Raw genomic sequence first — 72,089 nt, 5'->3', positions numbered from 1 at the left:
TTGTCTTTTGAGTGGAAGTCAGGAACTTTTTTTTTTTTCTTGGATTGCTACTAAATTTAACAGTGAGTACGGTAGGCCTCCGACGCATAATCAAATGATGATATGGATATGCAACCATATCCCACCACTCAAGTGCCACGACATTTGCACATGGATTTCCTGGTGTTTATGACAACATCATTAAGTCCTAACTTTGGTTGAACAGCCACTTTTTTTTTTATTGCTACCTAAGATCTAGTTCATCTTTTCATCTCGTCTTCGCGGACAAATTCCGTTTAATTTACAGAAAATAAATAGTTTAAAAAACATATTTTCAAAATTAATCATTTGTATCACTTTCAAATGCAAATAAATGATAATAATTTCATAGTGCATGAGAATATATCAAGACATAAATTGTTATCAATAAGGCATAGAGCGAGATCATTTGGATTCATGAGGCTTGGGTTCATTCAATTAAAAAAAAAACAATTTTGTTTCTCCAAAATTTGGCTCGCAAGGAACATCCTTCGCTCATGTGTGATGGATTTTCCTAGGCCATGCTTATGGTCAAGGTCAAGCCGATCTTTTTCTATTCTTCTAATTTTTACAATCGTTTGAGTCGAAATAGCTAATCCTTTTCGAGTACTGCTATGTTATCTCGGTCTAGAGTTTAGAGTAAGCTTGTGACTGGCCCGGCACCAATCAAGATGAATCAACAAAGAGTAATACTACAACTATAAGGATTTAATCATGAAACTGATTTATAAAAGCGATGTGAATAATTAGCCAATTATCAATTATTCTTAGCAGGATTCACTTAGTTGATGCGGCTATCTTACCATGCTTAATTCATTAGCGCCATGTCTTCATATTGGAAAGCTTACCCGGTAGTTTGCTATTGACTTTTCGCTTTGTTTACTTTAATTCCTTACACCCGTGGCTAAGACTTGAGATGATATTATGTACCAAAACTTATACATGAAATGTGTGCTAACTCAACATAAATTTAGATACACTACACTTGCGAATCTAAATAATTGAAACAACGCTTTAAAAAAAAAATCTGATAACGTAAATGCACTAAATTACTTAATTTCATTTGGAAGCACATGAGATTTGTCATATAGTAAGGGATACCAGTTGCACCAAAAGTTTAATGAGATCCGTATAATTTCCTAAGTCGGTAGTACATACTTTTTTTTTTTATGCATGTCTTTGGCTCATCCAAGGAGAATCGACTGAGTAAAATTGGAATATACATCTCCCGGATGAAAACCGGCCTAAAGTTGTTCGCGAAGCAACTTCCACGAGTCGCTTCATGATCGTCGCTCCTTTTTCCATTTCTTCATAGTGTCTTAATGTCAAGCATCTTTCCCTCAGTCACCAAGCAATCTATTTGTGCTTTTCCAGACTGTAATGATATGAACTTACGAATATCTGCGTAGGATTCCCAATCAATAGAGCTCTCCAATTTAGCAAAAAAAAAAAGCTATGAACGATGCTCAGGACCTCAAGATTCAATAATTTGACTAAGACATTGATAATGGGGTGTGACCTCCACTCCCTCTCGAGTCCACGTTATATAAAGAGGTGGCTGGACCTACTACTACTTTGTTCATTGATTTGATTACTCGTCATACACTATAACCAAGAAAACCACCAGGATCATGAGAAGGTAAAAGGAAATCTCATTTAAGAAATAAATTGATAAAACGAGATTAATCCTCTGAAATTTTGGATGAAATATTTTTTTCAAGAACTTACCTGCCTAAGCTATTGAATCTGAGTATTAAGGAGTTAAAACTCCAAAGGGCACTTCAAAAGCAGTGTCAAGTATTGCTGATAACTCATCGTCAAATGGCAACTTGTGCAGTCCGAGAATCTCTTCAAAAGCAGTGGACGGTTGATTCCATGATTTTTTTCAAGAACATGTCAGTTTGAACTCAAAGAAAATTCATTAGTTCTCCTGGGCTGGACTTCTGTCGATGTCGGTCGTGATCGAGGGCGTCGACGTCTTTTCACTTCCAAGAAAACGAAAAGCCAGCTTCGAGTTGGACGAAACAAGCCGACATTTTTATCTCTTATCCCCGTACCGCATCTCCACGAAATCCCGTCACTGCCCCAGGACGGCCCTACCTGGCCCATTGCCAGTCAACGGCCGTGGATTTGCCATCCCCGAGCTTCATCATCGATCGAGGGCCATCACAGGGACTGAGGATCACGTGCTAGGGCAGAACCGTAATTTCGTCTGTGTGAACGGCCACTTTTGCTACCGGAGCTTTACATCTTTGCCTTTTCGAATTTTCAGCGGACTTCCAAATATGCCCACGCATGTCGCAATCTTATCACGTAAATGCCACTCATTGATTAAATTCTTTTGGACTCGATTTCCGTTTTCCTTACATAAAACAAATAATAATAATCAAAACCGTGACATTTAAAATGCGAATTTGAATATAGACTAGACGGGGCATTTTCTATCGATAGACAAGTTCGCCCCGTAGATATCGAATCGAATCGGGGTCATTCTGGGGATATAAAGCTAGCAAAACTTGATCGAGAGGACTGGATTACACTTTTTCTCAAATAGTTGGGACTACATTGGTTTAATCGAAAGGTTTAAAACTCAATTACATTCTCTACAATATGTCCAAAATCGATTATGCAATTTTCCTCTGCAATACTAAAACACTATTACCTTGAACTTTGATGAAACTGGAAGAGTCTTGGGCATATCTCCATATTGATCATGACCCGATCTTAACCTCGTATATTTCGTAATTCTCGAGTATATTGATAAATGCGCTTGTCAATTTTGATTTTCTAATTTAATGTCCTCCCTTCATCGTGAAACTCTATTTCCACATATTAGAAACTCCAAACTATTAAAGTATTTAGGCGTAATGATGTTTGGATTTCAATGTTTATCATTTGAGTCCCAAGTGAAAATCACTTGATATAAAGAGTGAGATCAATTTGGCTCTCATGAGGAGTGTGTTAATGCATTAAAAAAAAAGAAATTTATTTTTTCAAAATTTGGATCCGAGGGCAACAAGTAACATCCTTCACTCATGCGCAATGGATTTTTCCAAGCCATGGACCACGGTTATAGTCAAGGTGAAGCTGATATTTTCTATATTTCTTATTTTTATCATTTTATGTACTTATATTATGGTCTTTCATACTCATACATTGCTTGTTCAAATATATGCATGCATGCAGACAATTCTCCTTGCATTCTTCATGGGTTGTATTAAGGGATATAATCCAATTACAAATTTTAGGCATCCAAATATATCGTGCATGGTGAAGCCGAAGATCCATCACATCTTGTCCAAAAGACGATGATTAAATTACATTTATCATATTCTCTGCTAAGTTCGAACCGCAATCACAAGAGTTTGGTGATGTCGCTTGTTGTTTTATAAATCATATATTTTCTCACAATGCTATACAACTAGTGTTAAGTTAAATTGCATTTTTTTTTTTTTACAAATGGCAGATACTTAAAAGTATGAGTTCCCATTAACGAAAAGCATGACACGGGCTCATGATTTGATGATAGCACTCAGCATTCCGAGTCTATGCTTTCATTCTCCATGGCATCATTACTAAATCTAATATTCCAATAGGGCTGCCGTGGATTTTTACCACGCTTCCATAACCGAACCATGCGTGCAATATGAGGATCTGGATCGCCTAATGTCGCGACCTAAAAAAATAAACACGTTAATTTTCGGGCTAATGGATTATCGGGTTAATTAATTAACTAACCTAACTCGGACTCTCCCAAGTCCATACCAAATCGCAACTTATGGTTCATGTGATTATCTTGCAAAAGATTTTTCATTTTTTGGAGCCGCCACTAATCATTTTTGGTAGGTTGATTAGAAACCTAAATAAAATAGCGGGAGAAAACTATCTTATTTCCGCGAACCAGAGATTTTGAATTCGGGGATTTGGTTACGTCAGATTTCTCTAACGCCCTTTCGGTACCATTTTCATGAAAAATATTTGATTTGGCAATTTTGATAGATTTTACTTGAAATTCAAAGATGCAATTTTTTTGGTTTTTTCTTCTTTTTTATGGGGATGTAAAATATTGAACTTTGTACGATATACACCATGGGTGATTTAGAAAGAAAGAAAACGCAGCTAGTCACGAGTATTTATAAAAATAAATTAACGTGTAATAATGCTAAAATTTGGAACACGTGGCATGTCTAAAATAAACAAACAAATGTTCAAACCAAACGATTACATTTTTGTAGATCGAGATGGAAAGGATTACCTTCTATTACACAAAATCTTACTCACATACACGTTATAGTTCCCTTCAAGATCTCGGAGCTGGAAGAACGCGGCTATCGTCGAAAATGGCAAGCAATGGCGTTGTTGGGTGGCGAGGGGTGAAATATGTGTCGGGACTTGTCGAAGATGACGCTCGACTAAAACTCTTTTCTTCACTCTCGAATTTTCTCTTCTGATTTTTCTCAAGAACTCTCTTTTTCCTCTCTAAAAATTCCTCTCAAAAACTCTCTCAATTCTCTTCCACTCTTCCTAAAAAACTCTCTCAATTCTCTTCTACTCTCTCTCTCAATTCTCTTCCACTTCCCCCTTCTAAAACTCTTCTCAAGAGCTCTCTCTTTTATAGGCAAAGTTCTTCATCCTTCATTCTTCACCTTCATTTCTTCACCTTCCATCTTCATCTTCTCTTCTTCATCTTCATTTCTTCACCTTCCATTTTCATCTTCCCTTCATTATCTTCCCTTCATCATCTTCCCTTCTTCATCTTCCCTTCATCATCTTCCCTTCTTCATCTTCTTTTCATTATCTTCCCTTCATCATCTTCCCTTCTTCATCTTCTTTTGGTATTTGCAATACAGTCCCCGAAGTTCCAAGTATTTGCAATACGGTCCCGAAATTTTAAGTATTTGCAATACAGTCCTTGAAGTTTCAAATCTTCTCGGTGTATTTTTCCATCCCGTGCCTAGTCTAGACGCATGCTAAATTAAGTGTTCTGCTTGCCCGATTATATGCCAATGCAATGTACGCTAAAAATAAATATGTGAGATGATTTTTTATAATTTTTATGCAAAAAATAGATTAATCAAAATTTAGGCGTCAACAGCTGCCCCTCTTTGAGTGGAGGCTCGTAGAGGTTCCGCTCAAAGACAAAATTGAATCCTAAATTTTGACAAAGGCAAATTATGGATGAACTTTTTGGCGGGAGTTTTAATCCCATTTTTTATGTAATGAAGTGATGCATGATATGCAAGACTCGTAAATAACACGTGTCATAATTTCCCTTTTTCATGTTAGAGAAACTCGCACATGGATCGCATACAAGAATACCTGTTTTACCAAATTTCTCGTAAGCTAATGGTTCTCTTAATTTCCAAGCTTCTTTTTGCGGATGCAAGGATTTTAAGGTATTTGGCCTATCTCGTTATCGAGACTTCTCCCTAATGCAAGACAAGCGCAAGATATGTGTGTCGTTTGAGATCACAAGAGCTACGTCGTTGTGAGTTGATTAAATGTCGAAATCGCCGGTGCATATGTCTGCACGATTCGATAAAGGGGAACCAAAATTATAAGAGCTACATCGTTATGATTTGGTTTGGATCAAAAATATGGGTGCTTATGTCTTCATGATTTGATAAAGGAGCCGAAAATCATAAGAGCTATGTCATTATGAGCCGACTAAAGGTCGAGATCACCAAGGCATACGTCTTCGTGATTCGATACTGAAATCATAAGAGCTACGTCGTTATGATTTGAAGAGATGTCAAGATCGCCAAAGGCATATGTCTTCACGTCCCGAGATTGAAACCATAAGAGCTACGTCGTTATGATTTGATAAGATGTCAAGATCGCCGGTGCATATGTCTTCACGTCCCGAGATTGAAACCATAAGAGCTACGTCGTTATGATTTGATAAGATGTCAAGATCGCCGATGCATATGTCTACACGACCCGAGATTGAAACCATAAGAGCTACGTCGTTATGATTTGATAAGATGTCAAGATCGCCGGTGCATATGTCGACACGACTTGACGTGAAGAGGCATATTGCCCGAATTGAACAATATTTGATAGGAGCACCATCGAATGGAATCGATAAGTACAAAAGGGGCATATTGCTCGAATTGAATCATAACAACTATCATGAGAAGAGTTGTTAATTTGAAAAGGGGTTCGGAAAACTTACCCGGGTTCTCCAAACGATTAATCAAGGAACGAAGCGATTGCTTTATCGTACTGGTAGGCATTTGCCAAAAAACTTGCTCATTCAATAATCCTTGGATGAATTTCGAGACCTTGGGAGGGAACTCGAACATCGGGAATGTATTACCTATCATAGAATGTCGAAGTAACACACACAAACATATTCAACAATGAGTATAATGCAATCACTCATACTATGGTTCATGCATAACCATTCTGTCAAGTTTGCATTACCAATTTTGTCCAGGGAGGTTCTCACATTACGAATACCTCGAATGTGAGCTGAATGGGGGACTTCAGTCCGAAAGGGCTTTCTCTCACTCTCGAGAAAAGCTATTTATCCTGTCTGCGAGGATTCAAGAGAAATCACTCAATCTTTCCATCATCGCATTCGATAAGGATCCAAGTAATCTCGCAATTGATACGACCGAGTCGATCCGGGAGGTCTTGATTAGGACCGTAATGAGAGCTAGGTCAAAGGTTTACAAAGGGGACTCCAGTTGAGTCAAGGCCGCTGAAATGAATTTCTTCATCATTTGCTCCGGATTTACAAGTCAAGAATCCCGCAAAAATGAGAGAGAAATAATCTTGCTCGAACTTCTTCGAGTGATGCTTAAAATCATTTAACTCTACGTTAACTCAAGTGCCCTAATCGAAGAGACTTTGGAGGGTTATAACGTAGGCTAGGATTGGGGACCGAGGAACGAAAAGGCTCGTTTTGGCTCAGAAATTAAATGAGAAGGGGCTTGACGTTGGTGATCATCGCCGACTAGTCACCGATCTTGGTCTTCGGGAAATGTCTTCAGAAAAAATACCATCATTGAATGAGGGATGGTAGTTTTCTACTGAAAATTGCACTTTACAAACCGATTTCTTGGGGAGTCTTCTTCACAACAAGTGTCTGTCAAGGATTTGCAAGAGACACAATGCAAACATGTACATGAAATTTACAACTTAACATGCAAAAATGTACATTCAAAATTCAGAAGTACTTTACAAATGAATGTGCATTGGCCTTACTTTTGGTAGGCACTTTGCTTTTCCTATGCTTGAAATTTTCATATGAGATCGCCTTTGCTTTTCTTACTCCCGACTCTCATTTTTCTTTTTTCTTCTTTTTTTCGAGAAAAGATTTTTTTCCTTTTTCTTTGAGAGCCCTTCGACATCTCTTTATTTTGCTTTTTTTTTTTTTTTTTGTTTTTTTGTTTTTTGAGAGCGGGCCCTTCTCCTTTAAGCTGAGTTTGCCTCTCCTTTTTTTACAATCCCATGACTTTGAACCAGGAATTACAACAAGCATAATGATCATTCGGGAATTCTCTGTTGACTCGACCATCTCCAATTCTAATCCTTGGGAAAATGCTATCTTCGCCTTTGGAATGAGCAAATGATCACCAACAGGGGTTTAAGAAATGAATTTGCAGGTTCAAGTGGGCTATGCAAAGAATGAAGTGTATAGGATAGAGAAGTGAATGCTCTTCATCATCCTAAGGCACTTGAATTAAAATTCGAGTATAAATGCAAAGAAACACCCGAAGATTAATGTTAGTCCGAGCAAGAAAATTTCTAACCATTTACCTCTTGTTGCTGCTAGAATTAAATCGTCCGGACCCCGATGTGGGGTGGTTCTTGACAGGGGTAAAGAAATGAAACCACCGCTCAAAAGGGGTAATCAATGGATCACCCGTAGTGTTTGGGATAGAGAACTGAATGCCTCTGTCATTTCGGTTATCGTACCTTTCGCGAGAAAACTCTTTACCTCGGGAATGCGGAATTTTGCCACCGTTCATCTCGCCCGAAAAAATTGGACGTGTTTGGGAAAGGATTGCCTTTCATCATCCCGCCCGCCCCATTCCATACATTCGATGTATCTTATGTAGTTCATATTCCTTATTCAGAGTTGGTAAATTAAACATGAGGAATAGTCATGCGCAAACTTTGCAATGTATGAGTGTTTTTGAGCATATAAAATGCAACAACTTTTTATCTTGGTGGACAGAATTCGCAAGCACATAAGAAACTTCTTAGGGGCGTGGATCGCGAGTTGCCCCCGCTCATGCAAATGAGTTGCAAAAACTTCATTATCCGGTTCGAGACATGAGATTGTCAAAGGCTTCAGGAATTTCTTATTTCATTAATTTTTCGGGAGAATGGATACTTCCCTATCCGGAAAGGCAAAGGACCCCCGTAAAAATCAAAAGGGAAAGCATCAATGTACGTTCTCATGTCCTAAACGAGTTGAAACGATACCGCTTTACCCTTGTACGAATTTCTTGTGAACTTTGAATTGAAAAGATCAACTCATCTGGATCGGATTGTATGGCCGGGATGTTATCTCTCCGGTTTTGTAACCATCCGGGCTGAGCTTCAATCGGTCATTGAACTGCGAAGCCAAAAGGTTTTTATTAATCTTTGTACATTGATGCCAAATCCCGGGATCGAACCCGGAACGCCTCGGACCACCGTCATTCCCCCAACCACTAGGCCGTGATGATGTTGGCATCCACGGTTGGTTCGCTTTTTGCTATATTGTTCTCAAAACAGTTGGCAATCCCCCGTCGAGAATAAAATAAGCATAATTTAGAGTTTGAAATGACCGAGAGCCAATTGGGACGATACGGAGTTACCCATCTTTGAGCCTGTCCGGCCTTTTACTCGTATTCTCCCAAGTAAGGCTATTCGGAATCTCTCTTTACGGGCGTTCAGGGGCGTCGTCCACAAATTGATTTGCTACGGGCCTAGCTTAGTAAGGAACTTACGCATTTTGACAAGAGAGGAGAAAATTCGTCCTTTAACTCTAGGCAAATTCTAGACAGTTAGAGAGTAAAAAAATATCCCACGTAGGGGAACTATACATGAAATTAAAGGAGTATTCATGCGAGATTGGTTCCACCTCTCTTGCTGGCCACTTCAACGATCAACCGATTCTGTCTTGGACTAAACACCAACAATCGTTGTTTGAAGACCCATAATAACTTGCTTCGGATCACACTTCCGGAGGTCCTTCATTTCCAAACAGGCTCATCAAGGTAGCAAGCTCATCATCAAAGTAATCTTTTGATTTTTCGAGCAATTGATACTCGAATTGGGCATTGTTACTTGCTAACACCGGTGACAGATTGCTGTGAGCGATCTGACTCCTTAAGCTTGAGCCTCCGTCGTTGCTCGGGAACTTGTAGGGATGATCAACTGGTCTGCTACTAGAACCACCAGCGGAAGGTTGGTATGACCTGTATTCTTGATTGGGAAGTGGCCGGGTACCTTTTGCTCGGTAGGTTTTCCCGAATTGATCTTCCACCAACTCGGGTCCGGTCGCCTTGGTCCCAAGCTGCATCGTGCTTCCTCGCCTTATCTCTAACCCTTTGAAGGTGATTTGTTACACTTTGCATGGTGAGTCCGTCTATATTCATCATTTTGTGTACAGCCATGGTCGTGCTTGAATTGATTCCTAGTCAGTCGAACCGCCTCAATGAATATAGAATGAAGCTTGGCGGACCAAAGGGGCCTTTTCTTTTGGACAAAATCGTCGTCGTCGCCTTGGTCGTGGTTTTTTTGTACAAGTAATTGCTTCCTTACAAAGCATGCTGCCAAATGTTTTGGAGCACTTGAACGCAGACCGGCTTCGAGAGACGTCTCGAGCACCATGCGATATGGCCCTCGTTATGAACTCGCTGATCATTACTTGCCGATACTACGATGACCTGTATGTCTAACTCGAATCAATGATCTTTAAGAGATCGAAACCGTCCATATCGATCCCTACCACGGCTGTGACGACGATGTCAAACTCCTCTTTGTACCGCCTCAAAGACTTCTAAGGCATCCGTTGCCTTCGCATAAGCAAAAACCTTGTACATGCAACTTCTCAGCATAGCAACGAGGATTGAGAGGGAAACGGGGTTGCCATCAATGGCCATGACTCGCAGATCCTCGGGATAGGAAGGTTCCCATACTTCCACTTGGAATGAACGTGTTTTTCTTTTAAAACCTTCCATATGTAGACCGAAAATGGCAGTTTCGACTAGAGACCGAGCTTTAGATGTTCTCGGACTTGCAAAACAATTTGCCCGAAAATCACAAAAGCGATGATGGCCTTTCGTGACGAGTTCTGGAGGTCATTAGGTGCATGGAGACTTCAAGTTCTTTATAAACTTTTTTCCGATCTGTTAGTCTCGAAAGAGGACAGCTTTTTCTCTCCTTTCCGGTCTTGGTGCTTTGGATCCATTTCGTAATAACTCTTATCTCTCACTCAATCTGTCATCTTTTTCTTTTCTGATATGGAGGAGCCCTCAAATCTTTTCGCTTTCTCTACGAACGAGGCGCTTATTTCCCTCCTCAGATTTTTTCGGTTCCCCCTACAAACGAGGCGCTTATTTCCCTCCTCAAATCTTTTCGCCCCCTCCCGAGGCGCTTATTTCCTCGAATCTTTTTGCTTTTTCTAATAACGAGGCGGCTATTTTTTCTCAAATCTTTTTGCATCTACCTGTGTGAAGGCTTTTAATGCTTTTCCTTTCGGCGTTCAGTCAAATCTGATAAGGAATTCACGCATTTAAGCATGATGACATTCGCGAATAGTACTGTTCTTTGCCCCTTGATTAACTCTAGGCGTAAAAAGAAGAATATCTCACATGGGGATTTTGTAACAAACAGTACAATCATTCACGCATGTCTCTACTTCTCTTGAGGATTCGTAAGGGCTAGCTAGTAATGCTCAAAAGAGTGACATTTTGAAAACCCATAATCAAAAGCTCAAGCTTCATGTAGTCTACAGATTCGGAATTTCATCGGTGTTGAATTGGCCGATCGTGACATCGTGGAAACTCCCATCGTAGTGATGCATGTCCCCCCCGTCGAAGGGGTTTGTCTCCGTAAGACCGATTTTCCGGGATGAATCCCCAACAAAATCTGATTGTGCCGTAAATTGCTCTGAGGAGTGAGGTGATAAATGAGCATTTTCAACGCTCAAATGTGGCTCATCGAGGAACATTTCACCAAGGGCGATGGGACCGCTACGGTCAAGACAAGCAACGGTGTTAAGAGCATCTCTATACCTCTTGTTCTCTACTCGAAGCTTTTCATTTTCCTCCTTTAGAAACGCGAGTTCATGACTTTTATGTTGATCCTTCAATTGGGTTTTCAATTGGGCCCGCTTGTTTTGAAACCAAAACTTGACCTTCAAGGGTTCCATTCCTAGCTTCCGGCTCAATTCATTTCTTTGTTTCTTGTCAAGGTAAGGGCACTCCTCGAAGGAAGCTTTGAGCTTTCTTATTTGCCTCCAAGCGTGGTGCTGTTTTCTTTTAAGGGTTGACTACGGCTGCTTTGTTCGTTGTTGTTGTTGCTGTAGAGATCTTGAACTTCATCGCCAAGGGGATTGGGTTTTACGGCTTCAAGACTGGATTCGGCCTCGAAATCTTTAATGCCTCTCAGCAGTTCACTCTCGGGGATGTCTAAGTCGGTCGCCTCCAATAAGTGCTGGTAGCCTCTAAACATGTTGGATTGAAATACCTCTTACTGCTTTTTGTTCACTCTACTCTCCGCTGTATGCTTACTCTCTCCAAATTCTTTTGAGTAAACATGTATGTTCCAGAGCCTCCCTTTTAACGTGGATGAAAACCACCAAGCCGGTGCTTCTCCCAAGATTTCGTGTTTCCCGCTCTGTCTTCTTCATTTCCTTCTGACATGGTGGGACCCTCAAATCTTTTCTCGCAAGATGCTTGTCCCTCTTTTAATATGGCGGAACCTTTAAGTCATTTCGCAACTTTTCGAATTTCGTGAGCCTCGAGATGGTAGATCCGTGATTCACGGACGAAACGTCCGTAGTTTTACCCGGATAATTAACTCGGCCCCCACAATAATTATTGCTATGACTTTTTCTGCCCTTTAAATTAGGATTTAACGCCGAGACGATTATCACTTCCATATCCTCATCTCCAATCTTCTAAGCACTCTTTCGCATCCACTCTTTTTCAGCAACTTCAAGAACAATGGCCTCCCTCCCCGCACGCATCTTCTCGGCTGAAGTTTTGGCCAAATGGGAGAAACTTTATAATCTCTTAGGCCAGGGCTACTCTTATATAGCCAACCATCCGGAGGTCGAAACCGAAATCCGTCTCATGTTTACGGATATGGACACCGTTTCTATTCAAGGTACCAAGTTAGAAGAGGAATATAGGATCTTCCCTACCCTCTTCACTAACTTCCCGGAGGCTTACAATCATGCTTATCAAGATGTTACTTTGGCCTATCTTGTGAGGGCACGCTATCGGGATCGGTCGGATAACTTGATGTTGGCCGATCTTGTAGCCGACAATTATAAGAAGGCCCTTGACTACGGTAATGATCAAGTCTCACTGCTGATTCGTGAGAGGGGGAACTTGGTGGAACGTTTGGCCATGTCTCGGACCATCTTTGAGCGTGATCCGCTCAATATTGTTTTGAAATTCCAATGCACATGGCTGGAAGAAAGGATGGACGATCCGACCCTGGATATAGCCCGCGGGAGAATGCCGATCCATGACTTGGAATCTGCTGTCGAGTATCACGAGGACAAGGTAGCCGAGCTTAAAGAGAAATGTGAGCTCCTCCTCTTTAAGCTGGCGGATCTTGATTCTCGAAGCGATCGGTGTAGGCGGAGCATCAATTGTATGGAGGACCGGTTAAGCTCCTTTGTGATGCTCATTAGGGCTCGCTTTGGCTTTACGTTCCCACCCCGATGATCTATTTGTAAGGCTTTCTGATGGATGAAACGAATGCAAGTTTTTACTGATTTCATCTTGGTCATCATATTTTTTCGCAAGATAACCCCTTTTACTCTGTGAATATGTAAATCTCACGCTACCGATGGCTGATTCAATTGGGCCGGAGAGACCCCCCATTCGAAACGATCTCTCAAAAAAATTGGTAGCGATGAAACAAACGAATGCCCAAATGTGAACAACTTGTGAATCAGTATAAATATTATAACTCGATTATGAAAACATCGAGTAAATCAAGTATAATATTTCTTTACGAGTCGAATTCACTCGGGTTGGTAAATACACAACCATCCATCTCGGCCGAAATCAAAGCACCACCAGGGAGCACCTTCTTTACTATATATGGACCACCATAGTTTGGAGCAAACTTCCCTTCCGGGAGTGGGACTATTGGCAACAATTTTCGCAAGACCAGGTCATTGATCCGAAAATATCGAGGCCGAACTTTTTTGTTGAATGATTTAGCAACCCTCTGCTGATAACACTGGCCATGACATACAGCCTTAAGTCTCTTTTCGTCGATTAGATTCAATTGGGCCGTCCCTCTGCTGGATCCATTCGGCTTCGATCAACTTAGCTTGAGACAATATACGTAACGAAGGAATTTCCACTTCAATTGGTAGAACAGCCTCCATTCCATATACTAGAGAATACGGGGTTGCTCCCGTAGATGTCCGGATCGAGGTCCGATATGCCATAAGCGCAAATGGCAACCTCTCATGCCAATCGCGATAATTTTCAGCCGTCTTCGCTAAGATTTTCTTGATGTTCTTATTGGCGGCTTCTACTGCTCCATTCATCCGAGGACGATATGGGGAAGAGTTCGGATGCTTGATCTTGAATTCCTTAAACAATTCGTCCATTAGCTTGTTGTTTAAGTTCGAGCCATTGTCGGTGATTATGGCTTCAGGTGAATCAGATCGAGCAATGATATCCCGGCGGATAAATTTCACGATATTTCGTGCCGTGACCGCTAAATAGGATGCGGCTTCGATCCATTTGGAGAAATAGTCAATCGCCACCAAGATGAATCGATGGCCATTGGATGCTTTAGGGTTGATAGGGCCAATAACATCAATGCCCCACATAGAAAACGGCCATGGTTCGGATAATCGATGCAACTCGTTCGGCGGGACACTAATCTTGTCACCATGAATCCGACATTTGTGACAACTCCGGACATGCTGAACCGGGTTGGAAGTCCCATCATACTTCTCGAAATCGGGCATCTTGAATTTTTCTAGCACAATGATCTTTGAAAAGACAGACAGGTCGACTTGGGGTATGTTGTGAGTCCCCTCGACCTCTCGGATCCTCTGTTCCATTTGGGCCAATAGCTTGGCCGTATCACCATTCAATCCGGGGGCCACAGGGCTGGCTTGAGGGATTGGGACTACGGGCGGCGTGCTCGAGCTCACGCCCGTGATGATCACATCCTCTACCGGCATTGTCGGATAGGGAGTAGCTTCCAGGGCTTTACCGAAGTTGTCCGTAGGAGGAACTAGAGCAGGAAGCGGCGGGATGGCGGCGGATGATTGAAGTTTGGCGGTGAAGGCGGCCATAATTTCTTCCATCTTTCGGGACATCATCCTTTCAAAGCGCTCGATCAAGGAGCCAAGTTTCTCGTCTAGGGCAGCACTGACGATAGCGTTGATGTCGGCCATCCTCTTTGCGACCGATCGAGTAATGTGTAGAGGATCCGTGACAAATTACCTGTACACAGTAACAAACCCAAAATTAGTACAGGGAGCAAGAATAGCGAGCCGGCCCATGGCATCCCTCTAGACTCAAATGAACAAAGTGATTATGACCAAAGGATTGAAACATGTAATTTTCAGTTTGTCCGCTTTTACGAAAAAATTCGTATTAATTCGTACGTTGATCAAAACATGTCCAAATTTTACGAGCTTGTAGTTGAGAAGATGATGAACAACTTTTATGTTGGCCAATCAGACTAGAAATGCACGGATCAAATCAGTTTAATGTGTCTTTCCAAAAAAATCACGTTCAGAAAACTGTTATAACCGCATGTTGTTGAAAAAACGAAGGGCCATCTTAAATTATGAATTTAATTCTGAAATTTTGCAAGATATTAGTTGAAACATAGGTCTACAACTTTCGTGTTTGGCACTTACTCAAAGCTCGATCGTAGAATTTAGTAAAAATCGCACAACAGGAATAAGCCAAATCAGAATTGAGGACAACCGATGAAATTGTAAAAGCTACGGAAGCAAAGTGCGAAATTGGAAATAAGACAATGAAACTTCTAAACAATCAACCTAAACCATGGACCCGCCCAAAATAAAAATGAGATAACATGGTACAAGAGACAAGAAATTACCTCTCATACGAAGAAAATGCCAATCACAAAGACATGCGCATGAATTGTGAGTTTAAATCTTATTCTATCTATCCAAAAGGCTTTTGCAAAGTGAAATGATGAACGAAACGACATGTCGCAGCCTCACAGACAGTCATCATGACTAGTCGCAACCTCGCGTGCAATAGTCATGACTAGTCGGGTCCAATCACTTCGGCTTGGTTCGGTCGACAAGGGCAATTCTCATGCATCGTAGCCTCACGTGCATAAGAACGACCCTTGAGCCATTTTTAAAAAAATTTCGGGATCCGGATGGGATAACCTTTAGCGAAGCCTTACCGCCAAGGTTAAAGGACCATCTAAATACCATCTTAAAACTATTAGTGTGACCCAGTGTCCGGTCACGGGTTGTGTGCGATGTAGTGCAAAGACGATAAATCATGCACAACAATTAAAAGCAAACACCGCTTCAATGATTCAAAAGTTAAATCACAATTCCAATTCACCAAGCCGCAAAACAAAGGGTTAGCCAATCACTCCTCCCCTTATAACTCCCAATCTGCAAAAACATTTAACACCTAAGAATGAGAATTCAACCAAAGTTTGCCAAATCAAGTGATTCCTTTTTCATGAAATTATCCGGCCTAAGTCCTCTTTGGGTCCCCAGTGAGTCGCCAAGTCTGTCGCGACCTAAAAAAAATAAACACGTTAATTTTCGGGCTAATGGATTATCAGGTTAATTAATTAACTAACCTAACTCGGACTCTCCCAAGTCCATACCAAATCGCAACTTATGGTTCATGTGATTATCTTGCAAAAGATTTTTCATTTTTTGGAGCCGCCACTAATCATTTTTGGTAGGTTGATTAGAAACCTAAATAAAATAGCGGGAGAAAACTATCTTATTTCCGCGAACCAGAGATTTTGAATTCGGGGGATTTGGTTACGTCAGATTTCTCTAACGCCCTTTCGGTACCATTTTCATGAAAAATATTTGATTTGGCAATTTTGATAGATTTTACTTGAAATTCAAAGATGCAATTTTTTTGGTTTTTTCTTCTTTTTTATGGGGATGTAAAATATTGAACTTTGTACGATATACACCATGGGTGATTTAGAAAGAAAGAAAACGCAGCTAGTCACGAGTATTTATAAAAATAAATTAACGTGTAATAATGCTAAAATTTGGAACACGTGGCATGTCTAAAATAAACAAACAAATGTTCAAACCAAACGATTACATTTTTGTAGATCGAGATGGAAAGGATTACCTTCTATTACACAAAATCTTACTCACATACACGTTATAGTTCCCTTCAAGATCTCGGAGCTGGAAGAACGCGGCTATCGTCGAAAATGGCAAGCAATGGCGTTGTTGGGTGGCGAGGGGTGAAATATGTGTCGGGACTTGTCGAAGATGACGCTCGACTAAAACTCTTTTCTTCACTCTCGAATTTTCTCTTCTGATTTTTCTCAAGAACTCTCTTTTTCCTCTCTAAAAATTCCTCTCAAAAACTCTCTCAATTCTCTTCCACTCTTCCTAAAAAAACTCTCTCAATTCTCTTCTACTCTCTCTCTCAATTCTCTTCCACTTCCCCCTTCTAAAACTCTTCTCAAGAGCTCTCTCTTTTATAGGCAAAGTTCTTCATCCTTCATTCTTCACCTTCATTTCTTCACCTTCCATCTTCATCTTCTCTTCTTCATCTTCATTTCTTCACCTTCCATTTTCATCTTCCCTTCATTATCTTCCCTTCATCATCTTCCCTTCTTCATCTTCTTTTCATTATCTTCCCTTCATCATCTTCCCTTCTTCATCTTCTTTTGGTATTTGCAATACAGTCCCCGAAGTTCCAAGTATTTGCAATACGGTCCCTGAAATTTTAAGTATTTGCAATACAGTCCTTGAAGTTTCAAATCTTCTCGGTGTATTTTTCCATCCCGTGCCTAGTCTAGACGCATGCTAAATTAAGTGTTCTGCTTGCCCGATTATATGCCAATGCAATGTACGCTAAAAATAAATATGTGAGATGATTTTTTATAATTTTTATGCAAAAAATAGATTAATCAAAATTTAGGCGTCAACACCTAACATTGGGATTTCTATGATAAATGTGACATTACTCAAATCAGGCCGTCCAAATGAAAATAGACGGCTTGATTTGAGCCACGTTTGGGATTCAAAATTTTTCAAACCTCAAAAAAATTCTCGCCGACATTTTTTCCTCCCTTTCAACATATGACATGGCTCAAATCAAGCCATTCATTTTCATTTGAATGGCCTGATTTGAGTAATGTCATGCATGTCACGGAAATCCCAATGTTAGGCGATCCAAATCCGCAATACAAGGCTGCATGTGTTCTCTTTCCTTCGATAGAACCCCGTCATTAGAAAATAATTTTAACTTGACATTTAATAAAGATGCTTTTGCTGAATAGACGAAAGTGAAGCATCAAACATGACATTTTGGCCACAAACGTGGAAAATAAATCAATATATTGATGATATTAAATTTGTTCACATTAGCACTGGTCGTATCGCATAAGATGATTAGTGTTCACATCTGTGATTTCCAATCAATTTTAACTGGATAGACTCAATTAATATCAATGCATGAAGGCTTAGGATTGAATTGGTTCAATTATAGATTAAAGACTTTTTTTAACTACTTTTTCCTTTATTCTTGCTCTGTTTCTCTCTTTCTTCTTCCCAGCACAACCATTCTTCGTCCTCCTTCCTTCCTTTTCTTCGACTCCCCATGGCGCGGTAATTAGACGATATCCGATGTATATAGTCTACATCATCACCAACTCCATTTGCATGTTTGACAGAGAGGATTTGAAAGAATAAAAATTCAATATTCATTGTACGGACACAATTGATTGAAAAAAAAAAATGAATTCAAAGACCTACCGACAACGTTTGCAAAAAATTCAATTACTACGATGCCTAAATCCCTTATTAATTATCAAATCCTCCTCTGAAGCTAGCTCGAGCCATCATCTATTTCTTGGAAAATGCAATGAATAATATTTAGATACACACGTGAGATGTATTAGAGAAGTGCCACATCGAAGATTGATGTGTTGTGAAGTAGTTAATATATCTAAGTTGATCCCTAACTCAATGGTTTAAGCTTTTAAGTGAATGCTTTAATTTGATATATTGACACGGTTAAACTTGGATTGTCGTTTGGTGGGATTTCTATCACGCGCTCTTGACAAATGAAAACCTTTTTTTTTTTTTTCAATCTTTGCTAAAAATATGTATAGCAACTCACAAGACATTACCGAGTACCATTCGAGGTGCACACGTTTGAAGTGTCTAGAGCAGCTTTGTTTCCCAGGTTGCCTTATTTTTTTATTTTATTTTTTTGGGTCGAATGTTACCTTTTTTTTTTTAGTGAAGAATGTTGCCTTATTGACACGTGCATGAAACTACTTCTATTTTGTGGGTCAATGCCGACACATGTCCCTGTGACCTCCGTTGATGTACCATCGGGACAAACTATTGTTTCGTTAGTGGGAAATGGAACAGGTCGTCAAGAAATTTGAAAGAGAAAAGGACGAAAGTTCTGATAGGTTAGATGAGGACTTCAAGTGGACACGGCACCATACTGCATTATTGGTGCGAGACTTCACTCTTTCTTTCTCAAAAGAAAAACCAAAGAAAATTATCGATCGATCCTGCCGTTTGAGAATAATTAGAAAATTTTACATTAAACTCATATCAATTAGTAATTTTTAAAAGAGCAAGAACAGAAAGACACTAACAGAATTCCAACCATATCATCCTATGGCAATTTTATGATAATTATTGCAGAATATATGTTTCCGTAGTGTATAGTTGTAGATATCCAAGAACATTCAAATTCGAACTTTCTTTAACTAACGTGATATCAATCAAAATACGAAATTTCCAAATCAAAATAGTTAGATTTTCGCTTCGGGCTCAAACTTGTGACATATTCTAACACCATGGCGCGGTAATTAAACGATGTCCGATGTATATAGTCCACATCATGACCAACTCCATTTGCATGTTTGACAAAGAGGATTTGAAAGAATACAAACTCAATATACAATGTACAGACACAATTGATTGAAGAAAAAAAAGAATTCAAAGACCTACCGACAACGTTTGCAAAAAATTCAATTACTATGACGCCTAAATCCCTCATTAATTATCATCTCCTCCTCTGGAGCTAGTCCAAGCCATCATCTATTTCTTGAAAAATGCAATGAATAATATTTAGATATACGTGTGAATTGTGTTAAAGAAGTACCACATTGAAGATTGGTATATTGTATGGTAGTTAATATATTTAAATTGATTCATAACTCAATAGTTTAAGCTTTTAAGTGAAGATGAATTCAATTTAATATGTTGACAATATCAAACTCAGACTCTCTCTTGGTAATCTCTCTAAGCCGAATTTTTACTGCGTGCTCTCAACAAATGAAAACCTTTTTTTTTTTTCAAAATCTTTGCTAAAAATATACGTAGCAACTCACGAAGCATTATTGAGTATCATTTAAGGTGCACACGTTTGAAGTGTCTAGAACAACTTTGTTTCCCATGTTTCCTTCTTCTTCTTCTTTTTGGGTCAAATGTTGCCTTATTCATTTATTTTTATTATTGCCTTGTTGACTCATGCGCGAGACTAATTTTATTTGTCGGGTCAATGCTGACACATCTCCCTATGACCTCCGTTGATATACCACCAGGACGGACTATTGTTTAGGCAGTGGGAAATAGAGCAGCTCCTAAAGAAATTTGAAAGAGAAAATGACGAAAGTTCTGACAGGTTAGATGAGAACTTCAAGTGGACACAACACCACCCCGCACACTGTTTGTACTGTGTAAGGCATCTCTCCCGATGCCTCACAAGTCTATATTATTAAGTCCACTATGCATTATTGGTGCGAGACTCCGCTCTTTCTTTCTCGAAAATCAAAGAAAATTGTCCATCAAAGCTGCCTTTTGAGAATAATTGAAAAAATTTACATTAAACTCATATCAAGAAGTAATTTTAAAAAGAGCAAGAACAGAGAGACACTAGGAGAATTCCAACAGTATCATCATATGGCAATTTTATGATAATTATTGCACCTTCTAATCTAATAATTGTGGTTAGCATAACAATTAAACAACTTGAATTTTATTTTGTGAACTGAGTTTCTCTATTTTCCACTTAAATGATCGCCTAGAGAGGCTTTCTACCAACAAATCTGCTAAATATAATACATGAAATGTTAAGACTTATTCTCAAGTAATGGTTAATATTGATTAGATATAAGGGTCTAAATTAGCGTAAATCTAAAATGTCAACAAGGAGAACATCTCTACATTGGCTAATCGTTGAGATCACCCGTCTCTTTTAACTCTTACTAGGACATCACATATCCTCATGCAACTAAGGTTTAATTGAAGTGAAGGGAAAGCTTCTTTCCAATCATTTATCACATTAACGATACAAATTAATAAAGGAACAGTAAAATGCAGAAAAAGATACCCATTTCTGCAAAGAGGGACTTGTCGTATCGAAGGCTATCTCATCTCCCACAACCGCCATAATTAAAGCAATCTTTGGTATATTTAGATTGTTGTCCATGATTGGCGGAAGAAAGGATGTGGAGTCTTAGACATTAACGACGGTCACCGATCAAGAAACAATAAAATGAAGAAAAATTCATTTAAATTGTTTAAAAGTCTATCGTTCTTATCTTGACGAAGGCGATCAACGTGTACAGCTGTCATTGCTTAGTCATAAAGTTACTTTTATATTTTGAATCTGATTTCATTCATCCGCACACAAAGAAAATTTAAGACTATTACCTAATCGGTGTTTGTTCGATAGAGATAATGATGAAAAGATGGATTAGCAGTAACACAATAGCAGTAGAAAAGCATGAAATGACCATTTGCTATGGCAAAGGAAAAAGGACGGATTACTCGTCAATATTTATCCGCCGATGGTGAAGGAAATGATGGAGATATGGATATTAGTGATGTGCTTGGCTCAGTAAAGAAATAATAATGCAGAAAATCATCTATTTCTATGTCTAATGATTGGGTTCATTCATTTAAAGAGACAAATTTGTTTCTTTAAATTTTGGCTCCGATAGCAACTAGGAACGTCCTTCACTCATGCGTGACGGATTTTCCTAAGCCATGGTTATAGGCAAGGTCAAGCTGATATTTTCTATTTTTATTATTTTGCAATTGTTCAACTCGAAATAGCTCATCTTTTCTATCCTTTCTTATTTTTGTCATTATGTGTGCTTATATTATGGTCTTTTGCATTCACACATTGCTTGTTCAAATATGCATGCAAGAAGACAATTCTCTTTGCATTCTTCAAGGAATATATGAAGGGAAATAATCAAATTACAACTCTTGGGCATTAAGACAAATCGTGTATGGTGAAGCCGAAGATCCATCACATGTTGTCAAAAAGAGGATGACTAAATTACATTTATCTTATTCTATGCCAAGCTCGAACTGCAATTGAAGAGTTTGGTTGTGTCAATTGTTTTTTTATAAGCCATATATTTTCTCGTATCGCTATCTTTTAGCTGGTGTAAAATCGAATCGCATTTTTTATAAAGGGCAAGTACTTGAAAATATGAGTTCCTATTGACAATAAGCATTACACAGCGAATTATTTGATGAAAGCACTCAGTACTCTTAATCTATGCTTTTCATTGTCCATGACACCATTACTAAAGTAATTATTCCATGATCGAACCATGCATGCACTAGGTTGGGGTCCATATGTACTCTTTTGTCAGATTGAGCTCTGCCGTTGGAAAATAGCTTTGCATGTTGCTCGGGCTCAGAAGATGCAATACTTAAACTAGACATTAAAAAGTGGGATGTCCGATCTCTGTTTCTAGTTCCCATTTTAATGCAGATGCTTTTAATATAAAAAAAAGATAAATAGAAGAAAGTGACGCAGCAAACACAAGAGGCTTTGGCTACAATATTGAAATAAATCAATAGATTAATGATAAGCCAACATGGCTATCACGAGATCTTTGGCAATAAAATATGCGGAGGAATCATGAAAGCTTTTATTGTTATTACATTTTTTTTTTTTTGGCACTCAAATCTCTTCGCCTTCTTCGTCCCTCTTCGTTCTTGCTCTGTCTCACTCTTTCTTCTCCTCCTCCTTCCTTCTTTTCCTTTGTTCTCCCTCTGTCTCTCTGTTTTTTTTTTTTTTTTGGTTGCCTTTTGATTCGTGCATGATGTGCACAGTCAGCAAGCACATGTCGCTGTGAGCTCTGTTGACCTGGATGTACAATCGAGTTCCAGTCAATCCTCAAAATGTGCGCCCATCCGAGTCTGAATTAGTGGGTCCAATCTGCATTATTGGTGCGAGACTCAGCTTTTTCTTTGTCAGAAGAAAAATCAAAGAAAATTGCCGACGTTTGAGAACAATAGGAAAATTTTACATTAAACTCATATCTATAGGTAATTTTTAAAAGGGCAAGAACAGAGAGACAATAACCAAATTCAAACCATTTCATCATGTGGCAATTTTATGATTTTTATTTCACATTCTAATCTAATAATTGTATTCGGCATAAAGAATACACAACTTCAATTTTATTTTGTGAACTGAGGTTTTTTTTTCCACTTAAAAGGACTCCTCAATTTGAGGGGCTATCTATCAACAAATCTAGAAAAGATAATACATGAAAAGTCAAGATTCATTTTCAATTAATGGTTGATACTAGTGAGATGTAAGGGTCTAAGTTAGTCTAAGTCTAATGTACCAATAAGGAGAACGCTATCAAAAATTGACGTTCATTATATAATCTTTACATTGGCAAATCATGGAGATTCCTCGGCTCTTTAATTCACAAAGAGGATGCCAAGAGGCAGCTGTCGCTTCAAGTGCCGTCACTGCTCCCTCAAATATTCTCATTTAATCTCTCTCTCAGAGTCGCAATTACCCTAACTCCAACAATCTTACGTATGCTCAGATGCTTGTCCAGTAATGAAGGACGAAAAGAAGTGGAGATGGACACTAGTGATGGTGTCCGGTCGAGTAAAGCAGCAGTAGTAAAATGAAGAAAAGCCATTCATTTCTAGAAGGGGGAGTTGTCATGTTACCATGGATGATCGCCGTTCACTTCCTAAAACAATTTTTAATAAAGGGATGTGTTTAATAACGATACAAAATTTTTACTTTTGAAATAAAAATTTATTTAATAAGAACATAAAATTACCACTGTGATGATGACCGGTGACTGGAGATCAACGGATGCATGGCGACTGGCGAATAGTGATTGGCGGACGGGCATTGATGACAAGAAGAGTTTTTATTTTTGTTTTTGTTGCAAAAATAGAAAAATAGATAATTTTTACTTGTTATTTCTATTCCAAACCTAATTCTGAGTTAAAAATTTATTCAAAAAGTAAAAAAATAAAATTACGTTGTCAAACGAATTTCTATTCTAAATTTATTCTCAAAAATAAAAAAATAAATTAAAAATATATATAAACAGAATGATTATCCCATGTCTAAGCTCGCACGACTACCCCTCGATTACCCTCTCTTTCTCTTTCTCTTTCTCATTATCTCACTCTTCCACAACCACCCTAGTTAAAGCAGTCTTTTCGGCTCGTCCTGGGCCGGCGAGGGCGCGAAGGCCCTCGCTAGATCTGGGCGAGGGCCCTTGCAACCTCGCCGGCCACTGGCCGGGGGGCCCTCGCCTGGACCTCGCGACGGTCGTCGCGGCCTCGGGGTTCTTGTCCAGGTGCCATATCATCGCCAGTCTCTTGTAGGCTTTCTTCAGATCATCGTCGCTCGCGTTCCTGTTCACCTTCAGTATGTTGTAGTAATCCACCCCCATCCTCACATTTCTTCAGATTCCTTCGCGCGGAAAATGTGCGAATATGTGATTTATACAGGTCGAAATCGTTGCCTTGTGATCGTGGAAGAGCAAAATGATCGAAGAGATGGAAGATCAGAGACGGCGAATGTTCTAGGGTTTGATTTAATGGGGATCTGTGTGTGGCTGTCGGAGGAGAGGAAGATGAAGGGCCAGCGACCGCTGGATGCGTAACGAAAATTGGGGTTGAGAGGATCCGACGGTTAGGGAGAGAGTTTAGAGAGAGAAGGGCAAAATGTCGAGTGGGTCCAAGAAAGGTTCACGGGTGAAAAAAAGGAAAAGAAATCCAGAAAATATTAATTCTTTTTAAAAAAAATCCAAGTGACACAAAAAATAATTTTTTTTTGTGGTTCAGTTTGGAGTTGGAGCAGTGTTCTGACAATTATAGTTGGCGAAAAGATTAATCAATTTTTCCTTATGAACCGAGGTATTTTGTTTTCTCTTAAAGGGATGATTACGAGGGCTTGCTATCAATGAGCTTGGGAAAATTTGAAAAACGATACGTGAAAAGTCGAGATTTATTTTCCTCTAATGGTAAACATTATGAAGATATAAGGTCTAAGCTAGCCCAAGCATAATATGCCAATAAGTAGAACCTTATCACAAATATTGCTATTCAATAAAAAAATCAATAACACGGCCATTTTAGAACTGTGAAGAGAATCAGACAATGCCAAAATTATGGCATTAGGAAATCCAACTGTTCCTAATTTATGAAATGAATCGAAGTCTCAATATGATAAATAGGAAAAAAAAGAAAGGTACAGAGTGAATACTAAGATTTGGATTTTACCATACTTGTTCCTTAGGAAACTGAAAGCGAAAAGGATAACAAAGAAAAGGTAAAAGAGCCTTGACGAGCAAAAAAAGGACAATCAAAGATTTGGATTTGGTACTACTTGTGTTTAGAGCTTGCTCTTCTTCTTCTTCCTCCTCTTCCTCCTCTTCCTCCTCAGTGTTTGCTGCTCTTTTTCATCACTCTCTGTCTCTCTCTGTCTCTCTGTTTTCTCGCTCCGTGTTTCTCAGAAAAAAAAATCAAAGAAAAAATGTCGACCGATTCTGCCGTCTCTATTGCATGGGATGTCTTGAAGTGGGTAGTTATTCCCATCAAGCGTCAATTCGGATACGTGATGTCCTCCAAGAGATACGCCCGGGATCTTCAGAAGGAAGTGGGGAAGCTGGAGTCCGAGGATGAGAGGATCCAGAATGCCATGCGAGTCGCCGGAGACAATCTTCGGCATGTCTATAGTCACGTCAGTGAATGGCAGAGAAGTGCTGAGAAGGTCTTGAAGGAGTCGGGAGACCTGTTGGGAGACTTCGAAAAGGCGAGCAAGACTTGCTGCTACGGGACTCTTCCTGACCCCAATTTTCGCTATCAGTTCAGCAGGAAGGCCAAGGACAAGATCAAAGTCATTCAGGACCTCGCTACAAAAGGCTGTCAATTCAATGAATTGAACATCTCCTCCAGAGCTCCAGCTCCGGGGATTGTCACTGCTCCGACTAGGGCCAGGAGAGAGGGCAAAGAAGTCGTCCAGTGGACCACTGCCACGGCCTCTGCTTCTTCTGCCTCTACGTCGATTAGAGACGATGGTGTCTTCAAATCCAGAGCTCAGATGATAAGGGACATCATAGACGCTCTTGCTGATAACAGCAACCGAGTGGTCGGGGTTTACGGGATGGGCGGGGTTGGCAAGTCCACCCTTTTGGTGGATACCGAAAGGAGAATACGGGAAGAGAAATCATTCGATCTGGTAGCTAAGGCTGACGTGTCAGAAAATCCAGACGTCAAGAGGATTCAAGGAGAGATCGCGCATTCGTTGGGCCTGGACATAAAGAACGAAGAGTATATCAACGTGCGAGCAGAGCGTCTGCACACAAGGTTGGAAAAGGAGGAGAGGGAGAAAAAGAAGGTGCTCATAATACTGGACAACCTCTGGGAGAGGCTGGACTTGGACAAAGTCGGCATTCCTTGCGGACCTGGCAACAAAGCTAGAGGATGCAAGTTGTTGTTGACGGCGAGAGATCAACGTGTTTTGCGAAGGGAAATGCTCTGTGACAGCGCCTTCCTCCTTGGTGGGCTGGAAAACGTAGAGGCAAAGAGATTGTTTGAGAAGACGGTGGGAGGCAAAGTTACCGTTGAGTTGGAACCCTTGGTGGAGGAAGCACTCCGCATATCTGCAGGTTTGCCTTTCCTAATTGTCGCGATATCAAAGCTTTTTATAGACACTAGTTACTCTGAATGTGACTACGCTTTGAAACAAATCTGGAGCGAAGATACTGGTAAAGTGATAACTAAAAGGCTGCAACTTAGTTATGGTCGTATAAGCGAGGAGGCCAAGTCATTGTTACGACTTTGTGTTGCTTATGGCGTCTCTAAACCATATCCCGACTACTTGGCGAGGTACGGCTTCGGTTTGCGGATATTTCAAGGAGTTAGCAGCGTGCAAGAAGCTAGAGTTAGGTTGGGCTCACTGATCCATACTCTGCAAGCCTCCTCCCTTTTATTAGACGGTGAAGAAGACGCGGGTGGTTTTAAGATTCATGACTTGGTTCGTGAGTTTGTTGCCTCGTTTGCATCAACAAATCGCCCTCTTCTCATTTTGAAAGATAAAGATAAGTGGGAAACAACGTTGTCGGAGGAGAGGCTCAAAATTTGTGAGGCGATATGCTTTCCCTACGTCGATTTGGAGGAGCTTCCCAAAGAATTAATCTGTCCGGAATTGCGTATCTTTTTGCTGCTTGAAAACGAAAGATCTCTTGAGATCTCGGATTCGTATTTCAACTCTATGAAGAATCTCATGGCCTTAGATCTTAGCGGAATACGTCTCGGTCGTTCGCCTTCGCCGTTTCAATTCATGGAGAACTTACACACTTTGTGTGTCGATGATTGTTCAGTAGAGGATGTGTCCGTTCTTGGCAAGCTAAAAGGCCTCCAAATTCTCAGCCTTCAGCACTCAGACATTCAGCAATTGCCGAAACAAATAGGGCAACTAACGAAGCTGAGGTTGTTAGATTTGGATTATTGTTCAAAACTACAGATAATTGAACCGGGTGTCCTTGGAAGGTTGACCAAATTGGAGGAGTTATATATGAAGAATAGCTTTGATCAATGGAGTGCTGGGGAGCAAACTCCAGCAACTAATGCCGGTCTTATTGAATTGAATAACATGAAGAATCTCCGCACTCTGCATGTATCCATTCGCAATCCAAGTGCGCTCCCAAGGGATCTAGATGTTGAGAAGTTAACCAAGTACAAAATCCGAATAGGTGATGCACGGCGCTGGAGAGACTACGAAGGATCGAGGATGTTGGAGCTCAACTTGGATGGAACAAGCGATGTTCTTCGAAAAGAATGCATTCAAAGTATCTTAGCCAAAGCTGACGATTTGTTTTTGTACAAGTTGGACAGAACTGAGAAAAGTATTTCCGCATTATCCTCGAAAGGTTTTCCAAAATTAAAGCATCTACATGTGGGGCATAGTCCTTCGTTCCGTTACATCCTCGAATGGTCTTCCCTTCCTACTTTTGAGGCGTTGGAGACGCTACTTCTCGATAATCTCGTCAACTTGGAGAAGATATGCACCAAAAATATCTCCATCGGGTCCTTCAGCACATTAAAAGTAGTACGAGTTGAAGATTGCAACAAGATGGAAGTTCTATTTCCTTGTTCGATGATGAGAGAACTTCCACAGCTAGAAGAAATTGAAGTTGCCCGCTGCAAGTTAATGCGGGGGATTGTAGAGGCTGATGATGATCGTGGCAAATTTGAGTTGCCTAAGTTGCGTGAATTGAAATTGGATGAGTTGCCAAATATCGAGAATTTTATCACCACCGGGTCGTCTCCTTCAAGGAGTACATCGGACTACCAAATTGGCACTCAAATTGCATTCTTCAACGGACAACAGGTAACTTTCTATTAAAAGAGTATTAATTATTAATTAATTTTTCCTCCCTTCGCTAATTAGATGTAACGCATATTATGATTCTTTCAATTTGTTATTTTCTGTATATTTTCTTCATAATTGCCTTGTCCGTTCATGCCTTAGATAAAAGCAAAATCTTCCGTATCTCCTACTTCAGTAGAAATCCAACTAATTGAATGAAATTCATGTAAATTTAGTTTTTGATAGGTTCCGAGTTATTTTGAAATTACATTCTGCAAGCACATCTACATTAATTGTGTTTCGTAAAGCAAAATTGAAGGGGATTTGTTGGCATTAACGTAATTTCGTAGGTAAAGTTAGTTATAATCTTTCGAAATGGATTCCATTGAATTTAGTTACTAAACTTTGTTATTATCCCCAAAATGTATAATATGCTAACCTAATTGACGCACATTTTTTTGTGTATTATGCTTGAATAAGCACTTTAGTCATTGCGTAGCCCCATAATTGTAAGAGCACAGAATGCGTGTAGAATGGACAGATATATTTGTACGGACTTTTGACATTTGATATCCTCTTTAAATTGGTGGGGCCCAATACTCCCGCAACATGATAGTTTTCCTCGTCCTTAAAGAGTCATGGAAATATAAATTGTGGGCCCCACAATTTTCTTTTCCTGCTTTCAACTTTCATGAAAAGAGAGAGCTGGCTTTCAATGATAATGGAACTACTAAGCATTGCGTATTTCATTGGGTTTCCTTCCTTTATTCTATGGATGGAATACAATTGGCTCACTAATCAAATTAAGCTTTGCATTCCAAGTTCTTTACCAAAGGAAAGACTGGAAACTAGAAACGATATTATTATCTTGATTTTCTTACTCTGCTTTTTTTTTTTATTATTCTTTCTTTTTCCCTTTTTGTGGAACTCAATCATTTCCCCCACCCCTCGGTACTCATCTATATTTACATCTTGGAAGCCCCTAAGTTCATAATTATGTTTAATCTCTTATTTCGTGAGTGAATACCGCGGGTTGACTTTTCGAGATTGGAGACATTAGAAATCGGCGGCTCGGGTAACCTCGGTTTTATGTTCTTCCCATCCATCGTTAAATCTGTCATAAACTGAGAAAACTAAGCGTAAGCAATTGCAAGAAGATGGAAGCGATCATTATGGAGGAAAAAGGGTTGGGAATGGAAGCATCATAAACTCTTGCATTCCCGATGCGTAACGTTACGTCAAAATATTAAAGGATTAAAATATGCAAGAGACAAAGCATAGCCAAAATAAAAACTAACTAAATTACTTTTAAAGTGTGCTTCGGTTATAAAATTTTAAAAGAAAATGAGCAGTGTACAAGCACGAGTGTTGAAAGTTGCTGACATGTTTTATGAGTTGCAATTTCCTATTTTTAATTTCTCTGAAAATAGTTTACATAAAGATGGTAGAACATCTCTCGTGGTATCTACACAAAACATGAATGGGTAATCCAATTGCAGAACAGGATTTGTAAAAGCTTTCCGAGATTTAGAAGAAACTTAAAACTCTCAGCAACCTCTCATTTACAATATCTTCTTCTTCTTCTTTTTCCCCCCTGATCGAAGGAAACGGCGCAATTAGGGTCCAGGGCTTTTGGAAATCACCCCTTTGAGTTATCGCATGCACTGCAAGACCATTCTTATGAAACTCTTGTTAAAGAAATAAAATACATTTCGGCTGAGTCATCCGATTCGTCGAGTGGATAGCGGAAGAACGTTTCAATGGAAAAAATGATAAAAGAAAAAGAGTACTTTACGGGCGGGTTCCACTTGGACTAAACTGAAAGCAATATAAGCTGTTCACCTAAAATGTTGCCTATGTAGCCAAAGAGGCTGTGAAAATGGGCCCTCCCACAAGATTAATACGTCGACTTTGATAGATAATCTTAATCTTTTAAAATTGGGACAGAATCACCGATTTTGTGCATTCAGAATTTACATTTTGACACTCATTTATATTTATATCTTGGAAGTTCATGAATCGTAATTCTACTGAATCACCAATTTTGCGAGCGAATTCCCGCAGGTTGCATTTCCTAGCTTAGAGACATTAGACATCACTGGCATGGATAACATCAAGATGATATGGGACAATCAAGCTGCTGCGGATTCTTTCCCTAAGCTAAAATCGCTTTGTGTGGATGGATGCAATAAGCTGAAGTGTGTATGGGATAAGGAACTCCACCATCAAGTTAAATTCCAGTGTCTACATTCTATTAGCGTTTCCTCCTGCAAGAGCCTCACCTCTCTATTTCCAGCCTCGATAGTTAGAGACCTAACGCAACTTGAGGAGCCGGAGATCCGTGAATGTGGCATTGCGGAACTCATCGAGAAGGAAGAAGGAGTAAGAGTTCCCGGGTTTGATTTCCCAAAGTTAACCTCCCTCCAACTTGAGCATCTTACAAAATTGAAGTGTCTCTACACCGGAACACATACTTCCCATTGGCCAGCATTAAAGACCTTAAGGGTGGATGGCTGTAACAAAGTAGACATACTTGCTTCCCAAATTGAGAATGAGATGCCACGTCATAAACAACCTCTCTTCTTGATAGAAAAGGTACGACCCAAGATTATTTGTTTTGATTCAATGGTGGATATTTGAAGTGATCCTTGTGGCCACAGCTAAGCATCTCACGCAAGTAGCTCCACATACGAAGATGTAAACTGTAAGACTCACCTTGATACCATAGAAATATTTCAACATTGAAACATCGCATTGTCAGACGAATCAAATGCATTTTCGTTGATCCCATTTTATTTAAGATTTAGGCTGATTCTTATGGTTTAGCTCTCTCCTAAATGCTTCAAAGATGAAAACATGTGGCATGTGTTGTGATCTTACCATCCTACAAGTGTGTTGTATAATTTGGATTAAAGGTTACCGATGTAAAGCTAAAAACGGAAAGACGTGACATTAATAGTGACATTAATCACCGAACTTTGTGCAATTGTGACCGTAATTGATGCAGAAGTTATTTTCACAACGGATATATCTTTAGAAACATGGATGTAAGGAGTTACTTAAGTTTAATATGGTTACAAGTCAAATTTAAAAGATTAGTGATAATGGGTCTTTTGATGTGGGAACATTTCCTTCCGTTGAATCACATAAGACTCAACATTTTAAAATACGGTTATTGTGTGTGATATGCGGGACTAAAGTCATAACACCTAAGTACTCTTTTAAATAAGCCGGCTTTAAGTTCTGATTTGATTATTCTCTCGGGGTACATTCCCTAATCTCCAAGAGTTCAAATTGGATTTATGCGAACGGATGGAGATATGGCATGGGGATTTTGATGATGAAGAATTATTCTGCAAGCTTAGAGTTCTTGAGCTTTGTCATCTCTCCAAGGAATCTGCAACATCTACAAGTCGTTTTGTTGAGAGTTTAACCAACTTGGAAGAGCTAGTCATACGTGAATCTTATCTGGAACAGCCAAGCAGCAATGTGGAAGCCATGGAAGGCCCTAGTCAAGAGCAAAAAGTAATATTACCCTTTTCAAGACAAATTAAACATTTGAAGGCTCTAAATGTGTCGGATTGTGATGGGTTATCAAGTATGTTTACACCGACAATAGCTGAAAATTTGGTGGCTCTCACAAAATTGAGGATAAGTAATTGCAGGATATTGACAGAAGTTATTAGTGACAAGGGAAGTAAAGAGGGGCATGAAGCGGCTTTCCATCATTTGAAATATATGGAGCTTGATGGGTTGATAGAGTTGAAATGTTTCAGCTCAGGTGGATGCGCTTTAATATTCCCTCTCTTGGAAGATGTCATTGTGAATGTATGTCCCAACATGAAGTTCTTCTCCGAGGGGCCAATAGAGGCACCAAAGCTGGATAGAGTAAAAGTAGGTATGATGAAATGGTATGGACCAATAGAGTACCAGTATTTTTGGAAGGAAAACCTCAACATGACCATCCAAAATATTTTTAAAGAAATGGTATGCATCGGCTACTAAATTCTGTGCAATTGGTTGTTTTTGATCACCGACAAAGTAAATGCTTTTGGCTAACTAGAATTTTACGTTTAATGATGCATTTTTTGACAGGCTACGGTTGCTAAGGCTAAGTTTGTGCGTCTATTTGAGTTCCCCGAGCTCGTTGGAAAGTGGCACAATGAATATAATCCCGTCAATTCATCTTGGCAATTAGAAACCCTGGTGGTGGATAAGTGTCCATCATTTATTAATGCTATGCCATCCAAATTGATGCTTGTTTTAGAGAAAATGACGATCTTGCAAGTGTACGATTGCGAATATTTGGAAGAAATATTCGATCTTCAAGGGCTTGAAGCTGTGGAAAGCACTCGGGTGCTACCTCGCTTAGTGCATTTGAACTTCTTCAATCTACCAAAGTTGAGGCAACTATGGAACAAAGATCTTCAAGGAACGATGCGCTTCAATTCTCTATCTTCTCTGACTCTTTATAAATGCAGCAACCTAAGACATGCTTTCACTCCATCGATGGCTTGGTGCCTTGCCAATCTAGTAGATGTGGAAATAAGGGCGTGTGATCATATGGAAGGAGTGATCGAAGATGAAGAAGGGCAAGGAAGCGCAGTGGAGAAGATTACGTTCCCCAATCTCTCGACGATTAAATTGAAATGGCTGCCTAATTTGACTAGTTTCTTATCGGGAAAGAATCATGCATTGGAATGTCCCAAATTAGAATATCCGAGGATTGCCCACTGCCCCAAAATGAGAAGTTTGACGTGGCAGTCTTCAATGGATATTGACCATAACACGCCTTCACTTTTCACTCCACGGGTTAGTCTTCTTTTTCTGAATCCAATGCTTTTGTTTTTCAGATAAATCATCAAGTCAAATGAATGCACGTGTCACATGAAACAATTTTTGTTCCAGAGCAATGTAACATCCGATTCTGGTTTTTTGTTTGGGCAAAAAAAAAAAAATCCTCCGAACACGGTATCAATCAAGGATAAGAAATTGGTTTCCTCTTACACCCAATTCTTGCCAATGGTTGGATCCGAATCTTCTCAATGTAGAACTAGTAAATTGACCCAATTTACTTTTTACCTTTTCTAAGATCATAACATAGGTCATTTATTCAAGTCGTTATGTTGCCCATGACTATTTCGAATTAATTTTCTTTCAGTACAAAAATTGCCATAAATAATAAAGACGAAACTTGAAGAAATAATCTATGTAACGAGAAGACGCATTGAATAGTATTGGACTCGAGCTGCAAATCAATTATCGTGGTACTATATTAGATTATAAAAAATGTTTGAGAAAATGGAATAATTATGATAATAATGACGATGATAATAATAATAATAATTAAACAGAGAAGGAAAAAGAGCAGTTGGAATTCAGATGGCGTAAAGTCTTTTTTGTCAACTCTTGCGTTGCACGGTTGGACCAAAAGCTCTGTCTCCCATTTCTTTGACCCTCGTCTTTGTTTCTCCTTGTTCTTTTTTTTTTTTCCAGCTTTCTTTCTCGGATTTGGTGGGGTTCATTGCGTGATTAGCGGGGGAGACTTCACCTTTTTTTACGATTGTAGAAGGGGAAAATTCAAAAGAAGCACACCTAGCAAATTTCAAAATTCCCCCGGCCCTAGAGAGTAAAATGGCACGTGAGATGCACGTGGTCGCTGGATGGCAAAGATTTAAGACAAGTACTATTTCGAAATCAACAATTTCAGGGTTTTTTTTTTTTTTTTAAGACAAGTACCATTTTGAAAGTTCGTTTGCGAGGGGTTTGAAGTTTTCCCATAGAGGTTGGCTTTGTTGTTATGCGGGTCATGAATTTTAACAAGCATATTGATCTCAGCCATCGATCTATATAAAAAAGTATGTGTATAAATATAAATATAAATATATATATGTATATTAATCATCTTCCAAGTCCATGCTATAACAAGCAAATAAGCATCATAGTACAGAGTACTTTTACCTCCGTACACATATGATACTAACATAATGTAACCGATTCGCTTTTGCTAATAATTTCTGGATTTTTCTAAATCTAGTAGAGATGAAAATGGGAAGTTAATTTTTTTGAACTGCACCCATCAGCGGGGCATTGGAGCCAACATTAGGAAGAGAGAAGAAGAATATGTATACAAATCTCGACCGAATTGAAGCACGTGCGTCAAACCCGCTTTGAACCGTGCTTGAAGTTCATTCATTCCTTGAAAGCAAATAAATCTAAGAAATTCTCAACTCATGAAAAGATTAGCGCAACCAACTTTGACATCAATGAGTGTGAACAAATCTGACAAACTGCATGTTAATATTCATCATTGCAACTTTCCAACAATTAAAGGGATGCTTAATGTACGAGTGATTTTCTGAATGCATTTGTCATAGCTGAAATGAAAGCATCAATTAGCCCCTCCCTGTTTATGTCACTAGCAAGCTCTTGCATTCTTATGATTTGTGAGAGCTAGGGAACTTTGGAAATTCCTTCTTCGAGATCACAACTCAATATGATCACTCATTGTATCATTTTTCTCAATATTGGCAGGTACAATTTCTTGGGCTCAAGTGGATGGTTCTCTCTCACATGGACAATTTAAGCAAAATATGGCCCGACAATCCTCAAGAAACTCTCACTTTTGACTCTCTACTGGAAGTGAAGGTCAAAAATTGCGAGAGCCTAGAAAATCTGTTTCCATATTGGGTGGGTACAAGTCTAACCCAACTTGGGAAGCTTCGAGTGGAATCTTGTAGGATCGAGGAAATAGTCACTAATGGAGACGACACTCGACACTCCAATGTTGCTCAAGTTCTTTTCCCGAAACTAACGTCTTTGGTGTTACATGATATGACACGACTCAAGACCTTCTGCCCTAACTTGCCCACTTTGAATTGGCAATTCTTGAAGGAGTTGCGAGTGACTCACCGTGATAAACCGAACATGTTGTCTTTTGCGGCATCCATGAGCAAGTGGACTCAGAGAGATGATCAACAGGACCTTTCAAACCAAGAAGCGCACTCTTCGTTTGAGAGGGTATGATTTCATCTGCTTTTCCTCGGTTTCTACTTAGTTCTTTAAAGTACCCACTAATCTCATGTCCTCTACGTAATCACGTCATGTTATGATACTACAGAAAATATGATCTGTCTTGCCAATCGGTTTGTAGACAACATAAGATATTTTTAGTATCTCAAGTAACTTTTCATTTGTGGAAACACATACGATATTCCATTACGTAGAACTACAAAAATAATAACAGATTTTTGCTGACTACACAATATGTTCGTATTCTAATCTTATCTAATGGTGCTCCTTGGGGAAGTCAATGAGGATTTCACACGAGATCCTCTCCATTGTTGACACATCTTCCATCGTACTTTTATGCTCTATTTTTTTCTACAAACTCTAAGAAAAATAAACTCAAAACGATTTTTTAACTTAATTCTTTAATTCACCTATTATATTTCATGTCCGCTACATAATCACGTAAGAATATAATACTATGGAGATCACGAAACCCCCTACCTATGAGTTTGCAAATGAGCACACTATCAAGTTTGTGGAACCCATATTTTTCTTAGAAACATTATGAGTGCACCTCATTACAAAATTTCCAAAGATGATAAACTTTTATTACCAAGATAAGATATTTCTAATAAAAGATGAATATGGCGAGCTAGAGGGCACTTGAATTTAGATTCGCTCTACCAACTTAATGTTACCGGTCTCTATTTGAGACTTTAAAACCTTAAGACTTGTATGCAAGGCTCTTGAGATTTAATGAATCGTAGGAAGATGAGCACCTTTCATGTGAATCATCCGAATTAGGTTTAGGTTTTACAGCACTTCATTTATTGATGAACCTTTGTTGAATTCATTTCTCATGTTGCATTGGCAATTTGACAGGACTTTCCCAACTTAAATAGACTTTTATTAGTCGCTAAGGATATTCGGATGATACGGAATGGGAAATTTCCCGATGACATCTTTGGGAAGCCAAAAGCACTAACATTGGCATGCTTCCATGATGAAAAGGCCACCTTTCCTCCCAGTTTCCTACTAGAGAGATTTCAGAATATGAAAAGTCTTGAGATCTTCCGTAGCTCTTTTGAAGATATATTCCCCGGAGGAGGGATTGTTGATGAGGGAAAACGTCCAGTGCTTGAAAGTTTAAGAAAACTTAAGTTGAGCAAGCTACACAAGCTAAAGCGTGTGTGGAGAGAAGACTGTTCAGTGTCCAAAATTCTTCCGAGCATCAAAACACTTGAGGTCCGGGATTGTCCCGAGTTGACGGTACTATTTCCGGCCGTGACATCCTTCGGGAATTTGACGAAGTTGGTGGTGAAGAATTCCTCTGGATTGGTACATCTAGGAACAGCTTCAACGATAGCAAGTTTGGTGCATCTTGAGAATATGACTATAGTAGGATGTGAAAGAATGAAAGAAGTAGTGGCAGACGATGAAAATGAAAAAGGACAAGTGATTTCTTTTAGGAAGCTAAAAAAGTTGACACTCCAAAATATGCCAAGCCTAGAATGTTTCTCCACCACAAGTTGCATCTTGGGGTTTCCACTCTCGTTTAGGATTGAAGTGGAAGAGTGCCCCAAAATGAAGATCTTTTCTAAGGGTACGCTAAGCATTCCAAAGTACTATAACGGGACACAGTTTGGATACGATTGGGAATGCAGCCGGGAGTGGGAGGGTGATCTGAATAGAGCTATACAGAAGTTGTCATCATAAACAAATATATATGCGAAATAAAAAATGAGGTAAAGTAGATCCAATTTTTTTTTTTTTTTGGGGTCCAAAAAGTAGATCCAATTGAAATTGATGTCTTTCACAATTTTCATTTTCCCTTTTTCCTTTGACCCCCCGAGAGGAAGAAGAAAAGTCGAATGAAGATGAGAGATATTTTCATCTTTCGTTTCTTTGCTTCGGTCAGGCGACGTCATCCTCAACCCACCCCATCGGATCTCGCCTCCATCCCTGCAGAGGATTCTTCGCGCGAGTTGAGCATGGTTTCTGCTCTTCGTCGTCGTTGCTGGAGAGAAGACGAAAGCGTGACGCCGGATATGGCACCGCCGAGTCTAGACAGTCCATACGCACGCTCCTTCACACGTCATTTCTCCGGTATGCCAGAATTTCTTCCCATTTTTATGTCTTATTGCGCGTCAATTAGTTGAAGTCGGAAGCTGGTTTTCGTAAAACCTTCCTCAATCGTGGTCTTCTTCAGCTAGGGCTCCCTTTTTAAATTCCGTTTTTTCCCGCCACTTGCGAAGGCCAATACGAATTGAAACTTGTGGCTGCCTTTTGAGCTGCGCTTGAGAGAATTGTAACAGCTTCAATTAAAATCTTCAATTCCATCCATAATCCAGTCATCGATGTCTTTGCTCTTTTTCCCCTGCGCTTGTGGTCTGTGTGGCTCAAGTTCAATTGTGTGTGTGGATGTGTGTATAGGACATGGAGAGCATAGATTTTTTTGACATTTGACTTCGGATTGCCCGCTAAGATTGATGACTTTTCGTTATATTGTTTACTGTATGTTAAAACTCATGAAACTAGCAACTACCACCTTTTATTCGCGTTTGTGTGAATTGATTCTGCCATTAGTGTATGCTTACTATGTTTGGTCTTTATTCACCATATATTGGTTTTTTCAACGATGTACCTGGGCAAACTGTTCCTGTTCAATTCAATAGGAAAAGTATTCTGGAAAGCAAGCAAATTGTGACTGTCAGGTAATCAGACAGGCCATGGACGGTAAAGCTGAGGTGCTATGGACACGATCGGGGCATTTTTCTGCTGGTCTGCATGTGGAGGATGTTTGTGTGTTTACTCTCCTTGATAGGGATGATGTTGTGTGCAGAGTCTACATATTCACTAGTGCTGGTAAGGACTTGATTTACATTGATCGAGATGAACTCTGGAAGTGTCACTTTGGGTTTGTAAGGCTCATAATAATCCAGATGGCCAGAGTCATTAATTCCACATTCCAAATCTGAATGAATCGGAAAGAATGTGCTTCAGGATGTCCTTTTTGGTTTATGCATTCTTGTTATGTTGATCTTCATTCTGCATTTGAAATTAAGTATCATAGTCTTATGAAGATTATGGGTTTTATTTTTCGCACAGGGAATACCAAAGAGGTTCATGAGAAAATATGGTGAGAATCTCTCAAAAGGGATGCTTCTGAGAGTGTTGAATAGTCCAATTATTTGGCTTGCGGAAGTGGAAAAATGTGATGAGATGGTTTGATTGTCAAAGGGTTGGAATGAATTCGCAGAGCATTACTCTCTCTGGGAGGGCTAATTTTTTATCTTCATATCTGAAGGGACTCCATTTTCCATGAATCATATTCGATATAAGCACCTCTAAGATAGAATATCCGCCAATGAGTAGCGATTCGTGGAACCAAGCCTCAGCAGTTGTGGATTAGTCTCGCCGAAATTGGAAGGTGCCTGTGATTGCCGTGATGCTTCTCTTGAGCTTGAAGTCTTGGGGGGTGTGTTCACCCAAGTGTCCTTGGATTCGTCAAGCAATGGAATCTGATCAGGTTTGCGAAGTTCACGGTGGTTCCTATGCACATTCATCAGCACTGAGTTTGAGGTGTGAATCTTAATCTACTGGCTAATATCCCTTTGACTGTGTTGTTCTTGTGTTTGATTTGAATTCCATACAGGAACTCTGGGAATCGTTACGCTAAGAGAGACTGTGTTAGAGTCATCTTTGTAGTTCTGTCTCTAGCTCTCCCATGGGGGCATGTGTATGTATTGGGAGATCTCGTACATGTCAAGCCAATGGAGACAAGCAAACCGGACATATTGGATTTGATTGTGCTGAGAGTCGCATTGGTGTTCATATAGGCCTCAAGAAGCTAGACCAATAGAAAGACTTATATCTAATGATTTAAGGTTGCTATGTTGGTGGGTATGAGTTTCACATAACAAAAGCTTTTCTCATGTTATGTTTGCGACTGCTGCAGGTAAGCTGAAAGAGCTGGGCCTGTGCAGAGCTCTCGAACCGGCCAGCAAATTCAAACCCAAGTATCCTATCTTTCAAATTGTGGTGAGGTGAATATATCTGAAGAAAAGCAATGTGGTAAGATCCTCATGACAATGAAAACTCCTGGATTTAAATCACAGAGTCGCTAGACTATGTTAGCTCTGGGGTAATCACGCATGGTGCTGATAGTTTCTGTTTCTATCCATCACATGCTTCGGAAAACGATCCTCGTCCTGTCTTCCTCAGAAAACACTGGTTGTTTTCTTCTTTTTAATGACAAGATTGCAAAACTTCTATTTGAGCAGAGAGTTCCTTCATTCCCTAAGATGCACATTAAGAAAAGCCCGCAGACCGTGGCCCTCATATTTCGAGACAAATCATGGCCGTTGAAGCTCATGGCCGTTGAAGCTCATCAGCCACAGACATTATGGAAAGTTATCTGCCAATTGGGCTGCATTCATGAGAGAAACTTCTCTGAATGCGGGAGACGTGTGTGTTCGAGCCTATTAGAAGGGACAATATCGTGTTTGGACTAGCCATCTTCAGAATCACTGATCAGACTTGGGTGAACAAAGCTATCCAACAGGACGCAGCAGAGGAAGCATTGCTGTAGCTCACTTTTGGTGAGAACAGAACCTCAGAATTGCTAGGCTGGATTCTGCTTCCGATTTGGCAAAACAAATAAAAGCATGAGCTTTGTTTTAAAGAATGCGATGGTCCCATTCCTTGATCCTAGTGTTAGCAGTCACCATGTAGGCATGAGTCATGAGACGGAGGAAGCTGATTGCTAATGTCGATTATATAACTTCCATCTTGGAAACAACAGCTCAAATTAGGTGCTGCTTTAAGGTTTCTGGTGGCTCAACCCGACCTTTGGAACTGTAGAGTGCAGTAACATCGAGTACACTTCCTTGAAGCCATATGCCAACTCTGAAATTCAGGGCATAGGGCTTAAGATTTTATGAGAATGGTTTTACAAGCTCCAGTGAACTTTCATCAGATTCTTTTTGTCGTGTCTTTTCGAATCCTTGAAGATTTTATGACAAGTGTTTTCGCATGTGGGCGCAAATTGAAGTTTATTAGTTTCTTCTCATGGGAAGAGCATTCAGAATTTGTTTTGGCAAATTAACTGAATCTTGATGGGCATGGCAAAGCAATTTCCAATCTGTCCTACATCTTTTCATAGTTAGTCAATTAAAGAAATTTTCAATCCAATGTCTACTGAATTCCTCGGTGTAAGGAATTCCATGATTGCATTGGCAGTTGATGTCCACTTGTTGGAGATTTTTTTTCCTCTATATAGTTTTATAATGCGATCAAATAGATTACTAGAATGATACTCATTATTTCTTTAATGCTCGAGCACTTTCAAAAGTATAAATTTATCCTTGGATTTCTCATTGCCTCCTTCTGACGTGGTGAGCACTTATAATATATCCGTCGAATTGTTTGAATTTCAATTTCACAATAATCATACATTTCAATCTACGTATAGATCTTTTCACAGTAAGATAGTTGAGGAAGTGCTCATACGAAAGACTATTAAAGTTCTCATTTTTAGCTAATTGTAGTCGCGAACTGTCTAGACTCAAAGTGAACCATTCTAAGCCGGTTTTTCGTGATCCCGCACCTCCAAAGCCACCCAATTCTCCTAAATTAGCTAGTGAATTTGATCCAAAGCATCCCTCCCTCAAAGTGCTAATACAGCAAGATCGGGAGAGTAAAGTGGTAATATCTAGCCTAATCCATCACCGGCATATATCAAGTTTAATTACAATTGTTATATATGAGGCCTCGATATTACGTTTTGCCAAGTTGATTTGGCTTGTCTCGTAAATCGTATTACATGTTATTGTTCTCAAAGTGTCCATTCGGAACTAGGAAAAAAATGAATTAAGTAAAGACAGTAATCGGGTCGTGATTGCCTCTAACTAACTGAAAATAGCTATTAATGGACACCAATTCTTCAAGAATGCTTTAGATTGCAGGTTAACATCGATGACTTTCATGAGGCATAATGTCAATCAGACTTTCGAACTTGACAAAAAAAAAAAAAAAAAGAAACTTTCTTAAGCAACCTGGGCCTTCTCGAGGTCAACTACTTACGTCGCATTCTTTTCGTCATCTCTTTTCACATTGTTGAAGATTTTATGCAAGTCTATTTGCATGTTGGTGCAACTTGTACTACATTACTTTCTTTTGATATGAAGAGGATTTATAATTTATTCCGTTGAACTGACTGAATTTTGATTTTCATGATAAGAAAAATTTCTAATCTATGCTAAATCTTTTCGTAGCCAGCAAATTAAAAAGACATTTCACACGCGTCTATTATAGTTCTCATGTTTCACTATAGGTGGGATCGAACATTCTACATGCAGAGCAAGTTATTCTAAGCTAATTTTCACAGTCCTACACTTTCATGGCCTCTCACATCTCTTGAACTAGATAGCGAAATTGATTCGAAGCATCCCTTTTTCAAACCAGTGATCCCGCGATGTCATACCAATAGCCTGTTAAGATCCGGAGCTTAAATCATAGCAGATATTTCTCATGTCTAGCTTTTCATGTATTGGTTGTTCAAAACATGTACATGTCCAGGGTGTTCCGGTTGGATTCGCCAAGAAACATATTTAGGAAAACAAATTAATGTCAACTCTTTGGTATTTGTAACAAATCGGGGCCAGTGAAGCTCATTCGGAGCCCTGGACGGGCCAGAGGGATGTAGTATCTATCCTTCTCAACCGGGATTGGCAGGCATTCGCGAGAGAAAGACATCAGTCACAGCTGCTTGATAGACATCAATCACAAATAATTCACACATAACTATGTGCTTTTTCCCCCATGCAGCATAAAAAAAAATCCACAAAAATACTTCTTCAGATCTCCATGATTTGTATTGCCAGCGAGTCTTTATGCTAATCTGCTGTCACTAGATACAAATGCAGCAGACGGCCTATAATCAATGACAACGTTGTCTAGGAGTGAGCTTTAGGAGCTCACCAATTTCCTTGCACCGCATTATAACAGAATAAAACAACACGTAATATTGACACTAATAACCATGAAGCAAAGCAGATCCAAACCTAGAACACCAGGGCATGTAATTAACAAATCGAATTCGATAAGACTGAATCATCGACTAATTACCCTTGTTACCAAATGGAGCAACGATTTAGAGAATAGGGGTAAAGCTATGCAACAACAGGTACCGATCAAAGTCTATGAGGGCAAAGAGCCACCGAATAGCAAAAGCAATTTACTAGTTCGAAACAAGACGAGCATGTCCAGAATTTGCCGGTGATTGCTTACCCTTTCAAACAAAAGAAGGTGGGAACAGGACGGAGGAGACATGAAGCTTTCTGAGCCTAATACCAAACATTACAAGCTGAGTTAATCAGAGCAACAACAATGGTGCCATCCTGCGTGTACGATGTTGTATTCAGCATTTGTGTCATGTATATGTCATTTTTCTGCAGCTTATGTTTCTACCATCATAATATTAACTGAAAAGGAGACTTGAGTAAACACCGATTAAATTTGCGACCACGCAAACTATCCACTCCTTGATTACAATGCATTCAAAAAATGCAACTAATACACTGCATTCAAAATGGGGGACTGCAAACCTGAAAAAGCAGAGGATGAGGAACAACTTTGGTTGGAGGAACATGCCGGAGATGTTATACACACACAGTGCATGAGCAACTCTTATTTTGTATGCCATGGATGATTCTCGCGTTCAACAGGGTGATTCAACAAGGCCGGATCCAGTAAAGCTTCCTCTAGGTGGGATGGCCATGTCTTCGCAGGCCGTAGGAATGTTGAGCACCAATTCCTGCTGCAGCACCTCCTGAAACTATTGGGGCTGACATAAGGCCAGCCGATATGTAGAAAAGAAAACATTTAGACACATTAGAAATACTGTAGGATCTGCAGACATCTCCTCCTCAAGCGTGGCATTCAGAGCCTCTCTCACCGCGTTCTCTTTCCCGAGTAGCATAACTCTGTAACCGCGTTGCTGCGGTACAACTCTTCCGCAACCTCTCTCTTAACAACACAGCATTCAAGCCTCCGGAAGTGGGTTTTCGCCTTAGAATCGGCAACATCTTGCGCTCTTGAACTTGAACTTGCTCTCACTGTCGGATAAAGCTCTGATTCTCTCTGTTGAACGGGTATTCTTCAAAACAGAGTCCAGCTTCGTCATTCCATCAAACACTTTCGTTGCAAACTCGATTGCTCCTCCACAGGGAAACCAAAGGCAATGGTATTTGGGAAGACAGCAACAGAATGGGACAAATCAAAAGCGAAACAATAATCAACAGACAAATGCAGAACGAATCTAAATTAATTCTAGAGTTCAATCGGAGATGAAACGACCTGCTAAGTGCGACTATTCATTGACAATTTCGGCATCGCCTGCGTGTCGCGAGTAGACGGCTGTCTTCCCCTGTTTGTTTTTTCAAAATCGTCTCACCCTCTGGTGCTCTCTTGCGCAATTGACCGAACACTCGCTGGTCAGAGGACGCAGCACATTCAACGACCAGGAAACTCCGTGGTCAAGTTTGACAGTCGTGGTGGCTAAACAATAAATGACGATCCCGAGCTTCATCTTCATTTTCTCTCTGTCCATCTTCATCTTCACCAAGTCTTCCTCCATTCTTTTTCTCTCTCACGCCGTCGTCGCTGCTGAACCATCAGGTCGTTTCATCTCCGATTGAATTTTTGAGTTAATTTCGATTCATTCCAAATACGTTTGTCAATTTTTGCTTTGTTTCTGTTCTCTTCCACTTCAATTGCCGTCGCTTGCGAGTCCTCCGTTTCGCCCGTCTACGCCGCGCAGAGGGGGCGCAGCTGGTGTTTACAAGAGCCTATCCAGATTGCCAAGCTGAGGTTGGATCATCTGGATACGATCCGCTCGATTCGAATGATGAGATTTTTGGTTTCACTCTCGGCCCTCTCCCGCGGTCCGGCGTCGCTTCATCAACCGAAGCATCCGAGGCCAATCGAGTCATCGTCCGTCCGAGACGATGGGCGGAGCGTGAAGATTGGCGGCGAGCTGAAGAGAGAACAACCAGAATTCGGTGCAGAGCGCAGCGGTGGAGATTCGGATTTTGTGTGGATTGAGTTGAGGGAGAACGGGGGCGAAAAGGCGAAGCGGCGGTCGTTGGATGAAAAGAAGCGTGTCTGAAAATAGAAGAGGAAAATAGAGAGTAGCAATTGTATGAGCGCAGAGGCAATTAGCGCTTTTTCGGTTCCTGTTCTTCGTTGGGTTTCGAAAATTTGAGTCATTGAATAGCAAACAATAGGTCGCCAATATAAGTTTACAAGGGCAAAGAGTCATTGAATAGCAAAAGGAAAATTACTCTTTCGAAACAAGACTAGCAATTTGCATTGAACTAGTGACAGAGATGTTACATAGTTCACAAGCTAACTCCTATTTCGTCCGCCTTGGTCTTGGACTATTATTGCGCTCGATTGATCTCGAGGGTGACAGAGTGATTTAACAAGGCCGGATCCGGTGAAGCTTCCTACAGGTGGGATGGCGACCGCTTAGTAGGGCTTTGGGAGTGTATTGTCGGGGACCAACTCCAGTCGCAGCTCCTCTTGAAACTATAGGGACTTAATATATGGCCAGCCGACATGTAGTTTGTCTCTGCAGCAGAACTTATAATGTGGTCGGTCGCCCGCATAGCGAAATTGAATGTCAATAAACTCCACGACAGGCCCGGAACCGTAGAAAGCGGGGCCGACTTCTACTCCGGTAAAACCGACGACAATGGAATTTCGGAACACAGCGAGAGAAAATTCCGCTTTATTTCTAGGTTAACATCCTCTCTTTTCCATGATCCTTCATAATGTCTAAGATACATACTTCCTTTTGCGAAAGGAAATCTCCGATTTGTCTCTTGCAACTTCGAATCCGTATAAGTATTTTAATTTCCCTATGTCTTTCAATTTGAGATTCCTATTAAATTTCCTCTAATTGGGAAACTAACCAAGTGCCGTTTCCGGTAGTCGAGATGTCATCGACATAGATTATCACTCATGATAATTAAGTTTCCTCTTCTTAAAGTAAACAGGGAAGAATCAACAATTGACTACTTGAGTCCTTATTTAGACAAATGTCTCGTTTAAACGTGCTCTATACCTTTCCATACTTCCATCACACTTAAAATTTTCAAATAGGGGATATCTTAACTATTTTCCTTAACTAGTCCTACGTGTTTTGTCATATGTTTGTCGACATAAATGACATGAATACCCACCGGTCGTTATCGCGACCTAAAAATTAATTTAGGTTAATGGATTATTATGTTAATTAGATGAATTAACTAACCTAATACGGGCTCTCCCAAGCCATACCAATTTGCAAGTTAGGTTTGATTTTTAATTTACGAGCCGCCACTAATCTTTTTTGATAGGTAGATTAGATACCTAAATAAAGTACGGGAGAATACTTTATTTTACGCTAACCAGAGATTTAGAGTTCGGGGACTTGATTATGTTAATTTTTAATTAACATCATTTCGGTACCAAATTTCATGAAAATGCCTTTTCTTGATTGATGATTTGTGATTTTGATTTCCTTTTTTCTATTTTCGGATTTTTTTCATTTTTTTTTTATTTTTTGGATTTTCCATTTTTTTTTATTTTTTTGAATTTTTGAATTGAAACAGATGAATTTGAACAAAATTAAACAAAAATGCCCAAAATATAACTTTAAATCTGATTTTCCGATAAATCTTCCAATTCCCGAAGATCGGGGCTAGAACAAGATTTTATTCGCTACATTCTCGGGGATTCGAGCTAGTATGCGGATAGTGGTATAAGATATCAACGTCCCTTCTCGCCAAAGGGCAGAATACGAAATCTTATACTAAATTGCCATCCCACCCCATAAGATCATGGTTAAGGTTTGCAATTTAATATTCCGAAAGGTCGAGCACAAGGGAGCATATATTATAGGCAATTTTGTTTAAAAATGTTCAAATATTTATTGAATTTTCGAAAATCCTTAGGGGATTCCGGAATTTTCAAGGAAATAAGCTCCTATCCACAAAGGATTGATATCTTTTAATTCAAGAAAAGTTATCTCTCGAGATCTGAAATTTTTTAGATAATTCCTCGAATTTTAAAGATATATTCATAATTCCCAAGCGAGATATAGATCTTATCCGATATGCTTAGGATTTGGAAATTTTAAATAGAGCAACGAAAGATGTCAAATATTCTAGAGATAGGCATAATATCCACAAGATTTGCTCAAGATTCCAATTTTCCAATTTAAGCAAAAATCCTTACAGATAATGTCAAGTAATCCGGACAAATTCAAACAAGATAACTTTGATATCTAAGAGTAGAATTTTACATTATCTTGCGAATTGGAATTTCCGAATTCAAACCTTGCTCGAAAATTGTACACCAAGCTCAGATGATTTGGCTTGATCTAGAGAATTCCACACGCGATAAGGACTTCGGCAAAGACAATTTTGTCTTTTGTCAAGTGTGGGCATGCTTGAGTGGAATTCTCCAAAAATCTGCACACGTCCCACCAGTGTAGTGATCTACCTTTGCTTGCTTTCCCTTCACAAGTGCACTCCCTCCTCTGGAAATCTAATGACCAAATCTGGAAAAATAATAATAATATGATAGCATTGACCTACACACTTGGCAATCACAAAGAATTATGAAGAGAAAATAGATCATGGGCTCGTGCATGGATCCTTTGTCTCGCGGACACTTGCCTTGGTGGTTTTCAAGAAGATCAGTCACGGCATGGACCTAGTAAACAACAACCGGCCTTGTTCTTTGGGCACAGTGCAGGCATGATTTGGCTGCATAACAGCCCAGATCGCTGCACACTCGGCAACAAAGATTCATCAAGAAAACCATAGAAGTATCGTCGGTTGCTGATAGTTGGGCTCGAGACAAAACGGCACAGAAGCATGTCGCGACCTCGCCTTCGGCCTCCCTCGGAGGGTCCGGCGGGGTTTAGAGGTATTGTCATAGATCAATGACGTGGACTCTCCCAAGTCCTACCTCGCGTGACATTGGATTCATTTTACTAATTAGCAAATTAAAATGCTATTAAGAGTCGCCACTAGCCTATTGGGGTTGGCTAGAAACCAATCGAGACACCGGAGAGTTATCTCGATTCCTACGCAACCGGAACTTCTAGGTTCGGGGACTTGTTTACGCTAACTAGATAATTAACGCCCTTTCGGTACCTAACCGGTTGACATTCCCTAAGGTGACCACACATTCTACATATCATTTTAAGCTTATCAAGTATTTAACCAGGTACTAAATGATCATGCATAACGTTTTTCTGTCATTTTGTGTAATTACCTATTTATCCTTAACCTAACAAATAGGAAAAACGATTAACAGGCAATTTTTCAAAAGGCAATGTATGTAAACACTCAATTAGGTAAACATGCCAAATAAAGATCAGGATAAGCACATGCAGACCAAATCTATGATTGCGCTATTTAAACAAACAATTTCGACACGAAGGTTGAATTACAATAGTTATCAGACCGGATTGGACATCGGTCTTCAATCAACGCCAATTTTAGGCTTAAAATTCACATTAGGGGTGGAAAGGTCAAAGAAACCATTTTTCTAATTTTCTGAAATTTTTCTGATTTTTTTTTAATTTTTATTTATTTTCTGAATTATTATTATTATTATTTTATTTTTTTATTATTAATATTTTATTAAAGGGAACCGGGTCCGGGTCGGGTTCTCGGACCCGGACCTGGATCAGGTCGTCGGGCCCGGTCCGGTCCGCGGAAGAAACCCAGACCCGGGCCCAAAGGACATAAAAGAAATCCCAGGCCCAATCTTCTTTAGTTCATCCGAATTGGGCTTTAACATTTTTTTTCTTTGGCCCAGCCTCTTCACGCCCAAGCCAGCTTCTTTTTTGAACAAAACAAAAAAGGCCCAGAAGCTCTTCTTTTCTTTTCTTTTCTTCTTCACCAGCCCACTACTCTTCTCCTTTTATTTTTTCTTTCGTCAGCCCACTTCTCCTTCTCCTTTTATTTTTTTCACGCCAGCCCACTCCTCCTATTCTTTATTCTCCAGCCCACACGAGCAAACTTCAGCCCATCTCTTCTTCTTCTTCTTCTTCTACCAGCCCGTCCAAATAGCCCAGAAACAGCCAACAAAAAATGCTCAGTCCACGAACAAGCCATAAAAACGCAAGTCAGCCCCCCATTTTCACTGTTCATCGTCCTCTTCGCGCATGCTTCATCTCTCTGCAACACCCGAACGGCGCCACGCCAATGCGACGCCAGCAACCTTCGCTCGCTCCGCCGCAACGCCGGGAACCGTTCGCCGCCATCGCTAGGTCACGCTCCTGTGGACCATCTCGCCACGAAGTCGGGTTTCGCTCACCGTGCCGTCGCTCCGTCGCGCCCAGCCGGGCCTTTTGGATGTCAACTGGTTCTGTTCACCTTCAAGCGCAAACTACATCCACCCGGACCCGCATCACCTCTATTCGGCCTTGCTTCACCTCAGTCCGGGATCGCGTCGTCATTGGCTCGAACTAGTGCGCCACCTCTCACGCTCGTGGGATGTCACCAAACGTTGGATACAGAACGGCCACCAACACCTACTGCTAAACCTGTCTCATTTCGCCACAAACTCGCGAGGAACTCGCCAAAAGGACTAAGCATCGAGCCTCCGCCGACCGCAGGACACTACCACGAACGCCACGAAGGTGCACGCCCAGAACTGCAACCTCTCCGAACCCTCACCAAACGTGGTCAACGGACGCGAAATGCTTAAGCCATACTGGCTGCCGACACCGCAAAAGGTCATACATGCTTGACGAACTTTCCAATAACGAAAACGAGGAAGGACTGACTTAAGTGCTTCCAGGAATAGGTGACAGACACTTATCTAAAAGAGAACGTGATCCGTACACATAACTCGAGCTATTATTTAAGTCATGAAACAAACAAAAAATGACATGGAAAACGAACGACGGTCAAGCCCTCCGAAATCAACACACGTATACGGCAAAGAGAACAAATTTCGGCTACTGTTCCTGCTAAACCGGACAGTATAAAGCACTCGAACTTACCTGTTCAGAGGCGGGGTGTGTTGGCCCAGTTGTTGTCGAGCGGCTTGGACCGAGGCGACTAGTCAGGCAAGATCCATGCGACAAACGGCGTTGAAAACGTGGCTCTCCTTCATACCCCTTTTTGCTAACTTGCCATCACTTTCACCCTCTGGTTCCACTCTCCCTCACGACTTTTCTCTCTTCTTAACCTCACTCCCTGATCTTCTCTTTTTTTTTTTTTTTGAAGCCGAACCAATGAGCCAACGTTCTTGGGACAGACCTTTCTTTTGGAGCTTGAACCAACCAACCGGTAGCCTGCCCTCCTCCTCTTCTTTTTATGCAAGTCTTGCCTTCTTCAGCAAGCTTTTTCGTGTGGATGGGCGTGATTTCCGCCCGATGTGGACGTGGACCGACAAAGGGCCACGTGAAATGTGTGGTGAAAGTGTGACTGACGTGAGGAGAAATCAAAAAAGGGGAGATGGGCTGAAGAAAATAAAAAGGCAAGATGGGCCGTTTGCAGGTAAAAAGGGAACATGGGTTGAGGAGAAGAATTGCCCAATTGGGATACACGTGGGTGGGCCCTAGCTTTGTCTGCGGGAAAAGTAGAGAGAAAGTGGGCCGAGCTTCGCTCGAGCGGGCTTGACAGGCCCGATCCGATTTTATTTCTTTTTATTTTTCTTCCTTTTTTTTTATTTTCTCATTTCTTCTTTCTTTTTTTTTTAAAAAAAAATTCGTTATATATGTATATATTTATTATTATTTTTTTTTACTTTTTATATTTTGCAATAAGACAAAAATAAATTAGACGTATTCTTATTTAATGAATAATAATAATAATAATAATAATAATAATAATAATAATAATAATAATGTGGAATCGCCAAAATTAGGTGTCAACAAAGCAGGTTCGTCAGGAAGAATTAGCAGCGAACTCTAGTTGATGGGCAATCATACTAAGCTGTGTATGCGTATCTAGGCACGGCTCAAACAACGTCGATGCTGGACCTTCATTGGATGTTCTTTCGGAGTTGCAGACTTCAAGCGATGGAGAAGAAGGCTTTGGTCTTCCTTTTATTTTTTATTCTTTTCTCCCTAGTAAATGGACGTGAGGTGACTTAATGACCTTGAATCATGAATTATCCTTTCCTGGACATTGCAAATAAAGAGCAAAAGGAGAGTCTTTCTGAGTGGGCTTGCCCAACAAATAATCAAAACAGAAGAGAAAAAGAAACCGAGGAAAGAAAAACTTCTCTTCCCATCGTCATCCTTGCGCTCTCATGGTGAAGTCTCTCTTGGACGTTTCTGTGATGGACTTGTATCGACCAATCGGAGAAAGGAAGACCTCTCTCTCTCTCTCTCTTAGTGTGTGTATTTTCTGAATCTTTCTGAACGCGATTGATGTCGAGCTCCCCCCGTAGACGTCTTCTTTGGCTTCCTCCTCTGTGAGTTTTCCACCAAGAAGAAAAGAGACCATGATTCTCTCTCTGGCCGTATGTGTATAATGTTTGGTCCCCCCAACCCTAGGCATAACACTTGTATTTATAGATAAAAGTGTTCCAAATCAAGTGCCTAAAGTTTCTTAATTTTTGTAAAATAAACCCAGGCTCAAGATATAACTTAAATTAAGTCTCCAAGGGTGTAATTGCACAAATTGATCCGTGAATGAGCTGAAAATTTTGGCCTAGCCCTATGGATGGGCTAGTCGAATTTTTCATGTCAATTGTGAGCTTAATTAGGCTTTTTCCAAATAATTAGCATTTTAGATAAAGCCTTTTTTCTAAAATATAAGCTCCAAAATTGTTTTAAATTTTCGGCACATATGTCCATGAATTGCTAGAAAATTTGCCCATCGGTTTAAGTCCAAATCGCCCGACAAATTAAGCTCGATCTCGCACCGCCGATCCGGATAAATGCAGATGCAATGCATGAATGAAAAATGACTTAATTATTTTTGTCTAGAACTAAAAGATTAGCTCTAATTTTCTATGCAAAAATGATTGAAAAGTTTAGTCAAAATTTAGGTGTCAACGATCGTGTAGTAAGAAGGAAGGAAAAAGACTAGTTAGATAGGCTCCATATATATCTGCATTTGTCCAACGATCCAAAAATTCTTCACAGGAAACATATTGGCATTCTGGAAATCGGTATTTCTCGTGCCTAATTCTACAATTTTGGAGTATACAGAACTCATGCATGCATGCACAGGAGTTAGATGCATGAATAAGAATGGAAAACATGAGCTATTCAACGGATATCGAAATTATCAAACTACATATGCCATTACTTTAGTACCACTCAATGCCATCCATGCCCAGACATTATACAACTACCGAAGCAAATCCAACAGTATGATAATATGGTACTATTTTCAACCAAGAAATGAGGAAAATTAAGAAAGAATTCCGGATTTTGCTTGCCCGACGGCACATTTATTAGGAAATATACCTGGCACAGAGCTGAATTTTCATGCTGCTGCTGATTCTTCCCAGACCACTGAGCAGCATCCATAATGACATCCCAAAGCATGGGCGCTACCTCAGTGTCCGGCATCTCGGCATCTTTAAATTGCTGCTTAGATTCATTGACTTCAGCAATATGTTTCGACAGTGCTGATTTCATTTCCGTCAATTGTACATCAGAGACTTTCTTCTCACTGTATTTGACCAAGGCTACCAGCCCTTTTTTGCTGTGAGTAACAAATATCAACATCATATAGGAGGCAAATCCCAATACGAAAACGATAAAGGCGTCGTAATTATTTCCCATGTCAGTAAGGACAGATCGCACTGCTTCCGTCAAAGAAGAGGAGAATTCTAAGAAGATCAGTCTCATAAGCACATGAGATTGCATGTCTTGGAGATGCTTCTAAATCCCACACCAGAAGAAGAAAGAAACTGAGTACAGAGTACAATAAACTTTCCAGGAAAAAAAAAGAAGGAAAAGAAAAGCACTCCAGGACAAATGCAAATCCACAGCCAAATAAATTGTGTCGCATGAACCAAGACCATAAGATTAGAGAGCTTCAGCGGAATGCTTATTAGATGGGAAAAAGTCCAGCAGATTTTCCTCCTCTTTTCCCTTCTTCAGTATTGCAATCAAATCATCAAGGCTATTATCAATCAGATGTTCTCTGAAGAAATCTGTTATCAAGGACAGCGCTATCCCTTTGGCAACAAGGTTTTCCTTGAGCATTGGCTGGAAGACAGTCTCCGGCGGCAGGCCTGATAACTTCAAGGAAAATGCCAATGCTGTGAAAATTGCCAGATTCTTCCTTTCATTATCCCCAAACAGCTCCAAGGACTGCAGGAATCTTCGCATGACATTCTCAAGGTTCGTAATTAGAATTGGCCTCCGCCGGAGAATCTTCTTTATGTAAATGACAGATGGGAGAATCGACTCTCGTATAGGCTCACACTCTATGATAGAGTAAGGGTGGCGGCATTCACCCTCATCAGGCTTAGTAGTTCCAGGTTGCGTTGGCCCCCCTGTGAAAGCAACCTGTACTGTAAAAAAAAGTCAAAATCTAGGAAGGTCCTAAACATTCTGCCAAGAATAAAGAGGCCATGGAAACTGATATGACTTATTCTAGGACAACTGCAGGAGTTAGTTCACCTATCACCGACTTGTCGGCCATGTACCCCTGGTTGAAAGTACACTGTGCAAACAAATTTAATTTTCTAATCGTTCCATTGAAATAGAGAACCTACCGAGCTTATATTTATATAAATAAAAAAGAAGAAGAGAGAGAGCAGAGTCTAAATAACCACGAATATATAATTAAAAATTCATGCCAAATTCCTACCCAGGAAAGTGCGAAATGGGACAATATCTTCATAAAGCTGAAGTTTGTTAGTGGATGAACTGCATCATCAAAGAAGGCTTAATTGTGACGCAGAGCATGACCGAACTATGTAAATGTATACAACTAATATCGCTACATAATCACTTTTCTTCAAAAGAAAAGCCGAGAAGCAAACTCAGAAAGAAGCTTGCCTCAAAGAAGGTGTCACCATTTCTTGAGAAGTCGAGATCTGAAGCTTCAACACTCTTTTCAACAAGTTCCTGTAACAAGAAATAACAGGTCGATTTAAATGGCAACATGCTACCTGAATAGGATTGTCGAGCACGTCGGTGTGAAAATACTAGATCGCCAGCACTGTCCAGATAAATCTGAACCACTTCATCTGCAAATGCTGCAGGATCCGGAGGAGACGCAATGGGTCTTAATCTGCTTGCCACTGTTAAAGAAGACAGACGGAAGTACTAAAGTAAGTGACTAGACATGATTCCGAAAGGTAAATGCGGAATGAAATGAAATGGACGAAACAATCTAGAAAAAAAAGATGAATCGAATCGAATTGGATGCAAGGTAGACATGGGGTAAAGGCAACATGACGTGGCACCTAAAAGAACTAAGAGTTTAACCCCAATCAAATGGACCCAGAAACAAAAATCAAAATCATACCAAACATTACCACAGATGCAAACGACAAACGATCATAAATCTCAACATCTGCCCATCGAATCAAACATCTAACTGAAAATCCAAAACACTTGACAAGACAACACCATCCCCAGTGTGAGACTAATTAAATATTGAATGAATGATATAAAACAATGAAAAATAAGCACCCATATATCTGACAAATTGAAGGTTCAGTACGATAGACATTGAAAACATAAATTGACACCGAAAGGAAAACATTGCTCCTACTCTTCTCTTATTCCCTCCTTCTCTTCTGCTCTTTTTCAATTGTTCGGAAGGGCGTATGTGTTCCTGCAAAAAAAAAGGTTAGAAAATATTTAAGAGAAAGAAAATAAAAAGGAAAAAAAAAATGAGCAAGAGCATCCAGAACGAATCCACGGGCTTGGAGACTCTCCTCATTTCTTGAACAAGGGGGTCTGCATTTTCTTCGGTCGGGACTGGACTGTTAACGGTCACCCTATGAAGGGTATACGGCGGTGGAACATCTTCCAACAACTCTAGTAGGCTGTTACTTCGATTTGACTATGGACGACTAATCTGAATCTGCTGAGTACTCTGTAGCCTTCGTGAGAGAAAGCTTCTTCAGCTTCGAACAAGTTTCTTTCTGCATCAGCAACTGCTCTGAAATTGAAATCGCATTCCGTGTAACTCTTGGCTGTTCTCACGGCATTTGCATTCGCTTGGCGGAGCTCCGCAAGGCGGCTTCTGTGCTGTTCGGAAATTTCCACAAGCCTGGTGAGAATGGAGGGAAGTTGATGGGCCATGGCGATGTGATTTTCACTCAGGAGTAGATGGAGTTTTATATTATGGGCTATGATAAGTTGTCCTCCTCAGTCACGACATATCAGCCCCGGTGCACTAGATTTCCATCTTGCTGATCGTCCCCACACCAGTCCGTGATCCATGAGTCCTTTGGCCGAGAACCACTGCCGGCTGCCGTCGTCCAAACCTTTCATTCGAATTAGGAAACATAATCCGCGAACTAGAGAATATCATCCGGAATCAATTTGAATAGTTTTATTTCCTCATTCGTGCTTATCGATATCTAAGATTGCATATTTTGAGTGATAGACACAATATCGATTAGGATGACTTTCCTAATTCGCAATCGCATATGGATATTTTATTCCATCTATAAGTCCTTAGATGGAATAACTGATTTCGCGGGGTTCATTTGAAAGTGATATTTTGATAATTAAGGCTTAAGATGAATTTATCGATGTTGTTCTGCTATATTTCTGAGTTGATATGCATATGCTTTCCTCATTCGGATAACTGCGGATGTTATCATTCGTGATTGAACGCATATAGATAGAGGACCCCTAACGAACAAGGTGGTCTCCATTTTCTTGAATCGGGACTCGACCATGAACGGCCACAATATAAACAGATAGGGCGGCAGTAGGCCAGTTACCTCGGCGATGACTAATCTGAATCTGTTGAGTACTCTGTACCCTTGAGAAGAGTAAGTTCCTTCATTTTCGAGCACGTTTCTTTCTGCATCAACAACAACTCTGAAATTGAAATCGCATTCCATGTACCTCTTCTATGTTCTCGTCGCATTTGCACACGCTTGGCGGAGCTCGGCAAGGTGAGTCCTCCGCTGTTCGGAAATTTCAACAAACCTGGTGGGAAGGGGGGAAGTTGATGGGCCATGAGTTTTTGAAAAGAGAAAAGTGGGGATGCGATTTTCACTTACAAGTAGATATAGAGATTTATATAACGGGCTATGGCCTCGGATATGCGGAGCCATCCATGGAGATGAAAACCTACTGATGCGTTCAGTGTGATCAGAAAGCTCCTTTGATGGTGTCCCATGGCTCTACTTGCAGTCCTCCCACAAGCGCATATCAAAGGGAAAGAAAACCATTGCAAGCCTTTCATGGTGTCGCCATGGCTCTTTACGGTCCACCCTTAGGCGCCTGAAAGGCAAAGGATTGAGACTTGCCTGTGTTGTTACTAAGTGACTATTGCCCTATGAACACTCGCTTTCGGTGCGGCTCCGGTGGGTTCCTTTTTTCTTTACAGACTTGAGTGCAGTGTAAGGGTGGTTCTTGCTTTTATTTACTCTCTCTCCTTCCCCCTCGCCACCAGTTCTCTAGGCTGGCTCTTCATCAAAAGCATTACTAGCACATTCATGGTTGAGAGAGAGATGGGTATCAAGAGAGGGAGATGGTGCTTAAGGGGCATTGATTGCACTAATGACCAAGGCCGACTTCCACTATCTCCCACCAGCACGCCCCACCACTTCTGCCTCTGCGGTCGCCTCATCGGCTGCTCCAATTCCTCCAAGAGCCCCGCCGGTCGTAGCTGCTAGGTCTGAAGCTCACATCCCTTCTTTGATTTGCACTTTTACCATGGATAGAACTATACAGAACGAACTATGATGATCAGAATCCATCATGCGGAAGCTTTATGCTAAAGCTGAGGAACACAAATCTCTGTTTTCACTTGAACCCCACATTTTGAGCCCATGTTCGGGGCTTGTGGCGGACCTTCCCCTTTTGGCTACCATGTGGGCAGTGGACTTTGCTATTTTTATGCATAAACAGAAATTAGAAGATAGGGAAAACAACAACATTATGTTGAAGTTTGTTTGTAAAATAAATAAAAGAGCCCTTTGACATTCCCACATAATATGCAAGCAAGAGCACAAGTCACTGTATTGGTTAGAAGGCTACTATAATATTTCAAATAAACAAATGGCTAAGTGGGCAAGATCCCACTATACCTGCTTGCAGTTGTGCGATTAAATTAGGCGTAACGGAAAGTAAATCCTTAAAAAATGTGTTAACATGCCTCAAAATCTGATTCACTTGTTTTGTTAAGTGTTGAGGGAGCTTGGAGCACTACATGTTGCCCCAAAGTCTAGAGCAACAGCGGAATGAAATGAAATGCGATGAACCGGCCTACAGAAAGTAATGATGAATCGAATCGAATCGCATGCAAGGTAGACATGGGGTAAAGGCGACACGATGAGGTACCTAAAAGAACTAAGATTTTTAACACCAATCCATTGGACCCATAAACAAAAATAAAAAATCATACCAAACATCACCGCAGATGCAAACGACAAACGATCATAAATCCCAACATTTGCCGATCAAATCAAACATTCAACTGAAAATCCAAAACACGCAACAACACAACACCATCCCCAGCGTTAGAGTAATTAAATATTGAATGAATGATATAAGACAATGAAAAGCAAACACCCATATATCTAACTAAAATTGAAATAAACCGAAAGTTTCTGACAAATTGAAAATTCAGCAAGACGTTGAAAACGTAAATTGACACCAAAAGGAAAACATTGCTCCTACTCTTCTCCTATTCCCTTCTGCTCTTCTCCTCTTTTCCCCCCGTTCGGAAGGGCGAATGTGTTCCTGCTAAAAAAAAAAAAAAAAAAAAAAAAAATTAAAAATTAAAAAATAAATAAGTGAAAAAAAAAAAAGGGGAAAAAACAAATGAGGGGGTCTGCTTTTTCTTCGGTCGGGACCGGACTGTTAACGGTCACCCTATGAAGGGTATACGGCGGTGGAACATCTTCCAACAACTCTAGTAGGACAATTACCTCGATTTGACTTATGGACGACTAATCTGAATCTGCTGAGCACTCTGTAGCCTTCGTAGGAGAAAGCTTCTTCAGCTTCGAGCAAGTTTCTTTCTGCATCAGCAACTGCTCTGAAATTGAAATTGCATCCCGTGTAACTCTTGGCTGTTCTCACAGCATTTGCATTCGCTCGGCGGAGCTCCGCAAGGCGACTTCTGTGCTGTTCGGAAATTTCCACAAGCCTGGTGAGAATGGAGGGAAGTTGATGGGCCCTGGCGATGTGATTTTCACCCTGGAGGAGATGGAGTTTCATATAATGGGCTATGATGAGTTGTTGACGGTCGGATATGCGCAAAATAATCCGCGGATTAGAGAATATCATCCGGAATCAATTTGAATATTTTATTTCCTGATTCGTGCATGGAATCTGATCAGATTTGCGAAGTTCATCGCGGTTCCTATGCACATTCATCGGCATAGAGTTAGGGGAGAGACGAAAGTTCGAGCTGGTCATCAGGAGATTTTGGAGGTGTGAATCTTAATCTACTGCCTAATTATCTCCTTGACTGTGTTATTCTCGTGTTTGATTCTAATTCCATACAGGAACTCTCTACATCGTTAGGCTAAGTGAGGCTGCGTTAGAACTAGTTCATCCTAGTAGTTTTTCTGGGTCTCTAACCCCCCCATGGGTGCGTATGTTTATGTTGGGGGATCTCGAATATGTCAAGCCAATGGCGAAGATGACATGGGTGTGCATATAGGTCTCAGAATCTAGACCGTTAGAAAGATGTATTGATTCAGTGTTGCTATGTCGGTGGATATGAGTTTCACATAACAAGAATAGTATATGCAAGGCTGAAAGAGCCGGGCTTGTGCGGAGCTCTCTTACCAGCCAGCAAATTCAAACTGAAGTATCCTTTCTTCCAAATTGCAGTGAGGTTCATATATCTGAAGAAAAGCAATGTGGTAAGATCCTTATGACAATGAAAACTCCTGGATTTAAATCACATAGAGTCGCTAGACTATGTTAGCTCTAGGTTAATCGCGCATCCTGTTGATAGTTTCTGTTTCTATCCATCACATGCTTTGGAAAAGGATCCTCGTCCTGTCTTCCTCAGAAAACTTGGTAGTTTTCTTCTTTCTGATTGCAAAATTGCGAAACCTCTACTTGTGCAGAGTTTTCCCAATTCATTCCCAAAGGTGCACATCAAGAAAAGCCAGCAGACCGTGGCTCCTACTTCAAGCCAAATCACGGCCGGCGAAGCTCATCAACCACGAATGTTATGGGAAGCTATCTGCCAATTGGACAGCATTCACAAGGGAACTTCTTTGATGGCGGGAGACGCGTGTGTGTTCGAGCTTATTGGAAGGGGCGAAATTGTGTTTGGAGTCTCCATCTTCAGAACCACTGATAAGACTAGGGTGAACAAAACTATGCAGGAGGACATTGCAGAGAAAAGATCGGTTTGGCTCGGATATGGTGAGAACAGAACTCACAGAATTGCTTGGCCAAAGTCTGCTTCGGATTCGGCAAAATGGATAAAAGCAATAAGTGTTGTTCTAATCAATGGAATGGTCTTGAATGTGTAAGATCCCCATCCTTGATCCTATCGTCAGCAGTCTACATGAGAGTCCTAAGTCATGAGACGGAAGGAGCTGACTGCTAACGTCTATTCTGTAACTTTCCATTTCGGAAGCAATCTCCCAAATTAGGTGCGTTACTCTGAAACTCAAGGCGCAACCCAGGTTCAGAGTCTTTTCATCGTCTCTTTTCGAATTCTTGAAGATTTTATGCAAGTCTTGTCATCGTGTGGGTGCAAATGGAAGTTTATTAGTTTCTTCTCATGTGAAGAGCATTCAGAATTTATTTGGTTAAATTAACCGAATCTTTCCAATCTGTGCTGCATCTTTTCATAGTCCGTTAAAGAAGCTGTCACACCAATGTCTACTGAATTCCTCATTGTTTAGCCGGCGAGAAAGGATTTCTAGTCCCCGCCTTACCACTCGGCCATGTCTCTCTCATAGTCATCTCTTTCCCGCGGTAGCATCACTCTGTGTGTGCGTTGCGGCACAACTCTTCCGCTGTCCGAGCCTCTGGCAGTGGCTTTTCGTCTTAGAATCAACAACATCTTGCGGTCTCGAACTTGAATTTGCTCTCACTGCCGGACAAAGCAGGCTTTTCGTATTGCTCACATCTGACGCTACGGTCAAAAGGTTGGACCTGTGCTCCGATACTAAATGGGAGTAACTCTTTGAGTTCACCATGAGTGAAATCCATGCAAGTAGCAGTGTGATTAGGCCAGCCCAACGACACGTGCTCCGTGGTCTAAGCATTGGGTGTCGCCATAAGAACTATTGGCTGGCGTAATTGTTTGATCCCCAGGTCACGGTGTTGGACCTTAGATTAGCAAGGACTTGATCCAATGCTTGTGGCTATTCTTTCGATTTGGGATACTGATTGCCATTGCATACTTTGTTACATAAGCGTTATATCCGGATCACTCCTTATGAGAATTGGACCATGTCGAAGTCTCGGGAACATAAAGGGGACTCAATGTGATGTATACATGGTCATAGTATAGTCCTTTGGTCCTCCCTTTTCACAGTGCCCTCCGCCCTTCATTTTTTGTTTTTAGGCTAAGTCAGTCTCGATCTTAGTCCTTTCTCAGCCATCGAATAACAGAAATTTGATGTCATCCGTTGGATGACAGAACATCTTGACCGTGCGATCAAGATAAATTGATGTCGACTGTTGGATGAATCATAAGCTATGCTATATCACCATAGCACTAATCAGGGTGCAAAACCATGCTTTGGATTTTCTGGCTTTACACTTGTGACATGAAGCAACTGTCACTAAAATTCAATGCGCAGCACACTGCTTATGGAAACTGATCTTGCGTCCATGTTCCAGAATTTGGAAATTCTTAGTTTTCTTCCTTTTTTTTCTGCATTTCGGTCTGACCACGATGAGTTATTGTAAAGACTTTTTGCTTTAATTACTTTTAGTAATAGAAACTTCATCCCAAGAAGTTTGGTAATAGAAACTTAATCCCAAGAAGTTCCTTCATAGTTTTCCCATATAATCGAAACTCATATTTTCGCTTAATATTACTTAACGGAGTGCTTTGGAGATATTATGATGACGGACAATTGAACACAAATATGCAATCTTTAATTTAAATTAAGCATGCGATTCAGTTAAATTGTGAGGCATTCTAAAGGCTACTTATTACGTGGATGAACTCACTCGAACATTGGAATGGCTTCGGCGTCTTATTAGACAAGATTAACCTAGATTGACATGTAGTTCCAAAGTTATGGCACCCTATCATTCAATTTCACTCCCTAGCAAGGACATTTTAGTATATAAAGAAATAGCAATATGGAATAGCGACATAGTGATATGATAATAATTGGCAAAAGGACACCTAGAATGCCAATAGTTATGTACGGTGCTCACTTTCGTACCAATATTATTTTTGGATCACTTAAGTGCCAAATCGGAGAAAAAATGATCACTTAAAAGTGTCAATTCCAGCAAAAAAGATTACTTAAGTGTCAATTCCGGACAAACAGTTCAAGTGGCATTTTTATTAATTACGTGGCAATTTTTAAAAAAACCAAGCCTATGGAGTCCACGCAACTGCCACGTGGAGTTTTAACTTAAAAATAAGTTTAATTTTTTTGAAAAAAATTAAAATTACACAGAAAAATAAACTAAAAATTCAAAGAAAAAGGCCGTAATTGCAGTACCCAGGGGGGTTGCTGAGCCCCAAAGATCCCTGCTAAGGCCTCGCCAAGGTTCGGTGCTGCAACTGCATTTTTTTATATATATTTTTGGTTTTTTTAGCTTATTTTTAGTTTTTTAGTTTATTTTTACTTTTTTTTTAATATTATGAGAATTTTTTTATTGATTTCTAATTTTTTTTGGCTGACTAGGATCCTCCATGAGTCATGTAGATGCCACATATGCTTTACGGCAAAACTCATCGGAGTTGGCATTGAAATAACCGTTTTTCAAATAAATTGGCACTTAAGTAATTAAAAAAAAATATTAGCATTAAGGTGAGCGTTGTACACAAATATTAGCACTCCATGCATCCTTTTGCTGACAAAAATTAATCAAAAATACGAAGAGAAGAAAACTGTCATAGGAATGGCGAGTAAAGAAAGTTCCAAACATCGATAAAGTTAGGCCCAATAGCAAACCAGGGCGCATGCCAGCAACGAATTAGGGCTCGTCTCGATCACGGGCTAGAACCAGTCCGGGTCACGAATCAAGCTCTATCTAGAGTTTTGGCTCTATTCAGTGATGGCCATGAGTTGAAGGAAGTTCTCGATTTCTACGAGAGAAAAGCTCGTCAGTAAGAAACTAGCGTTCAATCTACCAAAAATGCAAAGGACACTAGTTAAACTTCAGATCAATGATTTAAAGGAATTTCTCATTCTCCTTCTGTTCTTTTTTGTTTCTTTTTTTGTTTCCTCTAGATCTTTCCCGATATATACCATAATGTCAGCCTTCTCTTCCTCAAAATGGAGGAGCCTCCATGTGTATCCCTTCGACACGAAGCTGAACGGTGGCTTCTTACAATTGCCAAACAAAATGTCCCAGGTATCACAAACAATTTGATGGAATATCGGGATTCGGTGGAGTCCTTCATCCAAGGTGGTGAGGAATCATGCCCAAGCATGGTGTGATTCCATGCTTATTATGTGAGAGAGAAAGGACGGCTTTCAACAGGGCTTTCCGACCTAACCTTCAGAGTCGAAATGGGCTAAGGCTTCGCATGCTTGCTAGGGCTCAAAATTCTTGAATGAAATTTAGTCGGGTCATATATCATTCCGGTTCACAAAATGCTGAGGTCCTATTTGAAAAAGGTCTCTAACTCCTAAATGTGGAAGAATGCGTTTGAAGAATGAGAACGTGCTATTCAGTTTGGATGTTTTTGTTTAGTCATCCATTTTTTTCTATTCGAAATTAGTCATAACTTTTTCAAATAGCCATAATAAATGTACAGATGCACGAGTAATTTGGTATTCTAATCTTACAACTGTGGTTGGTAAAAAAACAATTTCAAACATTCCTTAAGAACTGAATTTTTTCCTTCTTCCTCTTAAAGGGACGATTTTAATGGTTTTTTGTCAACAAATGTGCGAAAATTTGAAAGATAATACATGAAAAGTCAAGACTTAATTGTAATTAATGGCCAACATTAATTAGATATAAGGGTCTAAGTTAGCCCAAGTCACTAGGGAGGACATTATCAACAATTAGACGTGGCCGTTTGAAGTTTAATTGTCTCCCTTTTTTTTGTCAATTTAGAATTCTACGTTAATCTGAAAGTAAAAGTGAATATAGCTAGAATTGATTATGGCATTAGAATAAGCACATCAAACAATATATAACTTACGACATGAATGAAGTCTCTATGTGGCAAATAAGACTCACCGGCAAAGCAATGAATCAAAATGCAGGGTCCTGCCAAAAACGCACAAAAGTGAATACTAAGAAAGCAAAAGGCAGAAAAAAGGAAAAGGTAAAGCGCCTTAACATTCAGAGATCTTAACCTATACTTTCGTTTTCCGCCACATCCTTATTAAAGTTATTCGAGATGCATTATATAGTGGCGTGTCTCATGTATCTCTCTCGTGTCCACTTTTAATAAAGATGCTTTGTAAAAAAGCTGAAAAGACGAAAGCGTTTATTATTCGTAAATTGGCTTAAGCAAAAGGAGCATCACACGCAAGAGATTTTGCTACAATGTGGAAATAAAACAAGAGATTAGTGACAAAAAAAAAAAAAGCCTGTCCACCGGCGATTTTCAATGCTATATACAGTCAACCCTTTTGTTTAGTCGAACATTAGAGCTAAGGATGCCGTTTATCTAAGAACAAATAGCATCGTTTCAGATAACTTTTAGTCCTTCTCACACCATCTTCCTTAGACGTAGGCGATCAGCCATGATTAGACTAATGCATTAGATAAATCAAGTGAAACTTGACCGAAAGCACACGAAAAAAAAAAACAAAGCAAGTGGGGTCCACATGTATTCTTTTGCTCAACTTGACCTAGACATTAGATAGTGGGGTGTGTCATCTATTTCCCGTTCGAGTCCACCTTTAATAAAGATGTTAAATAAGAAAAGCTAAAAAGGCGAAAGCCTTATATTATTCGAGAATGGCTTAGCAAAGTGGATTTGATAATTCTACTTTTCTTCTTTCAACTTTGGTCATTGGACCACTACGCAAAGAATGATTCGACATTTTAATGCAAAAAAGAGTTGCTGTGTTAGGACGCAACCCTTCTCCGGTGGCTCCGTCAATTTGTCTAGGATGCTCCACCGAGAATTGCTTCATGGAACCGAAAGCAGAAATTCTCAAGGCTATAAAAGAAATATTCCTCTAAGTAGAATTCACTTAGGTGATGAATGCGGCTATCTAACCATGCTTAATTCGTTAGTGGCATGTCTTCAAATTCGAAAGCTTGCCTCGTATTTTCAGTTTGTTTATGAATACTCATTTTATTTGCATTATCCCTTATAGTTGTGGCTAAGACGACATTATATTATGTACCCTAAGTATAGTCTAAGTCCACAAATTTTCACAAGTTGAGATAGTTAAGGCTACAGATTATGACTCTTGAAACTAGCAAATACTGTCAACTGTCGTGATCATACGCATTGTTGTGTTTCTCTTATTCTATGTGCTTGTATTATGGTCTTTCATATTCATACATTGCATGATCAAACATACATGGGGGCGGACAATTCTCTTTGCATTCTTTAAGGGACATATTGGCGGAAATAAACGAATCAAACTCTTAAGCATTCAGATCAGATTGTGTACGGTGAAGCCGAGGATCTATCATATCTGGTCGGAGAGATGGGGACTAAATTACATTTACCTTTTTCTTTGCCAAATATAAGTTGTAATCAAAGCGTTTGCTCGATTGTTGTTTTATAAGCCACGTTTTTTCTTGCTCTGTTTCACACTTTCTTCTCCTCGGCATGACCATTCCTCCTCCTCCTATCGCCCCAATGGCACAGTAGATGATCTTCATCCCGTGTATAGTCCACATCATCATCAACTCCGTTCCCATGTTTGACCAAAAGGATTTGAAATAACAGAAAAAAAAAATATATGATGTATGGACGCAATTGGCAAAAAAAGAGTTCAAAGACCTACCAATAATTTTCGCAAAAAAAAAAAACATTACTATGACTAACTCCATTATTAATTATCAAATCATGCTCAAAAACTAGTTCCAGCCATCATCTATTTTTTTTTCTTTTGGAAATGCAATGAATGAAAACCATCTCTTTTTTTTATCGGTCTTTCGTAAAATATGCATTGCAAAGCACAAGATATTATTGAGCGCCATTTGAGGTTCACACATTTTGGTGATGAAGTGTCTAGAACAGCTTTGTTTCACATGTTGCCGTTTGAGCTATTCGAACTTTGTTAACACGGATATATTGATTTGAAGCTTTTCATGGTATTAACCCAATTTTGTTTTTGGTCTAAATGGTATTAACCTAATTGAATAAATAATAATTAATGATAAATTTGTTACACGTGTAACAATTTAAATTTTTAACAAAAAAATTAGTTTAAGGTAAATTTGTCACGGATATATCGGTTTGCATGACTTTTGTGGTAAAAAAATTAGTTTGGGGTTAATTTGTCATCGGTATATCCGTTTACGATTTTCTTGATGAGCAATTTGATTTGCTAATCCAACAATTATGATTGGTAAGAAAACTAAGCAACTTCAAATTTTCCTTTTGAATAGAGTTTTTCTTTTTTTTTTTCACTAGATGATTATGAGGAGCTAACTTAATAATCATTGTGTGACTGTGAGAACATCAACATTTGAGTCACAAATTCTTGAATAAGTTCCCACAACAATTTTTTATTTTTTGTTCCACAAAAACAGCCTGTTTTTCTATTTATTTATTTTCCTTTTACGTACGACATGATTCCGATGCTTTAATTCAAAATCGTTAGATTGCTATTAGTAAATCTGAGCCGATGATTATCAACTTTACCAATAGAAAGCTGCTGTGTTTCGATGCTCCCCTTCCTTCGTCCACTTCTCTAGTGGGTTCATCAATTTGTCTTTTTGACTCCTTTTGTTTTTTACAGTACTTATTTCTTTATCCATTTGGTAAGATTTCAAGTGTAGGGGCATGTCTTCAATTCAATTTCAAATACACCAATGCCTAGTTCTGAAATATGAGTACTTGGTATTTATTTCCAACTTATCTGCTTTTGATAAGTAAAAGAGTGGGAAAGGGCAACCCGGCGTCGACAATCCTTCCGACATTATTATAGCCCAAAACTATCGCAAGTAGGAGCGTCCCAAACTTCTTCGTTGGAACCAAAGCCATATATGTTGACTTCCCCGTTTCAGTTAACATTATTTGGAAATGAAATCACATTCGAGTGATCAAAGTCTATTTTTTTCAGTTTGGGGTGAAAAGTTCTCGTAAGGTTTCTGTGCTTCTCACTCAGAATAATCTCGACATCATCACTGCAAACATAGCAATCAATTGGAAGAAAACCATAATCATGATCTTGGCATTAGAGAAAGAATGTCAACCATTGTCTAATTTCCAACATGAATTTGATAACATTCAGAACCCTTACTCTATACTTTCTTTTCATATCACTTCCTTACTAAAGTTATTAGTTCCAAGAAAGCAGCCATGATGAACCATTCACGCAAGAAATACCAATTGTTATGATATAACGCGCGGAAATTAACCCAGATCTTGTAAATAAATCAATGCGAAAAGCCTAGAGAAATAACGATGAACAATAAAGGACACCAGAGATTATGTGGTTCGGTTCGAATATCGATATCTATATTCACGGGAGAGCCAGCAAGAACAATCCACTATAATCGGAGAATCGGAATTACAATCGCTCAATACGCTCGTGTTTCCCACACCTAGATTATACCCAAACTTTAAGTGTTTACAAATAAAACAACTCACAAGTGAATAAATAAACTCACGCACAAATTTACTATGCTCAAGGCTCCTCGCGCGATCAAGAGAACGTCACCTTTTGTTCACGTTTTTTTTTCGTCTTCGCGAGTCGTCCTTCTCAGAGCCTTCCCTGTTCGCGACTTCTACTCAATTTGTGCGGCACGGTGGGATCTTTTTTTCTTTTGTGTCTTCGTGGCGCGGCTCTTCTAATACAAGGAGTTCACCGTACACCAATAAGAAAGAAATAGTATATATGCGTGGGTCCCTCTCTTGGTCAAACCCTTGACCGAACATTGCTCAAGAAGGAAGTCGTGCACTTCTTTCTTTCCTATAAGATCAAGATCTTCCTTTTTTACTTTCTTATAAACGAATATGTCCAAAAAATAAGTGCCCCTTATTTTGTCCTCCAGCGGTGGAAACCTTTCTCAGTTTAAATCCCAACAGAAGATGTCCTTCTTGATTTTTCTTTGCACAAATCGATTTAGCAAATCGATATATATCTATAAACGATTTAAACTCGAGACATATATTTAACATATATGTATTCTCTTTTGGTACGACAGAGCCCCGTCATTGGAAAAGAAAGCAATGCACGTTGCTCAGGGCCAGTCATTAGATAATGGGGTGGTCTCACTGCCTCTCGTGTCAATTTATACTAAAGATGTTTCACAATAAAAGCTGAAAAGATGAAAGCGTTATATTATTCTAGAATGGCTTATAGCGTAAGGAGCATCACACACGAGTGACTTTTGCCATTGAACCATCACGTAAAGAATGATTCTGATATTTTAATACTAAATCTCAGCCGTTGATTATCGACTTCTCCAGCTAAAAGGGAGTTGCTGTGTTTTGACGCTACTCTCCCTTCATCCACTTCTCTAGTGGCTTCATCGATTTGCCTTGGATGCCCCACTGAGAATTGCTTCATTGAGCCAAAAGCGAAAATTCTCAAGGCTATAGAAGAAACATTCCTCTAAGTAGAATTCACTAGTGTCATGTCTTCAAATTTGAAAGCTTGCCTCGTATTTTCAGTCTATTTTTGAGTATTCATATATACCTGTGGCTAAGACCTGAGATTATATTATGTACCCTATAAATAGTCTAAGAGCAAAAATTTTGACAAGTTGACTCTTCGGTATTTGGATCAGATCGTGTATGGTGAAGCCGAGGATCTATCATGTCTTGTCAAAAAGATGGGGACTAAATTACATTTACCTTGTTCTTTGCGAAATCTGAAATACAATCAAAGGGTTTGGTCACTTGTTGTTTCATAAGCCATGTTTTTTCTTGCTTTGTTTCACACTTTCTTCTTCTCGGCATAACAATTGCCCCTCCTCCTTCTTTCGTCCCGATGGCGCGGTTGACAATCTTCATCCCGTGTATATAGTCCACGTCATCATCAACTCCATTCCCATGCTTTACCAAAATGATTTGAAACACCACATATTTATATATACACATGCGCGCGCAATTGGTAAAAAAGGAGTTCAAAGACCAACCGACAATTTTCGCAAAAAAATAACAATAATAATTACTACGATGCCTAACTCCCTTATTAATTATCAAATCATGCTCGAAAACTAGTTTGAGCCATCATCTAATTTTTGGAAAATGAAATGAATGAAAATGGTCTTTTTTTTTTTTTACTATTATCAGTCTTTCCTAAAATGTGCATTGCAAGTCACAAGGTATTACTGAGCGTCATTTGAGGTGCACCCATTTTGGTGATGAAATGTCTAGAGCAGCTTTGTTTCACATGTTGCCGTTTGAGCTATTAAACCTTCCTTCATTGATTTAACCATTATAACTGCCCAAAATGTGTTTGTATTCTATTAACATATTTTAAACATCTTATTTTTTGGCTTTTATTTTAGTTAAAAATTCATGCTACTAAATTAATTAGATAGAGTAGGATTTGGTTTTGACATGTATCATTTGGGTCTCAAGTGAAAATCACGCTATACACAACGTGAGATCATTTGAGCTCATGCGGAGTACCCTCATGCAATTAAAAACCATTTTGTTTCTTCAAAATTTAGCTCTGATGGCAACAAAGAATGAAGATTAAATTACATTGATCGTGTAATCGTTATCCCATGATTGAACCATGCACACGAAAAAAAAAAAAAAAGCAAGTGGGGTCCACATGTATTCTGTCACGACCCGAACCCTGCGAGCTCGTTAACATCCCACCTGGCCACGATTATGTACAGTTCTCCAGGATCCAAAGGCCAACAAATTCATGCGGAAGCAAAAAATAAATCCCCGTACAGAAACAATTAACATCATGATGACTTGGGACGGTAAAAAAAACAAACTTATATACATATCCACATGTTCTATACAATTTTCCAAACCTACGGTTTCGGAGGCCACTGTACAAGCCTATGACCACTAAAACAAAAAAATTACGTGGTCGAAACCTACTATATATCCCAACATACAACACTCTATAAAAACTAAGAGGCCAACTTTGCTAATCCTCGTCCTCGCTATCTCAAGCGGCTACTTAGAATCTGAAGGCTCCACAAATTCTCCTGGCGTCTCGATCTCTGAGTCGGATCATTGCGGCGGAGGGTCTGAAAACAACGAACCCACGACGGGGTGAGATAAAAATCTCAGTAGGAAAATCTCTAACCCTAGATCAGGCCGCTAGTGCCTCCAGACACAATCTGGGCGAGCAACAATTTCCAACAACTCTTTCTTTCTCACCAAAAAATTCAACAATTAAATTCCAGAAAATTCCACTCTTTCTCCGAAAATTTTCACACCTTCTCAAATATTCTAAGTTACTCCCCTCTCGGCGTTTCACGCCTCAATCTGACAATAAAATATTCTACGTGCTCCAGGGCCCGCGTTTAACGCATCAAGCCATAATATAAATGTCCACATTACTCCGAAAATTCCACATGACTCCAAAAATATTCCACGTTACTCCGAAAGTATTCCACGCTACTACAGAATATTCCACGTTGCTCCAAAAATATTCCACATTACTCCAGAAATATTCCACGTTACCCCAGAATATTCCACGTTACTCCAGAATATTCCCACGTTACTCCAAAATATTCCACGTTACTCCACCGCCATCAAATAAGTTCATAACATTGAGCCTCGGACCTTTATGGAACACGGCTCTATATATATACCAGGGTCTCGGACACATAGGAATACGACCCACGGATCTCGGTCTCGGACACATAGGAACACGACCGGATCAAGTCTCGGACAATTAGTCGAACACGACTCACTTTGGTCTCGGACGACTTAATTGAACACGACTTTAATACTTCTCGATCTCGGGCAATCAGACGAATACGGCTCACTTTGGCCTCAGACGACTTGATTGAATACGACCATCGTTCTTTCTCGGTCTCGCACAATCGGACGAATACGGCTCACTTTGGCCTCGGACGACTTGATTGAATACGACCCTCACATTTCCTCGGTCTCGGACAATCGGACGAATACGGCTCACTTTGGCCTCGGACGACTTGATTGAATACGACCATCACATTTTCTCAGAATAGTTCGGGACCACGTGATTCACTCACGTTAGAGAATTAATAATTCGGGATCACCCGATTAATTCACACTAATCCAAATATTAATCCAGACTACCCGAACAATTAATACTACCAAAGTATCCAATCCACGCCATGTAACCATATTATGCTAACGTAGCAATTTATAAACCACGTGCCATTAAAATTATACTAACGTGGAAATTTATCACGGCAGAACAATAATAATTTTCTAACATATAAAATAATTCACAACCATAGTACTATACTATAATAATGTCACATTTAATTATCACCGTGGCATAACGACTTTATGTCACAAAAAGTAACCCTAGTTAATATATTGACTAACCATGGTTCAAAAATTAACTAGAGTCAAATACTAACCTAACCATGATTAATAAATAGCATAAAGTAACCATAGTTGAACAAAAAGTAACTAGGGTTGGTAGAGTAACCATGGTCAAACTTTGACCAAACAAATATCTTCTTGCCTTTACTATTCATTGCAAGAACAAGCCTTCTTTCTCCTCAAATCTGCAATTTTCGTCCAGCCCCTCCTCAAGCTCAAATTCAACACTTTTCTTCATCAAAAATGCACAATTTCATGGTCTTTTAGCAACCTAACCACCTAATTTAGGTTTAGAAACAATCCTACCTCAAAAACTCGCAAAAACGCCCGTTGAACGGTTGAGGAAAAGCCCGAACTAATCGGCGATTCCGGCGATCCTTGCACGGCCGGCGACTCGGCGACGATCTAGCGACTCCAAGCGCTCCCAAGCGACACCAAAGAAGGCTTGAAGAATTTTCGGCAATGGAGGGTGAGAGAGAGGGTGTTCGGCCAAGTGAGGGAAAGGGAGAGGGAGAGTGAGGTAGAGAGAAAGTGAGCTAGAGAGAGAGAGGGTTCTTGGATAATGAAGAAGAAGAGGGCCAATATAATAATTAATATAGGTTAATAATAGTTAATTATGCCCACAAAATCAAGAGAAAAGATAATTATCTCCCTTCATTGACTAGTCAATCTCGGCCAAAGGGGAAAATGACCAAAATACCCCTTGTTCCAAGTGAAAAATGGGGTATTTTTCGAGGGCAAATTGGTCCGTTCCCATACCCAGTCCAAATCTACTTTTCCCGAACCTCTTTGGGGCGAACCGCGAAGGAATTGCACCCAGGATGAGGAAACGTCCAAAATTTTTATTTATTGAAACCCCTGAATGTCCGATGTCAAATTCTAAAGCTTGATTCGCGATCAATCTCGATCAATAGAATTTTCAGCGTATCTCAAACTAACGGGCGGCTTTTAGGAGTTACGCGTATCGACCCGTGATTAAAACCACGTTTAAGAATTTCTCGAGCCATGGCGACTTTGGTTGTCATTCAATTGCGAGGGTCAATTACTAGTCCCGATGGACACGATTGTTAGAAAATAATTTAGGGACGTTCGGAACCCATACGAGGTCAAACGGAATCACCCGAGATCCAAGCGTAGGGTATTATCCAAATCGTTCCTTAATCATTCTAGGATCGGCCTATATTGGTCTAGAATATTCCCTCGACAATTTTCATGGCCAAAGAGTCAATCCAGGATCGAGTTCTTAGGTCCACGTACTTGATTTTCCTAGTTAGCCATTCCCATTTGGTTAGTCCGCTAGAGAGGGATCAACTCCGAGTGAGATTCGACTGAAATACATCAATGAGACTTTTCATTTATTCAAAGCTTCGAAAGTGGGTTGGAATTCAGGATGTCACATATTCTTTTGCTCAACTTGACCTAGACATTAGATAGTGGGGTGTGTCATCTATTTCCCGTTCGAGTCCACCTTTAATAAAGATGTTAAATAAGAAAAGCTAAAAAGGCGAAAGCCTTATATTATTCGAGAATGGCTTAGCGAAGTGGATTTGATAATTCTACTTTTCTTCTTTCAACTTTGGTCATTGGACCACTACGCAAAGAATGATTCGACATTTTAATGCAAAAAAGAGTTGCTGTGTTACGACGCAACCCTTCTCCGGTGGCTCCGTCAATTTGTCTAGGATGCTCCACCGAGAATTGCTTCATGGAACCGAAAGCAGAAATTCTCAAGGCTATAAAAGAAATATTCCTCTAAGTAGAATTCACTTAGGTGATGAATGCGGCTATCTAACCAGGCTTAATTCATTAGTGGCATGTCTTCAAATTTGAAAGCTTGCCTCGTATTTTCAGTTTGTTTATGAATACTCATTTTATTTGCATTATCCCTTATAGTTGTGGCTAAGACGACATTATATTATGTACCCTAAGTATAGTCTAAGACCACAAATTTTCACAAGTTGAGATAGTTAAGGCTACAGATTATGACTCTTGAAACTAGCAAATACTGTCAACTGTCGTGATCATACGCATTGCTGTGTTTCTCTTATTC

The 72,089-nt window shown here is 39.9% G+C and overlaps 1 protein-coding gene and 1 long non-coding RNA gene across 3 annotated transcripts; both read left to right on the top strand.

Annotated features, from left to right (window-relative positions):
• Positions 1-25,162: 25,162 nt before the first annotated feature.
• Positions 25,163-36,794, top strand: LOC115726483. Its single transcript, XM_048279787.1, has 6 exons — positions 25,163-28,088; positions 30,132-30,662; positions 31,332-32,054; positions 32,163-32,879; positions 34,602-35,087; positions 35,961-36,794. Exons 1-6 carry the CDS (start codon positions 25,230-25,232, stop codon positions 36,792-36,794), a joined length of 6,150 nt encoding a protein of 2,049 aa, XP_048135744.1. The 5' UTR covers positions 25,163-25,229.
• Positions 36,795-37,732: 938 nt separating this feature from the next.
• LOC125315175 lies at positions 37,733-62,182 on the top strand. Of its 2 annotated transcripts, none has more exons than XR_007198529.1 (3): positions 37,733-37,995; positions 43,911-43,915; positions 62,172-62,182. It is a non-coding gene; the product is annotated as an uncharacterized LOC125315175 (long non-coding RNA). The 2 variants fall into 2 exon arrangements; XR_007198530.1 differs by lacking the exon at positions 62,172-62,182 and adding an exon at positions 52,104-52,114.
• Positions 62,183-72,089: the final 9,907 nt, after the last annotated feature.

This window comes from Rhodamnia argentea, chromosome 5 (assembly GCF_020921035.1).
Source record: "Rhodamnia argentea isolate NSW1041297 chromosome 5, ASM2092103v1, whole genome shotgun sequence".
NCBI lineage: Eukaryota > Viridiplantae > Streptophyta > Magnoliopsida > Myrtales > Myrtaceae > Rhodamnia > Rhodamnia argentea.
The sequence above is the reverse complement of the archived record's forward strand: the minus strand, read 5'-3'. Positions and strand labels throughout refer to the sequence as shown.

Bases quoted from the DNA above. Each gene is read 5' to 3' on its own strand.
- LOC115726483 (XM_048279787.1), top strand. From the start codon at position 25,230: ATGTCGACCGATTCTGCCGTCTCTATTGCATGGGATGTCTTGAAGTGG. The intron at 30,663-31,331 runs GTACGACCCAAG...TTATTCTCTCGG, and splicing joins CTCTCTTCTTGATAGAAAAG to GGTACATTCCCTAATCTCCA. The intron at 32,880-34,601 runs GTTAGTCTTCTT...CAATATTGGCAG, and splicing joins CTTCACTTTTCACTCCACGG to GTACAATTTCTTGGGCTCAA.